Source organism: Suncus etruscus, chromosome 1 (genome assembly GCF_024139225.1).
Source record: "Suncus etruscus isolate mSunEtr1 chromosome 1, mSunEtr1.pri.cur, whole genome shotgun sequence".
Classification (NCBI taxonomy): Eukaryota; Metazoa; Chordata; class Mammalia; order Eulipotyphla; family Soricidae; genus Suncus; species Suncus etruscus.
This window is the reverse complement of record NC_064848.1, coordinates 139450186-139511433: the sequence shown is the minus strand read 5'-3', so window position 1 is coordinate 139511433 and position 61248 is coordinate 139450186. Positions and strand designations below refer to the sequence as shown.

Genomic DNA, 61248 nt, shown 5'->3' with positions numbered 1-61248 from the left:
ACACTAGTATGTTAAAAACCAGTTAGAGTCTGTGTGGGTACTTGGTATAACGCACCTATTAGTATCGCTGTATTTGCCCACGTGATGCAGCGGGCAGGACCCATTTCTATGCACGTCTCCATAGGCAGTTCCTTTTGGTGAGGATTTTTAGTCTGTGTACCCTAAAGTCCTGTTCGGATCCCTCGCCACTTTGTGTTCAGATTCTCCCTCAGATCATTTCACCCCACCACACTCCAGATGTTGCTCTGGTTATTCTCATTACAAATTTCTTCAAGGGATTAAGTAACATGTATTATTTAAGTGATGAGTGATACCCTGTGCAATTATGAATGCTGAAGATTAAAGTACCTAGTTACTCATTTGTGGACTCTGTCTGTCTGCTAAGTGAGTGCGACTTCTCTGGGGAGGGGCTCAGAGGAGGACTTGAAAGATTCTCTCTTTGTGCTGCAGCTCCCAGAATGGCCTGAAGACTTGGTTATCAGTGGATTAATCCTGAGGTATTTTTCAGTGAGGGGTGGAAGGCCAGCATGTTCTCATTCAGCCTCCCCAGCTCCTTTCTGTACATGCACATGCACACAAGAGGAACCAGCCCAGATGCAACCCAACATAATCAGACTTCGTGTCTGTTCAGGGATCCAGGAGTCAGATTTAACCAGGGCACCCACCACTCTCACCCTCTCACCCTCCTTCAAAAGTCACAGCCCAGCGATGACCAGAGGCTGGGTTCCATGCTTTCAGGGCTGTGGATTTAAGAGAGGAGGAACAAGGGGAGCCAGGTAGCAAGCAGAGGAGGTGAGGGAAGGAAGGTACATTAGTTTGTTGAAAACAGCTTTGTGCCTTGGACTGTCACGATGTCCAGTTTATTTTATTTTACTTTTTGGTTTTGGGGGCACACTCAGCAGTGCTCAGGGGTTACTTTTGGCTCTACACTCAGAAATCGCTCCTGGCAGGCTCAGTGGACAATATGGGATGCCTGGGTCAGCCGTGTGCAAGGCAAATGCCCTACTACTGTGCCATCACTCCGACTCCAATGTCCAGTTTATTTTACTGAAAAGTAGCAGAATTATTTAAGTGTAATACGTTTACAGTTATTTTATTGTTTCCCCTTTAGTAGAAGATCAGAACCAGCACCAGTTGGGCAAAAAGACACAAAGTTTTCATGAGTTGCTTAGAGATTTTCCCCCTGTTGTGTCCTTTAGTTTACATGAAAATTCTTTAGACTTTAGGCTGCACCCCAAGCAAACAGAACCTAACAGAAAAAAGTCTCTCCTTTCTCTTAATTTCCTTGTAAAACAGAAATGAAATCCAGGTTGAAGACTAAGAAAAGTATGTCAGTACCTTCTGTGTAGGTTTTGGAATCTGTCACGTTCTATACTGGCTGTAGATTCTTTTATGTGATCTCACTTTGTGGGGGAATAATTTATTTATGTCCACCCAGATTTAGAGCCACAGCACTCTAATTTTTGTTTTACTCAGAAAGATAAGATAACCTCCTCAGTTCTAAAATGTTCTCTGTGTCTTTCATGAGTGTTTCCCTTTATTCACAATTCTTCCAAAGATGTAACTCCTATTATTTCTTTTTTTTTTTTTTTTTTTTTGGGTTTTGCTTGTTTTTTGTTTTGTTTTGGGGGGATCACACCCAGTGGTGCTCAGGTGTTACTCTTGGCTCTTCGCTCTGAAATAGCCCATGGTAGGCTGGGGGACCATACGGGATTCTGGGAACCATACCCCTGTCCGTCTCAGTTGGCCTTGTGCAGGGCAACGCCCTTACCGCTGTGCTGTTGCTCTGTCTCTATTTATTTTTCTTTTTGTGTAATTTTTTTTTTTTTTTTAGTTTTTGGCCAGCACTCCACATTGGTCAGGGCTTACTCTTGACTTTGTGCTCAGAAGTCACTCCCAGTTGGACTTAGGAGACCATATGTAGTGCCAGGAATTGAACCCAGATCGACTACATGCAAGATAAGTAACTATCCACCGTATGGTCTCTCTGTTCCTTATCAAGAAACATCAGAAATGTGTTTAATGTTTGTTAGCCTGATAGTATCTCATTTGCAATTTAATTTTTTATCAACAAGTACATTTTCCTGTTAAATCATAAATACAACCAGCTGTATTTACGGGTACAGAATGCATTAGGTATTAAGACTTTCCTAGAATAACCATGATTACTGGCATTGTTTTAATGCCCTGGATGTGACTCACAGGCCAGTGACAGAACAAACTAGTTGAGAATATTGGTCAGTATTAGATTCCAATTGGCTTATATGGGTGATCTTACATGCATTACCAAATTCCATTTTTCACACCTTCATCCTGTTTTCTGATTCCATTTTTTTGAATGCAGAAGCAATTTCTCTACATTTAACAACTTGAGACACCAGGACAATGCTGGGGCAGATGAGAGTCATTTATTAAAAGTGCTGGGACAACAGAGATAGATAGTACAGGCACTTGCCTTACCTGCAGCTGACGTGGGTTCGATCTTTGCCACCCTATATGATCTCCTGAGCCCTGAAACCTCTGAGCAAAAAGTTAGGAGCAAGCAAGCCCTTTGCACATTGCAAGGTGAAGTATAAAAACAAAATAAAATTCTGTTGGTAGCTGTACTCCCTATTTTGAAGTATGCAACTGTGCTTGGAGCTGACTGTAAACTTCAGCTGGGAGGACCCTCAGCTGAATGAATGAATGAATATGAATGAATGAGTGAGAATGGAGGGAGCCTGAAAGACACTGTTCCACTGAGTGCTCGGTACACATTGGCCAGTCTAGAGAGACACTGATCTCATTCTTGTCCGCTCCTCCATCCTGCTTTTGTGGGAGAGCCTCTTGGGACCAGTCTTCAGTGACCTTGGACAGGAAGTGCCCCAAGATCCATTGGACAGGCCTTACTATTATTGCTCTGTTGGTGTAAAGCCCACCAGTTCTGTTTTCATGAAACTCTCAGGCTCTGAGGTGACTTCACAATTCATCAAATCCAGGTTGTACAGTATCCACCCCCACTCCCAACCCTGGCAGGGATTGAGGTTCTCTGTCTGTCTGTCTGTCGTCTGTCTGTCTCTCTTTCTCTTTTTCTACTCTCGCCCTCTTTCTCCTCTCTCATTTCAAATTCTGGGAATTTCAGTTCACTCTCACTCGCTTTCATATCAAAACCTGGAAGTTTCAGCTCTCTATCTTTCTTTGTCTCTCCTCTCACTTTGAATCCTGGAAATTTCCTGCTCTTTGCTGCTAATAATACACACAAACATCTGTGTCCGACCTACTCTGTGCAAGTCAGTAATACACATTTGTGGCCGCCCTACTCTGTGAGTCAGCCTTCCTACATTTTTCTGTCTGTTTTGACTCATACATACAGTCCTCATGGGAATCCTATAAGAATAGCACCCCTGTCTACAGTGGAGAAGAGAACAGGACCAAGTGGGTGTCGAGCGGCTCACACCAAGTGAGTCACTGAACAAGGTGAGAAGCCTGGATCAAGCAGGAGGATGGATACTGCAGAGGTACATCCCTGTTGCAGTCTGCCCTGTGTTTTTCAGCTAGATTGTGCCTCCAGCTTACCAAGGAGAAGGCAACTTTCTCTGCATGTCTACCCTCGCTGTCCCCTGAGACTCCACCCTAAATCTTTCTCAGCTTCCCACAGAATACAGATTTTCACCTCTCTTGGACTTGTGTGTCCAATTGCCTTATCTTGAAGATATGAGTTTTTGAGTTTCTGAGGTTGCTGTTGTTTGGCACCAGTGAGGCCTCATTAGAGTCACAAACTTTCCACTCCATTGCAGGTGAAACAGGCCACTCATCCAATAAGCCACGATTAAGGAACCACTCAGAAAGCCCCAATTCATCCAATAAACTATGTTGATATGATTAGTGTCTGATTGGTTCTTGCCGTTGGGATGTTTCTGATTCAGGCCGGAAGGTCCAATGTGGGAATTGGCTCCTGGCTAGCAGCCAGGGTTTCCAGGGAATCCTCCAGTTCTTGTTAACGGAGCTCTTATTCCTAGCATCTTCCTGGTGTGCTGTTGAACACCACTTCTGTGGTTAAGCAGAAGACTTCATTTGCAACATTAAATTTGGCTATAAACATCAGGCTGACTTTGTCTCTGGGGTGGTTCGCTGATCCTCACCATTTGAGTTGCCGGATTAATGTGGATCCTAGGAGCTTTGGGAAGAATTCATTACCCTTTGATGGCCTTTCATGTTTGAGGGGCAAGTTGCACTGCATTCTCTGAGCTCTGTCTGACCCATTTGAATGTTCTGGTTGGTTATATTGGTTTCCTTAAGGGGCATCTGGTTCTTAGAGTATGTTCAGATCGATGCTTCTGTCCTCAGAGTTCTCTGAGCTAGTCTGTCTTCATCTTCAAATTCACCTCATCCCTTGCAACTTACCCTTACAACTATTGCCAAGATGATGAATAGCCTTGCACTGGATGAGGGACTGGTGAGGTCATATCTGAATTGTGTTCAATGACATTTCAATTTTAACTTCAGGCTAGGAAGCTGGACACCCAGGTATGAATTTAAGAGACCACCCGAAAGGTTCTCCAGAACCACTCGTGGCCCAACAGGCCACACCAAGAACCCTATATACAGACCCAGATAAAAAGTCAGAGGAGTTTATTTAAACAAAGATTCTTGAGAAACCCTGGAGAATAGACATTAGTATAATCAGTTCCCCAGATTGTTGGTGGAACTGATTGTAAGTCAAAGGGCATTGAGGGACCTCCTCCTGAACTGCAGCAAAGTGGGTAGGACCTGGACCACTGTCTTCTGTGACAGAGACTGCTTTAGCCCTCGCTGACATGCCAGTGTTTGCAAAGATAAGCTTGCTGTCTCGTTCCGGCTAAGGTGGTGCAGTGTGACTCAGAGAAAAAGACATGAGTTTTCCCTTTGTGCCAAGAGAACCTAGGCACAAATTAAGATGCCCATTGAGCTGGTTGATAAACGGGTATATAACTTGACACACAGATTATCCCATGTGTCTGAAACTGTTTTCTGTGTGGGATTCTGAAACCTCATTGAAAGAAACTCAGAAAAGCGTGAAGAGGGAATCCCCCACCACTCTTAAAAGAGAACAATGATTTCAGTGGCTCTGCCTCCTTCCAACAAAGAAAGGGGGCATTGGGTGTTTCAAACTAAACAGTGGGATTTGTCCTCAACATACTATGTTGTATCTAGCTGCTTTTTTGTCTTTCGGTTTTCTTTTAAACATATAGGTGGAAGAATAAATCATGTACCATAAAATTCACCTGTTTTTAGTATATGATTTAATGATTTTTAGTAAACATACAGAGTTGTGCAGCCATCGCCACGATCCCTTTTGAGACTTTCTGCCACACGGCAGCTTCTCTCACTTAGTAGATCATGACCATTTTTCCATGTCAGCTCAGCCCAGAATGGCTTCCAGTCTTCCCTAGTGGAAATTCATCATCTCGATTTCAACACTGGTATCTCAGCACTCCATTCTTTCCTTCTGTTTAATTTTTTACATTTAGTATCGTGTGTACTTATATTTGAACTTGTTCGAATATTTTTATGAAACAAATTCTTGTCAGTGATTTTGGGGGGAGGCAGCATGTTGAAAATGGTGATTTCTATTGCTAAATTGCCCTCCAGGAAGGCGGTATGAATCCATCCTCCCACCTCAAAGTGGATGACAGGCCTTATTTCTTCATCCACTGGATAACACTGGCTTGTCAGTCTTTTTATTCTTTGTCATTCTGATGGGAGAAAAAATGATATATGTTTTTCTTTAATGTGCAAAAAATCACCCAGAGGATCAGTATCTTTCATACTTTTATTAGCTTTTTGTGCCTTCTCTTCGGGGATTGCCTGTTTTTCTTGCCTATTTTTCTTTTGAATAGTTAAGTCTTTTTTTTTTTTTTAACCCCTTTTACTTCTAAGTGTGCTTTCTCCCTCCAGGTTATTAATGCTCTTTCCTGAAAGTACTGTTTCTCTTTTAGCTTTCTGCTTTTATTATAAAAAAAAAAATGTATCCAGAGATTTATAAAAAAAATAAAAGATGCAAAAAAATAAACAAAAGATGCTTTTTTAAATGTCTGTAAGTAAAATGTACAGCTCTTCCCACATCAGAAAAATTTTTTAACCATTAATAACTTTCATGACTTCCTTTAAAAAGCATTTATTACATTGTTAAGTGCTTAGACTGGCCATAGATTCAGGTGAGATGAAGTGTTAAAATAATGCAGTTGAGGGGCCGGGCGGTGGCGCTGGAGGTAAGGTGCCTGCCTTACCTGCGCTAGCCTAGGAGACGGACCGCGGTTCGATCCCCCGGCGTCCCATATGGTCCCCCAAGCCAGGAGCGACTTCTGAGCGCATAGCCAGGAGTAACCCCTGAGCGTTACCGGGTGTGGCCCAAAAACCAAAAAAAAAAAAAAAATAATGCAGTTGAGGCTGGAGAGATAGTACAGATAAAGCACCCAGGTTTGATCTCTAGTACCTTTTATGGTCCCTGAGCCCGCCAGGAGTGATTCCTGAGCACCACCAGGGATGGCCCAAAAGGTAAAAACTAATGTAATTGCCCACCTGGACTTTTCATTCCGATGCTATAGTCCTTGGCTTATATTGGCCTTTTGAAGACTTGCACAGGGCCTTCCTTTCTAACTAACCTGTGTTTCTGGGGAATCAAAATAACATGCAGGTCTCAATATATACAGGTTATAAAATGAATAAATTCATTAGTAAAATTGGAAATCGTCCATACAACAAATATTTGTTGAGCATTGATGCCACCCAGTTCTGCTGATGGTTCTGGAGCCAGAATGCCAACATGCTTCCTGCTATCAGGGATCCCAGCTTATTTTCAGGGAAGCAATCAGCCCTTGAAGTGTCAATATAATTTGGTTTTGTAAAATGATAGATTGTCTTGTTAATTTAATTCTTTGCTTGTTAATCTTTATTAAGCCAAAAATAAATAAGATCAGCTTTTCATTTGTACAAGCTAAGCAGTAAAATGGACTTCAGTTTCTCAACACTCTCTTATTAAATAGATTGAAGCAAGTATTTCCCCAAAAGATAACTTGGGGCCAGAGAGATAATACAACACATAAGGCGCTTGCCTTGCCTATGTCTGACATGGTCTGACATGGGTTTGAACCCAGGTATCTCTTATGGTCCTCCAAGTCTCACCACTAGTGATTCCTGAGTGCAGAACCAAGAATAACCCCTGAGCACTACCAGGCGTGGCCAAAAAAAAAAAAAAAAATAACAAGTTGAGGGGAAGAATTAGGAAATCTTTAGGTCATCTTTCTGTTAAAGACAGAAACACCACTTAACACCATTTTCTCATATATATACGTATATATCTAAAGACAGAAGCACCACTTAACACAATTTTCTCATGTATATATACATATATATGTTTGTTGTGTATGTGTATTTTTATATGGTGGTGTATACCAGATAGATCTAATCAACCTCATCCTTTCTAAACCATCTTTGTCATCTTTGGTAACAAACATGACACTAAAATAAGCTTCTGGATGAAAATCTTTCATGATCAGTGAAGTTGCCTGTGACATCTCTGTTGGCAGTTACAGGGAGGGGCTGCTTTTCTGTACTCAGAGCCCCCTGTGTGGGGAGCTGGTGATTGTGTATGCACAAGCACACCCTTTAAGCACCCTTTCCCACGCATACACATATACACGCCTCATGTGCCCCCTCTTGCACATACCCCCTATGCAACCTCTCCAGCAAATACACTTTTACATACGTCTCAAGCACTCCCTCCCAATCATACACACATTATACCCCTTCTAACATAAATGCAATCCCTTCTACAAGTACACACACACACACACACACACACACACACACACACACACTAGCTCCTTCCCACACAAATATACTCCAAGAATCTCCCTCTTTCACACATGCACAATGCAATGCATGTACTCATGTATACTTGCACACACACACACACACACACACACACACACACACACACACTTCCCTCTTCTGTGAGCTCTGCATTCTCTTTGGTCACATCATAGAATGTAGAAAGAAACAAAAGATTCTTGCTTGGAAAATTAAGTCGAGACATCCCTTGCAGAATGAGAGCAGCTAGTGGAAAATCACCTCTAAGTCACTAAGCCTACAGAGAAAGATTAATTTCTAGGTAGTAGCTAGGGAAAGTGTTAGATGGACAAGAGGGTGGATCAGAAGAGGGAATATGCAGATTGTGCGAAAGAGATGCAGTAAAAGGAACAAATAAAAAATTACCTGTCTCCCTAAAGATATCCAACAAGGAATAAAAGCTCTTGTTTTTTTCTTTTCAGTGAGTCAGTCCATGTAACCTAGTTGCTTTATCCCTATGTAATTCGGGGGAGGGGGGAGGTCATGTTTTGCTGGACAGAAATTTGCTTTGCCTGACTGCAACATCTCTTTGGGACAGCCGGGGGCCACGAGGATGATTCTCTTTCATACTCAAGGTTACTGCTTTTGTTGATGAATGGATCCAACCAGCTAGACCATTGTAATAAGCTGAATTCCTCTGCCCTGCGGGGTGCTGGGCATTTATTTGGTTAGCAGCTGTGGCTGCTGCTTGCTACTAAAGGTACGAACAAATCACCCCACTGATGAGCCCAGCTCAGGGTGGTCTCATTAAACCAGATGCCGCTTGGATACAACTTCACAAGACTCAGAATGCAGGGGAATTTAAGGGTCATCTAGTCCAACCACCCACACATTTCCAAGGAGGCCTGCAGAAATAAAATCACTTGGGCCCCAGTTTGAAAAGGGCAGGCATGCCATAGCCCAGAGATTCTGCTCTCTGTACACTTCAAACTTTATTGGCTTGCTGATAGGGCCAGAAGGGAAGAGGAGAGGGTCCCAGACCCCATTCAGTAGGGGTGTTTTTCAACATGAGCCATGATGGTCATGAGTGCTGCCCATGTCTCCTGGGCTGTGGGCACAATCTGGGAAGCTGGCAGGAGGAATCCATAGCGCCCTGTGTCCCGGAGCTCAAAGGTGTAAGAGTACTTGATGCCCTGATCGTAGGTCCAGTCAACAGTATTTCCACTGGCCTGGTCTGCAACAAGAGTGATGGGAGAGCAAAGGTCAGTCCCTTTGGAAATATTTCTATGGGCCAGACCAGTGGTCCAAAGGCTGGAGCCTCAGGTCATGACTCCTGGGCTCCTGGGACCATATTCTCAAGTATTGACCGAAGCTATTGACCAAGCAGTTTCCTCTCAAGAAGCTCCTGCTGGCCAAAGGGTCTCATCTCAGGAGACTCAAGTTGGCTGGCCAGGCTTCTCATACTGGGCATGCAAAAAATACCTCTGATTGCAACAGCCCCCCTAGAAAATTGCCTTCATCCAACAAATGCCCGGGTCAAGTCTCCAAATATACCAAAGATACCTGCTTGGGTAGTCAGATTTATCACACACACACACACACACACACACACACACACACACACACACACACACACACACACACACACCCTCTCAGCTCAGGTCTGCAAGGGAAAGTGCAAAGGGTCTGAGTCACAGTGAAAGCCCCTCTTTAATGGATGTTTCTGAAGGAAACTGCCTAGAATAAAATTTAACTGGGGATGTTAACTGGAAAGCTACTTTCCAGTGGGGTCAGGGCCTCCAAGAAAAGTTAGTTCATTTTGCCAGTGCTGGGGTTGGAATTCAGGACCTCACACAGGCAAAGCAAGTTCTCTACTGCTGAGCCATGATCCAGCCCTTCGATCAAAATTAAACTGGGCAACATCAAAGGAATGGAAAACTGGTGACTCAGGGTTGACCATTTGCAAAGAAGGTCCCAAAGTAGGGCCAGCCCTGACTGAAGATGTGACCCCTCAATCCCCCCAAGACTGAGGACTGCAGCTATTCATACCGCATCTGTCGTCATCTCTGCTGCTACCCTTCTGCTTCTCTACACTAGGCCTGCCACTACCCATTTTGTCTCCTCCAATCCCTTACCTAGAGAAGACTCTCTTGGGCAGTTTTCTGGGTCTCGCTATCCCCACCCCACCAGCACCACAAGAAAAAAAAAGCATCAATTCCCAATTCCCACATGGTAAAATCTTTGTTCTAGAAGTTTCTTCTGCATGGACTGTTCTTCCTCAAATAGCCTCATCTCCTTCCCGAAATTCCCCACAACCCTCATCCAAATTTTACTCTCTTCTGGGACGTTTAGCTGTCCACCTTACCTATACTCCCTTACCTGCTTAAGGTTTTCTTTTCCTCCCTAGCATTTAGCACCTAATTTGCTGCATCCAAATGTTTATGGGTGGGATCTCTCCTCGCAGGAAGTTCCCTGATAGTTATTGACTCCTGTCTGCAGCCCAAGTATACAGAGCAAAGCCTGGGGCACAGCAGGTGCTTCATAAACTTTTGCTGTTGGTCATTTCCTATGGATACACTGCATCCCCCTTACACACAACTCAGGGCTGGGCATAGGCCATCAAAACCAAGGATTAAATCCCCCAGCTGAGTGCCTCAAAGTGGTTTTCACATGAAATTTCTGGTGATGAATGGACAAAATACCTATCTCTGTATGAAGCTGAACTTCACAAACAGACACAATAAAAGGCAGAGGTCACCCAGGAAAGAAAGGACCTGCCCAGTCACTTGACATCATTGCCAGACACCATGGGCTCCTGCCTCTCACCTATGCTCCAAGCCCCAAACCTCCTTCAACAACTTTTTATGTCAGTCAGGAAACGCAAGCTGAGCTGCCTCTGACCTGGGGCCACTGCATAGACACACCCTCACCCCCGTGTTCACTTACAAATAGTGGTATAGATGCTGCCGTACTTGTACTTGGTCCCATACACAGCAGATAGGGCTGTCACTGCTTCCTTGGCCAGCTGGTCCTAGAGGGTAGAGAGCAAGATTATCTGTCATGGCCAGAAACCCCAGAAAAGCAGGGTCCTTGAGGAGTAATCAGGCAATTGGAAAAGGCAGCACCCAGCAGGGACAATGGGGTCTGCAGAGTGCAGGAGGGCTCTCCCAACTCTCTGCAGCCAAGCTACCAGCCCTCTCCTCCTCACAGTCTCCTTCCCAGTCATAGAGCTGCTCCAAGCAGGGACTCATGTGTCACACTCAGTCTAACCCTGTCCATGGCTCTGCTGCATGCCAGAGTGCACTCCTCCACCCTGGGCCTTAGTTTCCCAGATAGCCTACCCTACCCCGCTGCTTTCTCTATCGGGGAACAGGAATTCTGGGTTCCTTTAAGCTGTGATGATGGATGACCCTTCACCCCAAAACTTGCCAGAAGCTGCCTTTGGCTGGGGTGGGTGGGACCTACCAGCTCCTGATGAGCAGGTGTGGGGTCCTTGGTGTAGCCATAGGGGTAGAGGAGGAGTTGGGAGTAGCTGTGGATGGAGATGAAGGCCTTGATGTTCCCATGATTGGTCACAAAATCCACAATGGACTTGACCTCTGACTCGGAGTTGGCGAACTTGCCGTGGTAGGTCTCAGTGCAGGGGTTGTTGCTGGCTCCAGGCTCTATGGGATGGGAGGACATGGTTGGCATTGCTGGCATCCACCTGGGTTGGCAGCCCAGATGCCAGGCCTTGCACTGTTAGGGGTGGGCTGGGGTGCCAAAGGCTGATGTTCTGGCTCCCAGTGGGTATGGGCAGTGCTGGGAGGGAAGGGAAGGAAGCTCTGGCAGTGAAGTGTCCATGAAGGAAGGGGCTGAGATTAAGCTAAAAAAAATCCCCAAGGTAGGATTCAGAACTTCCCACTGGGTCAGAGTTTTGTCCAGGCCAAGCACAAGCAAAGACCTTCAGGCTACCTTCCTGCCGAAACCCCCTGGAGAGGCTGCAGACACCCCAACTTCCAAGATCACTATGGGGCACAGCAAGAGTGGGGCATCAGAATAGAAGCAGGGAAAAAGCCACTGTTCCCGCTCTGCTTCCCAAATCCCAGGGCCTTACTCCCAAAGGCAGCATCCCAGTTCCTGTTGGGGTCCACCCCGACGCAGGCAGAGCCCTCTGTGCGGGAACGAGTCTTGCGCCACAAGCGATTCTGGATAAGTAAAAGGGGCGTTCATTGTCTCATTTCTGAACACTGAACCTCAAAGCCAGGCCAGACTTCAGAGAGCAGTATAGCCACCCACCGCCATAGGACACACTGAGCCAACTGATTCAAACCACAGATGTGGACACAACCTGGCTCAGAAACCCCCTTCCCTTCGTGGGAGGTCAGGAGGAAGATGTGGTACACATGGCTGAAGAATGGGGGGGGCAGGTGGGGAGCATGTGGCTGAGGGAATCTCAGGCATGAGGTAACAAAATCATGAGGGCTACCCCATATGGTGTGCTGGTTTGCAAGACACTGTTGTCATAAAAACCACAGACAGGGAGGTATGGCATTAGCCATCTCCCAAGGGGCTCCCCGGTTAAAATCATTGGAGTCATATCTGAAATGGGGGACCTCAGTGAGGGCAGATTACCAGAGGGATCTAGTGAGGTAAGGATTCCGCTATACTGCCCATGATCCCAAAGCACCCCAATATGAAGAATGCCAGGGCTGGAAAAATTGTTCTAGCTCAGATTTGCCCATCCCCAATTCCAATGGGATTCCAGGGTGAGGAAGAGAAGGTCTGTACTTTGCTGTGAGTGAAGGCAAAACCATCGGGGTTGGTGACAATCTCCAGGAAGATGTCCATGCTGTTGAGAATGGTGGTCAGAGTTTGATCCTGGCCGAAGTCTTGGGCAATCTGGGCAGAGAGAGAACAAGGGGGTGTCATGGCTGTAGACAGGAAAGGGGAGTCAGGGCTTCTGTGGGCAGGGACACCCAAAGCCCCTACTCTGCCCACCCGAGCTCACCTTCTTAGCAAACCAGATCCCGCTGGCCTGGGTGACCCACTCGCGGGAGTGGATGCCAGTGTCGATCCAGATGGCAGGACGCTTCTCCCCCTGGGTGCCAGTGCTGAACTGTAGGAGAAGAGCAACACATGATCTCCTGTGCCCTCCAAAGGCCACCAGCACCCTGGAGATCTCAGACTCAGGTAGGATATAGGGGCTGGACTTGGCCAAGGCCTCACAAAAGCTTGGCCTCTTGCCCTCACATCTGGGACAGCCATTGTCTATCCTGCCCTACTACCAGTATTGGGGTATATCTGGGTGACTTCCTGCACTGTGTCATTTCATGAGAACCCTGGAGTAGCCTCAAAGCACCCATGATGGGTATCTGTACGTGCCCACTGAGGAATTCAGACCTGCACCCAAGGGGAGCTCATTACCTTCAGCACAAAGATGGGGCGGCCCTCATAGGTGCTGCCAATTTGGATCTTGCTGACCAGCTGGGGGTTTTCGGCCACCAGCATGTCCATAAAGCTGTAGATCTGGGATAAGAAAGGCCAGGTAAAGTGAGCTTAATAGCTTTGAGGTCTCCCACTTCTCATGTCTCCATTCTCAGCTCAGCCTGTGAATGCCCACTAAGCAAACCCAGATCCCTGCCTCTGGCTGAGTTCTGCTATGGGGTGCAGAGCCTGAGCTGAGAGAAGAAGGCAGTGGCCCTGAAATGGGCGGAGCACCTCATCCAGGTTGTGGTAAATGGCATAATTGAAGGTGTCAGTGTTGGCAGCCCGAGTCTGGAAAGCGAACATCTGCTCCTGCTCCTCGTCCAACAGTGCCTGCACGTCCTCAATCATGATGTTGTAGCTGAGCTTATTGGTCTCCAGAAACATTTTGACAGCCTGGACGCTGGCAAAGGGCACTCGAACATCGATGGAGGAGCCAGGCTGGGCAGGGCCCCTCCAGAAGTCCAGCTGCAAAAAACAAGGGCATTGCCGTCATTGCAGGTGGTCTATACAGCAGGCTAAGGAGCAAGGGGACATGTGGTAGCATTAGACTTCCTAACACCAGCAGGGAGGAAAGGCAGAGGGGGAAGGAGATTCCCTAGGCACCGGTGTCCAGTATGATCAGAGGAATGACCAGAAAGATTAGTGCATGGAGGTGCTTTGAGGCAATAGGAGAGAGAAAGGTCCTGGAGGGAAGCTGGGGCTCCCTCTTGGCTCTAAGGGTGCTCAAAGGCAATGAAATTCTGAACCTGGGGCTCATGGTTACTTCTTTATATTTGTTTGCTTTTGGGGTTAAACCAGGCAATGGGCTTACTTCGGGCTGAGGCTCAGGGATCACTGCTGATGGGGTTCAAGGGACCATATGAAGTGCTAGGGATAGAACCCAGGTCAGCTACCTACCAGGTAAGCACCTTTCCCTTGATTATCTCTCAACCCAAGCAATCCATGCTCACTCCACAGCCCCTGGCTCCTTGTCGGGGGATTAAGGTAAGAGAAACTGTGCTCTGGCAGCCCTGGGTGGGTTCACTGGGTACTCCGGGAGCATGTCCTCCTCCGTCTGACCTGCAGGTGCTCCAGTTCCTCCAGCTCCTTCACTTTCTGAACCTGGGCTTCATTGGCCGCTGAGATTCGAAGAACCTGGTGCCTGGGCAGAGCAGGAGGGGAGACAGAGAGCGTGTGGGGAGGCATGCAGACCTGACCACATACATAGTACACATGAATTCACGTGCATTCATACAGGGACACACTTTCATGCTCAACACATGCACACATACTTCTCAGTAGGAGAAACCTGAAGGGTCTTAGGAAGCCTTTTGGTTTTTTTGGGGTCACACCCAGCAGCGCTCAGGGGTTTCTCCTGGCTCTACGCTCAGAAATTTCTCCTGGCAGGCTCGGGGACCATATGGGATTCGAACCACTGTCCTTCAGCATGCAAGGCAAATGCCCTGCCTCCACGCTATCTCTCCACCCCATGGAAGCCTGTTTTTTTGTTTTGTTTTGTTTTGTTTTGTTTTGTTTTTTGAGTCACACCTGGCAGCGCTCAGGGGCTACTCCTGGCTCGATGCTCAGAAATATGGCTCGGGGAACCATATGGGGTGCCGGGATTCGAACCGCCGACCTTCTGCTTGCAAGAAGGTCGCCATACCCCCATGCTATCTCTCCGGCCCCGGAAGCCTGTTTTTTGAACCTTCTGGACAGACTGTAGTCATGACTGCTGTCCCCACTCCTATGTAAATGATTTCTCTCTTTTGGGAAGGGTTAGGCCACACCCATTGGCGCTCAGGGGTTACTCGGGGCTTTGGGCTCAGAAATCGCTCCTGGCAGGCTCGGGGGACCCTATGGGATGCCAGGGATCGAACCCGAGTCTGTCCCGGGTGATCCACGTGCAAAGCAAATGCCCTATCACTGTGTTAGCGCTCCAGCCCTCAATGCCGCCAGGCCTCCTCATGACAACCTCTCCTCAGAACTGAGATTTCACCAGGGCCCAGGAGACCATCCTGAGACCGGATCTTCCTCAGCCCTTGTCCCACTCAGCTGGAGTTCCCTTCTGTTGCCTTCTGCCCTGGCCTATCCACAGACACTAGCTGATTGCAGGCCAAGTTCTCTCCAGTTCGCCTTGGAGCACCCCTTCCTCTCTCCTCCCTTACCCCACAAAGTCTTCATGGCCGAAGACAGCTCCTAGGAGTGCACTCAAAATCAGAAGCGCCCTCATACTGTGGCCAGCAGGGGATGGTCAAGTGAGACTGTGAGAAGGCCCCACAGCTTTTTAAAGGGGCCTCAGGGAGGTGAGGAGGTGGCGAGGCTGGACTTGGAGCAGGTCCACCCAGCACCTGGGTCCTGTCTCACGAGGTGGGGTGGGAGTTCTAACTTTGGTGCCTCCTCGCTTTCCCTGATAAAGCTTCAGGGAACTGAGCAGCTGGAGAGATAAACTATGATGAGATGCCCAGGGCCCCACTTGCCTAGTCTCAGGCACTTCAACTGGCTGCAGTCTGACTTGCTGACCCAGCAGTGAGTGTGGGTAATGCTGAGTCTCCAGAGAGCCCTACAAGTGCCTCCTATGTCCTACTCTGTTATCCCCTCCATGCCCATCACAGAGTGAAGGGGGACCCTCACCCCCAACTTTGTTCAGAGTTGTTCTTACCTGGGCAGAGTCTACCCAGGGGTTACAGCCCACCATCAGCCATGGTGATCTTGGTGGGGTGCTGGAAGAAACGCACAAACATACATACACACAAACATACACACACACACACACACACACACACACACACAGCCACAAGGCTTTGATCAGGTAGTTCTGACTTGGGGTGCTGGAGAGGGAGCACGAGAGGAGACTGCAGGCGTCTAGGCAGTGGGAGAAGGGAAGTCAAATGATGGTAGGAATTAATATGAAAAGTTGCAGGGTCTATATGCCCTTGGCACTCTAACACATACAGGAGGGTCTAGGAGAGACTGCCAGGGAGGTAACATCTGATCCTAGACTTTGACCATAGGATTTTTCTAGGGGGTGCTTATCCCACTCCTTGGATCTGGAACATAATCTCTCATATATTTCTCCATAATTGCTCCCTGCATATTATTTTTGCAGACCAAAGAGACGCTAAATTGACTTCAATCAGGAGTTGTACCTGGCCCATTCCTCATAGCCTCCCTCAAGGCTTGGTGTCCTGCAGTGTTCTCTGCCTTTTTCATTGGTTTCCATGAGGAAAGAAGATGCTGGAGACCCTTTCCCAGATTTTCATTGTGAAAACCATATTTTTTTCTTTATTCCTAAATCAAAAGTTTTTCATCTGTTATCCACATACTCTACATGACACAGGACTAGCTAGTAAACCGTCCACTAGCTGCTGAACCTCCTGTGATTTTCTTCCAGAAAAGACCAACTCATCAGAAAACAGGAGAGGTCTGGGGCAAGGGCACTACCTTGCCAGCCAGCCTTCTTTCTGCTCTTGGACAGAAATTTAATCTACTTTCATGCCAGCTTGGAAAAGAGTCATTCGATGCTGCAACCGGAAATAAGGGCTGGTGCTGGCAGGACATGAACGAGGGAATTTGGATGGCTGGAACTGGAAGTCTAATTTCCTAGGTCCCTCCAAAGTACCTCAAAGGAGCTGAACATTGACTCTCAATAAAGGCCAGTTGGCTAGAATGAAACCTAGCACCACCCCACCCCCATGGATTCATTTCATACATGTTGGTTCAGCCAGGAAGAAAGTCCTAGGAAAGCTAAAAGCTGTAGGAATAGGCAGAAGACCAAGCCCTATTAGCATGAGAAAGAAAGCACCAGGCTGGCCTTGGAGTCAAGGCCAGGTCCCAAGGGTCAGGACACAAATAAAGGGGAACTAGCTGTAACCACACTGACCAAGTTCACCAGGGCCTCCCTGTGCCCTCCTAGCTGAGCCCAGGCCTTCCCTGTTGGCAAAGTCATTTGTTCCTTGCTTGGGAACAAATTCTCAGGTTGGTCCAAGGCCATGGAATGGAGGAATCCTGTTTTCTTCTGCACATGATTGATGCCAGGAAATCACAGGATTGATTTGTCATGAGACATGAGGGGAGGAGCATCCAAACAGCTTCAAGAAATATTTTTCCACTCTCTAGACCAGGTTGTGCTCTCTCTCTGTTTCTCTCTCTCTCTGTTTCTCTCTCTCTCTCTCTGCCTCTCTCTCTCCTTCCCTCTTTCTCTCCCTCCCTCTCTCTCTTTATGGTCAAATTTGTTGCTCCACTTTGAAAAGAATTTTATGGAAGAATAAACATTTTCTTTTTTTCTCCTTGGGGCTGCTATTGTGTCTATGAGAAGAAAAAACTATTAGAACTGAGGGATTTGGAACTAGAGCAATGGTTCATCAATGCACACGGTTGACTAGGATTCAATCATCAGCACCCTCATAGGATCCCTCAAACCCAGCCAGGAATGATCCCTGAGTGCAGAGCTAGGAGTAAGTCCTGAGCACAGTTGGATGTGTCCTCCAAACACAAAAAAGAATTGAGAGACTTACTATGATTTTAAATAGTTTCTGTTGTCTGAAGGCAGTAAATACAATTTTAGCTGAGAAATCTTTGGGGTGGGGAAGTGGACCTCCCAGGGAACAAGCCTCTAAGGCAGTGCTCAGGAGGAGCAAAGGCCACTCCTAATGGTTCTTGGGACACTGAGCTGATGATTCAACATCAAAGGCCCAAAGATGTGCTGATCAGCTCTTGTGCTAGGGAATACCTTAACCATCTATCCTGGTGAAGTTCAGGGGGCCATGTGGTACTGAGAATTGAACTGGGGTTGGCTACATGGTAAGTTTGCACCCTAACCCCTGTACTATCTCTCTAGCCCTGGTAATAGAGAAAGACATTTTCCTAAAGCTAGGAGGCACTATTCCACATTCTTTTATCCACACCTATGTGCAGTACACAAATCTGACAGCTTTCAACCAATGGTTGAAAAATGTTCCAGCATGCTAAATAGAGGCTCTAAGGCAATGTTCAAAGTTCCCAAATCAAAATCTATAGATTGAATTATTAAAAAGGCAGAAACAGAAACATTCCCCAATGCCCATGGTAGGTCTTAAAGGTGAATGGTGGACAAGGTTATCCTTGCAGAGAGCACAAAATGAAAGAGTCAGAGTGACTGATCACACTTTTTGACTTGGGGCTGAGGCAGAAAGCACAAGGCAAGGGCCACATTTGCCATGATTATCTTTTCCTGAATGGCTTGGTATTATTTCTCTACCACTACCCTGGTTCTTCAGAACTGTTTGTCTAAGGGGTTAGAAACAAAGCTTCTGAGGTGATCTCACAACTCATGTCTTTATATATCTGTATATATGTATGTATGACATATATATGTATATATATGCATTTATGTATTTTACAGCACTGGCTGGTGAACTGTTTCTCTCTGGCTCACATGTTCAAAATTATACTTGGTATCCCTTTGCTCATGACAAAAGTCCATGAGAACCAGAGCACCACAGGGTAGAATCCAGTGGATAGTTCTCATCTTTCCTACCCAGTGATCTTCTCCTGATAAAAACACATACACAAAACAAAACAAAACAAAGTACTGTAAAAAGGGCTGGAAGAGATAGCATGGAGGTAAAAAGTGTTTGCCTTGCATGCAAAAGGACAGTAGTTAGAATCCCGGCATCCCATATGGTCCCCTGAGCCTGCCAGGGGCGATTTCTGAGTGCAGAGTCAGGAGTAACCCCTGTGCACTGCCGGGTGTGACCCCACCCCCCAAAAAAAGTAATGTAAAAAAACACCTACATATCCTCTTAGGAGTCCCCTCTCAACTTTGAGGCAGACTACATCACCCTACTCCTGTCCCAGCCCCAGGAATAAGCCAACAAAGTTCATTTTTTTTCCCCCTCAAACCTTTTCAGCTTGCTGGGTTATCATCCTGTACTAAGTAAGAAATGCACAGATCATGCAAAAACATATCTAACTTCAGCTGGGAGCAAAATGAAAGCACACGTGCTGCCATAGTAGAGGGCTACCAACCCATTCTGTGATGGGGGAAGGTCCCTACCATCCTGGGCATCAGTTTCCTTGTAAATGAAAAGAATGGAGTTGGTTGAAATGAATCCAGCAGAACTTTTTCAGCTGGGCACCTTACAATTTTAGGACATTGTTGTTTTTCCTCATTCAACCCACAACAACTATGGTGACACTCAAGATGGGCTTAGATAGAGTTGCCAGGCAGGTGGAAAGATCAGGATAGAGCCACAATGAGAGGCAAATACACGAAGTGCTGCATGGGAAGAGAGGGGTCACATCCTACCAAGAATGCAGTGGGGAGGGGGGAGTCTCAGGACTTGGGGGCTTCAAAAATAATTGGGTGGAAAAAGTCCCCTTAGCAGCCTTGTTGTGTTTCTCTTCATAACCAAGCACCCAGCAGAGTCTATTTTGTTTGTTGACTTTGAAAACTTGGAACTGACATTTGAAAGTGGAAGCTAGCATTTGTCTCCAAAATGAGGCAGAATTTTTTTGTGGCTATTGGGTGGAAGGGCCCCTGAAGAGAGAGGCACTCCAAGGGGTCCTTAGTAACATCCTGTCAATCTTAATGAGTGCGAGGATTAGAGTGCCTGTCTGGAAAACAGGCAGGGGTTGGGAAGGAGGGGGGTGGGCATTGATGGTGGGAATGTTGCACTGGTGAAGGGGGGTGTTCTGTTTATAACTGAAGCCCAACTACAACCGTGCTTGTAATCATGGTGCTTAAATAAAGATTTTTATATTAAAAAAATTTTAAAAAGAAAAAAAATATTCCAACACATGCTTTTTCTCCCTATGTCTCCCTTCATCCCTGTCCTCCCACACCCACCCAGCCCAAACCCAGGTCAAGAAAGAAAGAAGGAAGGAAGAAGGAAGGAAGGAAGAAGGAAGGAAGGAAGGAAGGAAGGAAGGAAGGAAGGAAGGAAGGAAGGAAGGAAGGAAGGAAGGAAGGAAGGAAGGAAGAAGGAAGAAAGAAAGAAGAAAGAAAGAAAGAAAGAAGAAAGAAAGAAAGAAAGAAAGAAAGAAAGAAAGAAAGAAAGAAAGAAAGAAAGAAAGAAAGAAAGAAAGAAAGAAAGAAAGAAAGAAAGAAAGAAAGAAAGAAAGAAGAGAGAGAGAAAAAGAAAGAAACAAAGAAAGAGAGAGAGAAAGAAAGAAACAAAGAAAGAAAAGAAACAAACAAACATCCTGTCAGAGCCCAAACCACAGCAGAGAGACATAGAAGGAGGAGGAATTCAAAAACAATATCCCATGAGGTGCAAGAGAAAATGATGGAGAGAGAGGCAGAACCAATGCCTGCCTTGCATGTGGTTGACCCAGGCCCAATTTTTGGCACCACCAAGAATAATTCCTGAACACAGAGCCTGGAGCAATCCCTGAACACTGGTGAGTGTGGGAATACACCCCACCCCCCAAATCAGGAAAAATGGTAAGAGGAACCATTTGCTTCTTCTCAAGCCTGAGAGAGGAGCTGGAAGCACTTGGAGAAGCTTTTCTACACTTAGAGGTGGTGGTAAAAGGCAGAATAAGTCTCCAGTCATGGGGAGCAGGCAGAAGTAGAGGAGAGGAAGAGTGTAGGGGTAACTTCACAAAAACACACAGTCCATTGCCTGCTATCCAACTCCAGTTGAATTCCTCCACTAAATTCCCTTTCTGTGTTCCCATGGAACATTTGTGATATGTCACCTTGTGGTCAGGACTCTGCTTTGGAGAATTGAGAGAGACTGATGGAGGGATGGGAGCGGTGGAGAGTTTGGCAAAGGTGGAGAGAAAGCAAGTGGCCAACCAGAGAGAGCCTCAGGAACATGAGCCAAAAAAGGGAGCAAACATTCCTGAGGACTGTCCCAAAGATTAGGGAAGGAGCGTCTCTGAAGGCTAGACTGACTGGGGTTGTTCTTCAGAGAACTCCCCGCAGAGAACTTCCTGTGCCTCCAAATCTGTGACGTGTTACAGTTTCCCCCATGTAGGAAGTTCTGACAGACCCCGTTTCCCTGGCTTCTCTCAGCCTACACAAAATGGTTGTTGGGCCTGGTGCTTTCTAAAGAAGTTTTTTCAAATCTTTGTTTGGTTTTGTGTAAAGTCATTTTCTGGCCTGGTCTGGCATGACCAAGTGGGGAGATAAAGGAGGATGGGAGGAAGTGTCCAGCAGGCCCCCTCAGTGGTTTTGCTGGACCCTCGCCATGTGCCCATCATCCTGGGCCTCTATCTTCACACAGCTCCCTTTCACGTTCCAAACTGCCTCCCTGGTTTGTTTTTGTAAGAAAGCAATAACCGCAGCACATTCACTGTGGTTCTTTATAGCTTTCCATATGTATAATCGCTCTTTCTCTCCAGTTTTTCCAGTGTTTTTTTTTTTCTTTTAAATAAATGCTCATAAATTTTACTGGTTGAAAAAAGGATGAAAAAAATGGACCTAAAAAGAGCAGTTTGTTGTAAGTTGGGTGAGGGGAACCAGACAGAATGTAAGAAAAATTAGCTCCTGTTTACTGTTACATACTGAAGAAAATAAAAAATATTTTTCATATTTTATGCAAAAGAAATTGTTCTGTAATATCTTTAAAGTACACATGCCTAAAATGTGTTTGTTTGTTTTTTTTAAATATGCATAGCCACGCACAAACTGACATCACTTCCCTGTAACTTGCTAAGGAAATTGTTCAGTTGTGAAGGGAAGACACCCTGACTTTAATCTCCTCTCAGTTGTTAGGCTCACAGGAGGCCTGTGCAAATCAGGTGACCCAGAGGCCTCTAGTCTTGACAACTACAAGATGAAAGTTGAACTGTAAGTAGTGAAAGTATTTTTTTCTTTTGTAAAGTTCTATGGCTTTATGTTTAAGTCAGTCACTTGATGAACTAGAGCAAAGAACTTGATTTGAAGGCACTTGATTTGAAGACCCTTCTGAGAAACTGTAGCAGATTCTGTTGGCTTTTTTCTCACTAGTCATTCTTCCTGACTGTTCATTATATTGGAGGCAGCAGCATGCCACCTAGAAACAACTTCCCAGCTTCCCTTGCAGTTAGATGTGCACACATGACCCAGAACCAAGCAATAGGATATTAGTTTAAGTCTATGGATCCTCCAACTCCTTTGGATCATAGTTTTTGCCCCTCACCTTTTTTACCTGAAATTCAGTCTAGTGATTACAGTGAAAGGAAGCAGCATTCTTAAACCACCACCCCACAGGTACACGAAGGTTGAAAAACAGTTGATCAACTATATTGTTTCTAACTGCTGCTCTACAGACATATGCTGGACAGTGTCCAACATTGTGTAAAAGGTTGCATAATGTTGGATGAAGGGTCAAAATGGTGGCCAAATGCCCAAACAGAAGAGGTTAGAAGGGTCAAGGTGGCCAAAGCCTCAAATAGTCTGAAAACTAGCCTGAACTACTCACCTCAGGTAATTTCTCATTATATGACAGAAATGAAATCCTGATCTGGAGAAGCCACAATCAGGCACGTTTCTGCCACATAATGTGAAACCTAATCCTCAGTTACAAGTGGTTAAGAAGAAATACTTCTTCAACAAATATTGAATGCTTACTATTTGCTTGACAGGAACTGAGTGAGGGTGAAGAGTCCTCACCTGGTCATCACCTCAGATCTCAAGCTCATTGCAAAGATCAGCAATGACACATGGACAAAGAAGTTAATGAATCATCAAGGAAGTAAGGCCTTGTAAAAGAGACTAAAAGACACTATACTCCAAGCAAATAGTTCTAAAAGGACTTATTAAGGAAATAATACAGGAAGCCGTGTAGGGTGGGTCATTTGAAGCAAGGAGAAATGAAAGACTGTTCTAGACCAGCAAGAGCTACACCTACCCTGACAGAGAAGGAGCTTTGGTGCTTATGAAACTGAGAGGAAATAGTGAGGACTGGGTTGGTGAGTGAAGGCTGAGGTGTCCAAATACCAATAAGATTTTTGAACAAGGTGGACAGGATTTAGTTTGTCACTGAAGGACCTGAGGAAGGTGGTAATTTAAGATTCCCAAGCCCCCAACAACAACAAAAATGTGGGAAACTGTTTCTGCCTTTTATTTAATTTAGGGCTATACCCAGCTGTGCTCAGGGGTTATTACTCCTGGTTCTGTACACAGGACTCACTCCTGGTGGGCTCAGGGGACTATATTGGATGCCAGGGATCGAATCCAGGTCAGCTGTGTGCAAGGCAAATGCTCTTCCTGCCCTGCTAACAATCCAGCCTCTGCCATGACTTTAATTGAATCACTGTGAGATACAGTGAAAAGAGCTCTTTTAAGAATTAAAAAGTTGGGGCCAGAGAGACAGCATGGAGGTAAGGCATTTACCTTGCATGCAGAAGGATGGTACTTTGAATCCCAGCATCCCATATGGTCCCCGGAGCCTGCCAGAAGTGATTTCTGAGCATAGAGCCAGGAGTAACTCCTGAGCGCTGCCAGGTGTGACCCAACAATCAAAAAACATAAAGTAAAAATAATTTAAAAGTTAATGATGGGGACTGAGTGAGATAGTACAGTGGTAGGTCATTTGCTTTGCATGCAGCCAAGGGTTTGATCCTGGGCATCCCATATAGTCACCTGAGCCCACTAGGCGTAATTTCTGAGCACCATTGAGTGTGCTTCAAACACTCAAAGGAAGTTTTTGATGATTGAGTTTAATACATACAATGTTCCAACACCCATCCTCTCACAGTGCACATTTTCTGCCACCAATGTCCCCAGTTTCTCTCTTGTCCCCAGCCTGCCTCTTTTAGTCTCTCTTTCTCTTCTTCACCTCCCCACACTTACTTTCTTTTAGGCATTGTAGTTTGCAATCATATTACTAAAAGGGCATTATACATATCACTTTACCTCATTGCAGCACCAGTTCTTGTCCAGAGTGATTGTTTCCAACGAGCTTTGTTACAGCGATCCCTTCTCTGTCCTAACCGCACTCCCCTCCCATCCACCACCTTTATGGCAAGCTTCCTGCCATGATCAATTCTCTTGACCCTCATTTCTATTGTCTTTGCGTATTATTCAGATACTATGTGTGTGTGTGTGTGTGTATATATATATATATATATATATATATATATATATATCCCAAAAATGAATGTGATCATTCTATGTCTGTCCCTCTCCCTCTGACTCATTCTCTTAGCATGATAGTCTCCATGTCCATCTATGTATAATTTGCCCTGATTTTTGTGGGCCTGTTGCTTCACAAAGATTCTACTGCCTAGAAAAACAAGTCCCTGGGGGTTAGGAAAGTAGCTCAAAGGTCTGAAGCACATGCCTGGCATGCATGCATGCATGAGGTGATTTAAATTTAGATAAGCCCAAGTTCAAATCTCTCAGCAGAATGGTCTCATCAGCTCTTTAAAATCCTCTCCAAATCATGCTTCTCTTATCTGAAAAGGGAGCTTATTAATACTGTCATATACTCCCCCCAAAGGATGAAATAAAAATATTTGAACAGATGGCATAAACACGGACTCCAGTGTGCAAAGGTTTAACTTGCTTAATTTACCTATAGCTCATATTAACTCATGACTTTGAATATCTACTAAGAAGAAAAACCTTTAGCTGGGAAATTCTTGCTCACTCAAGTCACTTCCAGTTTTAAAGCAACAGCAGCTCAACCTCTTTAGGAAATTGAGATTTTGTCCTTCTCTGTGGCTGGATCTTTCCCTGGAAAGTACCTAGGGATGTTTTTAAACATGTCACCTCAGGTCCCTCTTGATTTCCGTTGGGCTACCTTGGCTGCTGGATGGGCTGCCTGGCCGACATCTCAGTCTTCTTACTCCACTCTAAGACCATACATCACTCACCAATCTTAGAGCTAAATCACAGAACGATTCCTCCCCACTATTGAGTGGCCCTTGCAGATGCCTTGCATGGACATCACTAACCAGTTATTCAGATGCCATACTGGAAATGGTTACACCTGGACTTTGGGTCACCAATCTCCCCATTTTACTGACTGGCTCAAAGATTGACCCCTTTTGGAGAGATAGCATAGCAAGTAAGGTGATTGCCTTGCACATGGCCAATCTAATTCTATCCCTGGAATCCCATATGTTCTCCCATACACCACCAGAAGTGATTCCTAAGTGCAAAGACAGGCAGTATTCTGATCCAGAAACAAGCAAGCAAACAAAAATTCTTTTTTTTTTTTTTTTTTTTTTTTTTGGTTTTTGGGCCACACCCGGTGGTGCTCAGGGGTTACTCCTGGCTGTCTGCTCAGAAATAGCTTCTGGCAGGCACAGGGGACCATATGGGTCACCGGGATTCGAACCAACCACCTTTGGTCCTGGATCGGCTGCTTGCAAGGCAAACACCGCTGTGCTATCTCTCCGGGCCCGCAAACAAAAATTCTTTCCCCCTTTATAGATTAAGAGGAAAATCAGGCTTGCTCTTATTTTACCCTACTTTCTTCTTGTTTTGGTAGTAACATCCAAGGATTCTGAGTTGCCCAGGGAGCAACAAGTTGACCCCTGGATCCTTTTCTTTTGCAGCAACAGACAAAAGATCTGGCTCTGATAAACGAAACCTTGATTCTTCCCACAGGAAGCCATGGCCCTTGGCTGAGAATCATTGGTTTGGAGCAAGTGCTCGGGACCTAACTGCCATGATGCCTCTGAGGAGAGAAGGAGGTGGACAGTGTTTCCCCCTATCTCCTTCACAGCTCCTAGGAATCAGACATTGGTGACCTATTCACAAGCATTTATTGAGTGAATGGATCATTGAGTGTGGGTGTGTGTGACAAGACTAGGTACAGTGCCCCTATCTTCTGGAAATGGAAGCAGGCAGAAGTGCAGATTCTGTGGAGACCATCCCCCCCTTATCTACTCCTTGAGTCTCAACACTGTTCCCTCTAGGACCCCCTTGAAATACCATTTGTGGCTCAATTCACTTAATGTGGCATCTTAAACTCAACTATCAAGAACTTTGTAAATCGTGGTTCCTTAATAGAACTTTGATTGAAAATTTAAAGTTAAAACAAATGCTAAACATGAATTGTGCAAAAAAATGTCCCCCTAATTAAAACCCCAAAGTCAGGACTTTGGAGTAAAACTCTGGGGTAGAACAGGTTTAGCCCAATTTAGACAATGAGGACTTGAAATGTGCACCCAAACAAGAACCATGCATCTGCTAGGCGATTATCATGACTTCACTGCTTTCAACTTTACTTTAAACGCTTTACTTTAAAGGGCCCTGTTGATGGATGGCCACATCTATGTAAATGCCCCAGTCTTGTACATTAGCTGTATGTCAATAACTTTGTACTTCAACTGTATATTAAGGCCTCAGGATGGGAGCCAGGGGAAAACGATGCTGAAACTAAATGAATAAGCCCAAACTATCCCTCTCGGGGGTATGCAACGAGCTTGTCACTTGGACAATCACTGTTTGTCTCATTCCTTTCAACAAACTGCAGACTAGAACCAAAGGTGCTGGTTCAACCAGCATAGTTCTTCAAGATGTTTCTGGGGATGAGTCATTTGTCTGAGATCCAGATATCACAGAATTAAGAGAAGAGAGATATCACCCCCCATGCCTTATAGTGAATGCCCAGGAAGTGAGAGGCAGCTCAAGTTTTCCCATGCCCATCTCAACACAGAGGCGACCATCAGTTCCAAGATTATTCAGACTTGGTTTTATTTTTTAAGGGGTCAGGGGAGGGTGAGGGGAAACATACATTGGGGTTTAGGAGGAGACTCAGGCCTTGTCTGTTGCTAGTAGGGGTGATTCAGGGCATGCTCCATGATGGCCATGAGTGCCATCCAAGTCTCTTGGGCTGTGGGGATGATCTGTGTGGCTGGAAGCAGGAAACCGTAGCGCCCCGTGTCCCGGAGCTCAAAACTAAAGGAATATTTGATTCCACTGTCATAGGCCCAGTCCACGGTGATTCCACTGGCCACATCTGGAAATAAAAGGGCAAAGAATTGTCCCCAAAAGGAAGAGCGAGATGTTATAACATGACAAAGAGGAGTCCTGAGTCGAAAGTGGACTTAGGCTTCTGGCCACCAGACCTAATTATGGCCTGGCTGGAAGAAAGCTCTTTGAGACCACCAAAGCTAGGGTCTTTCCCCTCAAGAAATGACATAGCTAATCAGGACTTTGGGAACTATGCATCCATTAATCCTGCCAAGAAACGCAGCTGCTTTCTCGTTAACCCCATGCCCCCTCTAGCCAAAGTTAGAATCAGTCTGGTCTTAACCAGCTGCATTAGAGGCTCTAATCCGGGGCCAGTGAGGCCTGTAGTTCTCCAGGAGGGTGGAAGTATCTGCGGCTGGTAAAGGGTTCACTCACAGAGGGTGGTGCTAATGCTGCCGTAAAGGTAATCGATCCCATGGACAGCTCTCAGGGCCTGCACAGCATCCTTGGCGAGATTGTACTGCAAGAGTATGCCCAGTAGGTAAGAGTCTGGGACTCCCCAAGTCTCTGCACCTATCCCTCCTGACATGACTATAGTTGTGTGCATGGGTCTGAGGAGGAGCATGTCTTTCTTCCTGATCATTCATGAGAAGCAGCTCCTCCACCTGCCTATCACAGATAGGCAGAGATGAACCAATACCATAGGCAATCTCCCATCTGCCTTCCCAGGCCCCAAGCAGCTATTCTCACCAACTCCTTGTAGTTCGAAACGGGCTCCAGTGAACGGCCATAAGGGTACATGAGCATCTGAGAGTAGCTGTGGATGGAGATCAGAGCCTTGACATTCCCATGGGTCGTGATAAACTTCACGATGGCAGCCACCTCAGGCTCCGACTCAGGGGCAGGCCCATGGTAAGTCTCTGAGCAGGGGTTCTCGTTAGAACCATTTCCTGGAAGCGACATCAAAACCACCCAAAAGATCAGAATTCCCAAGTCTATTCAAGGGAGGCATCTCCCTTCTCCCCTGCTCTATAGGTTGGCTGTGAAGACTTTCCCACCCAAGGGAATGTGAGCAGAACTGAAGGGTCCTTGTCCTTCAAGAGTCTTCAGAGCCAAGTGTGAATGTCTCCAGTCTCGTCTATCTGTGAGGTTGGACACAGAAAACTCTCATCAAAGAAATGCCTGTATCCCTCTATCAATCATGCATCCAGCCTTCTTGGGGTGCATGAAAGAAAAACATTTGTTGCTAAACCACCGAGATTTTGAGGAGATACTTGTTATAGCTGCATCCCTAATCTTCAGCAATATGGAGCCTGAGCATATTCAGCTACTCCATAGCCTAGGATAGAGATGCCTTAATGGACCTGTTGGTAAAAATCCCCATTGTGCTTCCACTAGAAAGGCAAGCTGGGACCGAGACATAGTCTAGTGGTAGAGGGCATGCCCCCAGCCTGCCTCAGTAGCTGCTTCTGAAGGTCTTCGTTCCAAACACACTTTTCTCTAGTGACCCCCCTTAAACTGAGCCTCCACTGTGGACCCTCCATGCTGTGGGATGGACTTGGCTGCTAGCAAAGTGCCTGGCCTTGGTGTCTTCTCAAGTTTTACCACAATCAGAGCCCTGGGAAACTCCACTGCCAGGAAAAGAGACAATAGAACCCTGTGGTGCCCCAAGGCTGGAACCAGGAGGTCTTTGAAAATTATTCTTGGGGACTCACACTGGGGAAAAGGACAGAGCAGAGCTTTGTTTTTATTTTGCTTACAATTGTAGTTTGTTCATTGCTCCTCCCAGATTCTTTGCTGCCTGACCCTCTTTTTTTGTTTGCTTTTGAGTGACACCCAATAGTGCTTGTGGGTAACTTGCAGCTCAGTGCTCCTGGAGGGGACCTTGTGGAGCCATGCAGTGCTAGGATCCAAGCCACATGCCCTCTAGTCAAACTCCACCTTCCCTCCTTATCCCCATGAGAATCTCTAATATTTTATTGTTGTTGATTTGTTTGTGCCCACTGTGCTCAGGGTTCTGTACACAGGAGATCACTCCTGCAGGCTCAGAAGACCATATGGGGTGCTAGGGATCAAACCTGGATCAATCCCATATATGCAAGGCAATCGTCCTACCTACTGTACCCCTAATCCAGGGGTCTCAAACTCAATTTACCTGCGGGTCGCAGGAGGCAAAGTCGGGGTGATCCTTGAGTGCAAAGTCAGTAATAAGCCTTGAACATTTGGGGGTGTGACCCAAACAACTAAAACAAAACAAAACAAAACAAAAAAAGATTCCTCTAGGGCAGGGCCACAAAATGTTGTATGGAGGGCCATTTGCGGCCCGAGGGCCACGAGTTTGAGACCCCTGCAAAATCCTTTGCTTCTTCTTCCCTCCTCCCTTCTGCCATTCTCCCCAGGGCCCAAGGAGACAGAGCAAGTTCTGTGGATTATAGACATTTGGGGGGTAACTATTCTTTTCTTCCCCTAGTCCTCCCCTCAAATGAATCTCTATGAGCCCAGCCCAGAGGTCAGGACTCAGCCCCACATCTAAAGTCTGCTGAAGGTGCCAGAGAATCCTCCATGAAGCCCAGAGCAGCAGTTAGCCTACATAGGCTACCTCCATTGATGCACGATTTCAGCAAACTTCTCCCCAAAAGGGTAGTTGAGGGCACCGCAGGTAACCACCAGCCCCATCACTCTGTGAACTTAGGCTTCCAGGTCTCTGTGGGTTTGTTTGCAGGAGCTCATCTGGGTAGCGTAGGTGGTGAAAAGGCATTCTATCTGCAGAGAGTGAGGCTCCCCACAATCTGGAGCCTGCCCCTCAAGCCCCAGCACTGGGACCCTGTGTGTTGTATCTGCAGGAGTTTGCGCACCTGCTACTGGGGATGAATGACAAGTAGCAACAGATGAGCAGAGTGGCGGGGGCGGGGGAAGAGGATGTGTGGAAGTGGTGTCTGTCACAGCAGCCCAGCCGGCAAAGCCGTTCCCCTGCCAACGGCCAGGTGGCTTTGTCCAAATATGGAGAAACACTTGAGGCCATTAGTTCTGGTTTGAGCTCAGCAGAATAAACTAATCTTTCCCTGACCAAATGGGAATTAGCGCCTGCCTCTCTCTGTTCCCAGGTCCTCTGAGCAGGCATGTTTCACGAGTACCTGCTAATGGATTCATTAGCTATTTATTTTTTCTTCTCTAAAAATTTGATTTGTAACAAAAAGAGATCGTTGGGAGGACATGGTAAATTATTGAGAGCTGTAATTTTTGGGTAGTGGGATTAGGGGAGCTCTTTGTCTCCTCAAGCTTTTTATCTTCCCTACACCTACATTGAGAGAGAGAGAGAGAGAGAGAGAGAGAGAGAGAGAGAGAGAGAGAGAGAGAGAGAGAGAGAGAGAGAGAGAGAGAGAGAGAGAGATTACATTTTGTATGCACTGATTTACATTCTTCCACAGTGCGGCTCAAAAAAGTTATTTTCTTTCAGGTTCATTTGTCTTTCCAACAGCTCACCTATCTTGGGGTCCATGGACACTGCTAGTACTGAAGGGTCCACCTGAGGTGAGTGTTGTTTGGAGCTCATTTTTGGAATTGGCTGACAGTCCTGGGTTTGGAGCACCTTCATGCCATCATAAGCCAGGGGCCTTCCTCCAGCAACCCCAGAGTTGTCCTTCTTTCAGAGTTTCCAAGACAAAGGCAATGTTCTGCCTCTATAGGCCGACACCTCCCGGAACCCAACCTGCACATCCCTTGGCCCATACCACCATTGGCTCCACAGGTTCCAGCTCACCTCATCAACCTACCCAGCAGATCACTGTGCTCCCGGGCAGAATGGCAAGGATCCTCCACAGTCCCTCCCTGGCCCCCATTGTCCCTTATTCCATGCCAGGAACAGAAGTCATCAGGCAACAATGCTCAAGTCCATGGAAGAGAGATCCAGGTTTCCCTGGGGTTAGATAGCCTCATAGATACTGGTAGGTACCTTAGACCTAGGTTCCTGTCACCACATCTAGACTTAAAACTGAGGCTTTAGTCAGTCTTGACACCAAGGAATTGACTGTTTTGTTTTGGTTTTGGGTTTTTTGTTTGTTTGTTTGTTTTTGGGTCACACCCGGCGATGCTCAGGGGTTACTCCTGGCTCTGTGTTCAGAAATCACTCCTGGCAGGCTCAGGGGACCATATGGGATGTCGGGATTTGAACCACCATCCATCATGGATCGGCTGCGTGGAAGGCACACACACTACCTCTGTGCCATCTCTCTGGCCCTAGGAATTGACTTTTTTATAGGTGTTGTGTATTTAAATATTTTAGGGGATTATTATGTTACTGACCCTAACCTGATCGGTGATTGTGCCCTACCCTAGGGTGTGACCTGGCATTCTGACCCCACCCTAGGGTAGTACCTGATTCTGCTTCCACCATTGGGTGGTATCTGATCCCACCATTGGGTGGTACCTGATTCTGGGGGATAAAAACAAGGGTCTGTGGAAGGCGGGAGGCTTTTGGCAGGAACTGATGCTGAGGCTTTGGACTTCAGTCTTGTTCGCTGAATAAAGCTAATATTTCCACACGCCTGACTGTCTGCGAGCTGTTTACCCGCCATTTCACCTCAGAACCGTCGGCTAGACAGGGTGGCAGACGCTTGCTCTGAGCTAAAGGGGAAAGACCTCATCCTCCATCCCTCCATCAGTCAACCTCTTCAGGGACTGACTTGCAACATATAGGGTACCATTTAAGTCACAACTTGGAGGAAAGAGTTTAGAGGCATTTTTCTTATGATGTAAGGTCTCAAGAGAGGACTTAGCATATGTGAGGAGCTACCACTAATCCTGGGCTTTGCCAATTCTGAACACTCACAAGCCCTAAGCCTTTCCCTGCCATATTGGATCTGTGCCTGGCAGTTAGGCCACCTGCAGGAAGTATGTCTCCTAGCAAGGTGCTGCATGCAAACACACTGGCCACACAAGGGCAATTTCCACTCATTGTCTCACCTGGCCCTGACATGACTCACTCTCCTCACCTGACCACCTCTTCCTAGCCCATGAGTCAACCTCACCGAGTTTGTGGGAGATAAGACCAAGTCCATCTCCAGACTCACACCCCAGGCCAGCAACTTGCCATACCTCCAAAGCCTGACTCCCAGTTCCTGTTCAGATCCACCCCGATGCAGAAGATTCCAGGCCTGGTAGACTTGTTCTTCCGCCACAAGCGGTTCTGAGAAAGCCCAGAAGAAGGAACCTTATTCATTGAGCCATTCCCAAGGTGGAACTGGGAGGGGGGGCAGGTGTCTCTGACAGCCTGGCCCAATGAGAAGTTCTCAGGGACAAGGAGGGGTCTCCAGAGCTGCATGGGCTGGACTGAGACTGAAGTTCTCTTTGAGTAGTCAAAGTCGGGGTATGAGAGACCTGCCTCCCCCTAAGCAGAAGGAAGAGGTCAGAGAGCAAAGCTCCACTGAACCTAAAGAGCCTACTCTCTGCAAGAAGCTTAAAATGGGACCTGTACACAACCACACAGACACACACAGAGATACACACAGACACACACACACACACACACACATACAGCCCCTCACATACAGTCCAGCACTCACAGCTCAGCACACTCAAACCAGCTTCCCAAAGCTTAGGGATTTGGGGTCCAGAGTGATAGCATGGAGGGTAGGGCATTTGTCTTGTATATGCTGACCCCAGAATGATCCCCAGCATCCTATATGGTCCCCTGAGCATGCCAGGAGTAATTTCTGGGTGCAGAGCTAGAAGTAACTGAAGTGCTGCCATATGTGCCCCCCTCCCCAAATCCCACTCAAGGTCCTCACCATGCTGTGGGTAAAGGCAAACCCATCCGGGTTGGAGACAATCTCCAGGAAGATGTCCATTGTGTTCAGGATCTGGCTCAGAACCTGGTCTTTGCCATACTCGATGACAATCTGTGAGAAAGGGATGCACACACACAGCATTAGGAACAACCTCCATGTGAGTTCAAGGCTTGGGGATAGGGGGAAGGGAGGGCAGAGGGGACAGTACAAGAGTGGAAGGAATTGAACCCAGGACCTCCACTTGCAAGAGTAAGTAGTGCTCTGTGCTGAGCCACAGGGTTACTTCTGACTCTGTGCTCATGAATCATTCATGGTAAGGCTCAGGGACCACATGTGTTTCTGGAAATTAAACCCAGGCCAGCTGCATGCAAGGCAAGTTCCTTACTCCCTCTACTATCTCTCCAGCCCCAAGGCTGGGTTTCTAAGGACTAGAGGGCAGAAGACATGTGAACAGAACTCTGTATAAGTAACAGTAGAGAGCCAAGGGAGAGAATCTAACTAAAGTCAAAATTGAATATAGCATCTGCTTCATATGGATGACATCCCTGGCACTACAAAAATTATAACAAGAAATTGAATAAACTTGAGTTTGGTCACACTCAGCCATGCTCAGGAGTCGCTCCTGAGAGTGCTTGGAGGACCATGTAGTGCCCAGAATGGAACCAAGCCTCTTGCAGGCAAAGCCTGCATTCCCATTCATTGAGCCATCTCTCCAGCACCCTAGAAAAAAAACTTTAAAGGTGCCCTTAAAGAGTCTGGTATTCCCTATGCACCCAACTTCTATGCAAACCTTCTTGGCTATCCAGATGCCAGTGGCATGAGTGATCCATTCCCGGGCATGAATTCCTGTGTCAATCCAGATGGCAGGGCGCAGAGAACCTCCAGTGCTGAACTGGAAAAAAGCATCAGGCCCCCAATAGGTGTGAACTGAAGTGGCCATAGGAATGTCCCTGTGGTGTATCCTTCTGCCCAGGACAGTCGGGGTACCCTACAGGGTAGATGCACTTGGGAATGGGTTTATTCATGATCTCATGATTGACCCCTCAGAGGAATCATCCAGCTAGAATCTGGGAATTCCCTGGATTTGAAGGCATCTTAGATAGGTAAGTGCTTCTCCAAGGTTTAAAGGCTCAGGAACACCCTAAGGATCTCAGACTCTAATTTACAAGGTCCGATGGTGGCATGGCTAGAGTTGTGAGGGCAAGGAATAGGCTTTGAGTAGCCAAGTCTTGAACAATGGCCAAGAGGATTTATGGGGGCCATAGGAGAAGTGGAACAGGCAAATACAAGGAGCAGGTGATGTGGTCTAGAGCCTTCAAAAGAATGTGCACATACACAGACACACAGAAATATGCACACACACACACACAATATTATGGAGAGACCCAGGAGTGACTCAGGGCCTGTGGTCTCCTGCATGCTTTTGGTTGGGGGGAGCCACATATACGAAGTCATTTTCCTGGGGTCTCTACATGCTATGCCTCCTTCATGCCCAATCATCTTGCTCCATCTGCCCCAACTTGGTTCTGCAGTGGTCTCTGTGAAGTCTGGGCAGTATTCCTTTCATCTCTGGTCTCTACATGAGACCCATGGACCTGGGTCATTAACAAGTGATGAGGAGGCCAGTGCAGTAACAGGAACAGGCAGGCTCAATGTGGGCCAACTGCTACTCTTCAGATCTGTCCCTCCAAACCTGCTTCCTGTCCAGATTCCTGACCCTGTCACCACACTGTCACCTGCCTGTACTTGCTGGGGTAGGCCTCTAAACACCACAATACTCAAGTGTGGAGGTTCCCTGAAAACAAGAAGATACAGATGGGTTTCTCCCCTAAAACTCCCAGCCCTGAAGCTCAGTCTTAGGCTAAAGACTTCTGCACTTCTGCAATATTCACTGCAGCACTATTTACAATAGCCAGAATCTGGAAACAACCCATATGGCCAACAACAGATGAGTGACTAAAGAAACTGTGGTACATATATACAATGGAATACTATGCAGCTGTCAGGAAAAAATGAAGTCATGAAAATTTCCTATATATGGATGGACATGAAAGCTATTATGCTGAGTGAAATAAGCCAGAGGTAGAGAGAGGCACACACAGAATAGTCTCACTTATGTATAGGTTTTAAGAAAAATAAAATACATTCTTGCAATAATGCCCAGAGACAATAGAGATGAGGGCCAGAAGGACCAGCCCACGATATGAAGCTCACCACAAAGAGTGGTGAGTTCAGTTAGAGAAATAACTACACTAGTTATATAGTGTACTAGTTATGTAGTTGTCATGACAACTATCATGACAATGGTAGTGAGTGAGAGAAAGAGAATGTCTGTCTCCAAGACAGGCAGGGAATAGGCGAGGAGGGAGATGGGGGCATTGGTGGTGAGAAGATTGCACTGGTGAAGGGGGAAAACCTAACTACAGTAATGTTTGTAATCATGATGCTTAAATAAAGATTTTTTTTTAAAAAAGAGACTCTGATCCACTGACCAGCCCTGTGAGATTTACCTTTAGGACAAAGATGGACCGATTTTCAACACTGCGTCCAATCCGAATTTTTGAGACGATATCTGAATGCTCAGTTACAAAGTTGTCCATCCACTTATATATCTGAAAGGCAGGAAGGTTAGCAAGCTGTGGGTGAACCATGGAAATCAGGCCCCTGGAAAAGCCTCCTTCTTGCCATGCTCCTGAACACTTCTACAGCTCCCTTAAAGAACCCAGATCAAGAAGAGCAACACTTGGGCCAGAGAGAGAGTACAGCAGAAAAGGTGTGGCCAACCAGTTTAATCCTTACATGAGGCTAACCCTAGTTCAATCCTGGGATCAGAGATGGTCCCCTGAGTCCTACCAGGAGTGATAGGAGCACAGAGCCAGCAATAATTCCCAATTACAGCAGGTACGGCACAAAAACAAAGACCAAGAAGTGCAAGATGGAGTCTTGCCTGGAGGCCACTCTCTAAGCCTAAAGACAGCTGTGTCTTTAGACCCATATTTCTACCTTCTGACCCATACAAGCTACGTTCACCTGGAACACAGCTGGGCTGACCTACCTAGGTTGCCAGAGTTGGCCTGTAAGGCATTCTTGTGAAAAGTGATGTCTCTTGGCCCATTCAGCTCACTAAAAAGATCTAGATCTCCTAGGATTGGTTTTGGGCATTTCATCTCTTTTTGCCCTTGAAGGCAGGAAAGATATTTATCCTGACACCAATAGAAAAGAGCAGAGATCTGGAGGTAGTGTGGCAGTTAGGAAACATGCCTAGGATGCACTCTGTCTGGGTTTAATTAATCTCAGTATCCCATCTCTGCCACCACCCACCCCAGCATTGTCAAGTACATCCCTGAACATGACTGGGTATGGGTTCTGGAGGCCCCCAAGTACTGCACAGGTGCCCTGGGTATCCCCAGAACTGCAGGGCTTAAATAGCATCCTCAGCCCTTGCACTGAACCACCAGCTTCACTGATCAGGAATCAGAGAGATCTATAGGCCTCTCCTGCAGGAACAAGGACAGATGTATTCCCTGGGAATAGGCATCAAGACAGGTGAGAAGTGAGGCGATGGTTCTGCAGAGCAAGTAATGTCACAGTGTCATCTCATTTACCTGGCAATGGGGCCTGTGCCAAATTCTCTCCAGACCTACATCCTTTGCTTTCTGGTTCTTCTTTAGCCATATATCTCCACCAGGCACTCACTTGGCCGGTCATTGCAGCCATGATTCTCTCTAAGTGAAGGCAGTTCCACTTAATTCTGCAGAAGGCTCTTCTGTGCACTTGACTCTGCCTTCAGCCCTGTCCACTTAACCCCAGGTTTTGTGGCAGGTCATCTAAAAGCCAGCGTTTGGCATTCTTTTTTGTTTTGTTTTTGTTTTTGACTGTGTTACTCCTGGCTCTGCATTCAAGGATCAGTCCTAGCAGTGCTCAGGGAACTATCTGGGTGGTGGGGATCAAACCTGACTCAGCTGTGTGGAAGGCAAGTTCTCTACCCACTATATAATTGTTCCACCTTGCATCTCCTCTTTCCCCAGAGTTGAAGGTATCCCAGAGTCCAAGCCCAAACTAGGGGTGGGGGGTGGCGCAGATCTACCTCTTCTAAGGTGTGGTAGGAGGAATAGCTGAAGCTGTTGGCACTTCGGACTCTGCGCTCCAGCCGGCGGGACTTGGCCATGGCTGCTCTCTCCTCATTCAGCAAAACCTGCAGGAAATGGATTTGAGAAAAGATGATCCAGGCTGGTTATCAGTATGGTTTCTGCCCATGCACTAGAAATGTTACCACGTCAAGACCTAAGCCAAACTATGTACATAGACAATTCCCAACTACCAGTATCAACTCCTTTCCCAGAAAGCAATCAAGAACAATAGTTTTCCAGCGTTTTCACACCTTCAGGGAAAACCCACGGGCCTAATAATTGGCATCAAAGCTATCTGGAATGGCTAGTGTAGACATTCTGATCTACCTGTCAACTGTTTTTCATTCATTCAATACAAGAGGGGGTGCACCATCAGGGGTGGCATGGGTATCCATTGGGAGTTGGCATCTGATCCTCAGTGCTACATGCCATTGAGCTCAGCAAGGGAGGAATCCACTGACCACCCACAAATACTGAAACATTTTTCCCAGACTGAAATTCACTGCAGTCAGTGGCCAGTGCCCTTCACCACAAACTCATCCCTTTCCAGAAATCTCCAGGGTTCAGCTCTGCCACTCTAATGTGGGGAAAGCCTAGGCTGCTTTGTCTACCGAGTGCTGGGCAAGCACGGTGCAGGGGTCTGCTTCACCAGAAATTCAATGTTGTCCAGTTTAGGGAAGAGCTTCAGCTTATCAAGTGTCTCCTTATCTCAGTTAATCTGGCCAGTTGAGCAGATGACAGCTAGGAATTCCTATTTTCCAGATAGAGCCAAAGGCAAGGATTATAAATGTTAAAGGGCAAAGAAAGGTAAACATCCTGATAGCTTATTCCTAGCCTGGGTTTAGCTACTTGCAAAATTAATGGTGTGTAATGTGTGCACGCACACACACCACACGTACACACAGATTTATGTCTATGTGCCTGAGAGAAACAAGCTAACAAATGGGCAAAATATTAGCAGCAGCTGAAAAGTCCACCAAACTCTTGCCATTAGAAAACATTTAGGGGTTCAGAGAGCTAGTACAATGGGTGAGATGGTTGCCTTGCACATGGCTGACCTTGGTTCTATCCCTGACACCATATATGGTCCCTGAATACCATGAGCAAAGAAACCAAGGGGAAAAAATGATTTAGGACCCAGGATATTGCTCAGTGATGGGAACACATGTGGGTTACATGTGGCGAACCTGAGTTCACCCCTCAACAATGCAAAAAATACATAAATAAAAATTAATAACAATAATGTTATTTAAAATAATGGTAGTCACATGATCTAAGTACAGGAAAACCAATGAAATACTATATATGTTAACCATGCCTATTAGTAGTATGACATTAAGCACTTTTTTTGCCTTTTATTTTTCTCATTTTGGCAATGCACGGACTTCTTCATTCTTCAGTAAGAGCTTCTAGATGAAGATGCAAAATTAAAACTAAAGCCTGACCTAATGATGCATGAATAAGAGCACATCTCTGGCATCCTCCCCCCCCCCCCCAACATGTGCAGCTGAGAGCAGATCTACTCCTGCAGACCTACTCCCAGGACAGGTGACCAACAGCCCCCAGGCCCAGACTCTTATGAAGAGACTTTTGGTCTTTATCCTTGCGATCTTTTCTAATTAAACTGGCTGGACTGGGGCACCTGCCCCAGCTAGGTTGTCACTGGGTAAATTGGAGCGAATGCGGTGGGTGTGGGGACGAGGGGAGAGGCTTAAAGAAACAACCTGATATAAAGAAACTAACTTCTGAAGGGGGATATCAAATGCTCCAAGGCAATAGAAAGGAAAAACAAGAGAACTGGTCTCACTAGGAAGCTGGCCCCTGGGAGGTAGAAATGGGTGATAACTTAGGGAAGGGACCCCTAGGACAATAGTGGAGGGAAACAGTGTCTGCCACAGAGGAGAATGGAAACTGGCAAAATGATTGGTGTGGGGACATTGTGCCCCGGAAACTCAGTTATGAGTATCTTTGTGAATTTGTAATTTACGGTGATTCTTTTTTTTTTTTTTTTTAAGCTAAAAGAGAAAGAAATCACAAAGAAGCTCTAACAAAGAAAATGTATCTTCTTCCCAGGAAATCCACCCAAATCTCAGCAGGCCCCCGTGACCAATGTGTCCCCATTCCTGTGGGCCACGCAGTGCCAGCTGTGGGGAGCAGCTGCAGAGGAGAAAACAGGCTTGGTCAAGCCCCCCAAATCAGCGTTCCTTTGGACTCCTTTGCCCTCCTGGGAATGAAGTTAAGAGTCCATCCTAGGAGCTAATTTCCTAGGGACTAATGGAGGGTAGATAAAGTTGGTGGTGTGGGGGGACATGGGGGAGAAATGAGGAAGAAATGGGCCAGAGGCTGTACTTCCCCACAGGAAACCGCTCTGCTCTCACTGCTGAGGGAGGGTGTCCTTTGTTCTACACAACAGCTTGGAGGCAAATGGGAAGTCAGCACCAGGCAGCAAATAACTTTCCAAACTCCCTCACCCCTTGTGAATGGATACGACACTAGCTTACAAATTGGGAATACTCGGGTCTCACAGCTGGGCCCCAATTCCAGGAACATTAATCTTCCCTGGCCCAAACACACACAGATGTTTGCTCCCTTCACAGGGCTGTGGGAAGGGGACTGGAAAGCTGAGGAGGCAGCCTTGCCACAGGCTCAGCAATGCCTAATTACAGTCCTGTCAGGCTTCTCAGAGAAAGCGCATGGGGGGTGGGGGGGAGTGACACAACTCAGAAGTAAGCCATATGCCTCCCTGGAAGCCATAACCTGACAGAGAAAGTAATACCTTGGTGTGAATTAATTTATGACAAGAATAAGGAAGGATGAGGACATTAGGCTAAAAAGAAAGGCACTTCTAGTCTGAGGGAAAGGAGGTGGCCCAGGATCCCTTTCTGTCTCCCCCACAATGATGAAGTTGAGGCTTGAAGGGAGGGAGTAGCTGAGAGAAGCCAGCCACGGGCATGAAACGCACAAAAATAGGGTGGGGAGCTGAAGCAGTCTCCCAACTCTGTGATGTTAGAAGCTACTTCTCTAGTGTCTCCAGCTTTCTGTTCCACAGTTAATGTTTGCAGAAACAGCTCTCAGGGTTTGGGACCACGACAGGCCATTCTTTATGAGGGGGACACTTCAGATCTGGGGCAGTGAAGCCAAGACCCAGGAGACAGAGGGAGGTCAGAACACAGCACAAACAAATGGTGTGATTGCCAAGGAAACAGATGGCACAAAAGTCCAGCAGCCCTAGTGCTCTCACTAATGACCAATATATCTGGGTCTCAGTTTCCCCTCATAAAGTGGACATCATGCTAGACCAGACTATAACACATACTTGCCAGCGTTCTCATTCTCCTGAGGACAGGAAGAGCGGAACCATGTCAAGTGCTTTCAAGACTGCCAGTAAGTGCCAGCCACCATGAGGTGGGGCATGAGGATGAAGACTGTGGACATGACAGGAGCAACATAGGCTGTTAGGGGACCCAAGATTCTGTGACAGAGCCTCTACCCCCTAGATGGGAAATTTGGGGGTGGAAATATGGATTCCTCCAGAGAGAAAATAAGGATGCTGGGCCATGAAAGTCAAAGCTCCCCATGGGAGGTCACTGCGAGGATGTACCCACACCTGCTCGGCCTTTTTCCTGTTCCCACACTCGACCTCCCTTCAGGCCCTGTCTTCCCTATACCCCTGAGAGGCACTCCCTTCATCACCCCACTGCCACCTACAACCTCCTTGATTCATTGATTCAAAACATGTGTTTGTTGGGACACAATGGAGAATGTAGCACACAAAAGGGAAGTGTTGGTAGGGCTCACTGAGAGGGGAGCAAGAGCACTAAGCAGACCTGTAAATGTAGGATAGAAGCTCGAAGAACTATATAATTCATTCTATAGAGTGCCAGGGAGCAGAGGGAGAGACCCAAGTATGCAGAAAAGTGTAACTTAAAAATAATTTTTAAAGGGCAAGAGATATAGTAAGAGGGAAAGGCACTTGCTTTGCACATAGTCAACCCCAATTTGATCCCAACAGTATATCTGGTCCCCTGAGTACTAGCAGGAATGATCTCTGTGCATAGAACCAGGAGTGAGCCCATAGCACTATCAGTGGGGTCCAAAAGCCAAAAAATAAAATATTTTAATATATATATATATATACATATATATTTATTTTGGGTTGGAGCAATAGCACAGTGGTAGGGCATTTGCCATGCACACAGCTAATCCAGGACAGACCTGGGTTTGATCCCCAGCATCCCATATCATCCCCCAAGCCAGGAGCAATTTCTGAGTGCAAAGCCAGGAGTAACTCCTGAGCATCACCAGGTGTGGCCCCCAAATACAAACAATATATATATATATGTGTGTGTATATATATGCATATATATACATATATATTTTTTGGGGTTTGGGGTGCACAGCCAGTGGTGCTCAGGGTGAAGCCCAATTTGTTCATTAGGGATCATTCCTGGGCATTGTCCAAGGGATCATGTGTAGGTAATGTCAGGGCTCCAATCTGCATGCAAAGCAGGCACTTGACCCATGGAACTCTCTCTAGCACTAAATTTTAAGTGGTTTTTTTGTTTTTTCTTTTGTTTTGGGGCCACACTCAGCAGTGCTCAGGGGTTATTACTGGCTCTGCATTCAGAAATTGCTCCTGGCAGGCTCAAGGGATGACATATGGGATGCCTGGGATCAAACCCAGGTTGGCCCTGTGCAAGGCAAACCCTACCACTGTGCTATTGCTCTGGCTCCAAATTTTAAATTTTAAAATGGGGTGAAAAAGTGAGGTGTGAATAAGGTTATGAAAGCAGTGAGGGACTAAGAGCTACCAAAATAGCTCATCCAGACCTGAGACCCAGCAAGTGTGAAGGCCTGATGGCTGAACAGCAACGGGGCTCTGTGGTGGATATAGGCTGGGAGGTTGGAGGACAGTTAGAAGGTCCAGGAGTCCGGAGCAGAATGAGCAAGGACCAAACAGTCCAATGACAAGGGGACAAGGGGCAAATCATGTCTAATGGTGATGGGCTTAAACCCCTCTGTGCTGCAGATCCATTGGGCCTCTGTACATGGAGTCACTGGACTTTGTTCTACCCTTTGGAGCCACTGGGCCTTATTCTGTACACTGCAGAGTCATTGGGAGTTGTCAGCAAAGGAGCACAGCTGGATTTTCTATTTTGTTTGTTTGATTTGGGTCACACCTGGTGGTACTTATGGGTTTCTCCTGGCTATGGGAGACCCAGAATTCCTGCCTGCAAAGCAGGTACTCCAGACCAGGAGCTCTCCAGCCCTCATGGTCTTATGTATTTTTGGTTTGATTTTGGTTCAGGGGTCACATCTGGCAGTGTTCAGCTTTGAGCTAAGGGGTCATTACTGGTGGTACTCAGGAGAACATAAGGAATATTAAGGATTGAACCCAGGTCAGCCACATATAAGCCAAATGCCCTACCTAATGTCTATCACTCTGGTCCTTGTGTTTGTTTTTTGTTTTAGTTTTGGTTTGGTTTTTTTTGGCCACACCTGGGTGATGTTCAGGGGTTACTCCTGGCTATGTGCTCAGAAATTGCTCCTGGCCTTGGGATGACCGTATGGGGCTCCTGGAATCGAACCCAGGTCCATCCTGGGTCAACCGCATGCAAGGCAAATGCCCTACCACTGCACTATTGCTCTGGCCCTGGCCCTTGTGTTTGTGTGTGTGTGTGTGTGTGTGTGTTGGTTTTGTTTTGTTTTGTTTTTTTGGCCCTTGTGTTTTTGCTTTTGTTTTTGTTTTTGGGGTTTTTTTTCCCTTGTGTATTTTTTTTTTTTTTTTTTTTTTGGTTTTTGGGCCACACCTGGCGGTGCTCAGGGGTTACTCCTGGCTGTCTGCTCAGAAATAGCTCCTGGCAGGCACGGGGGACCATATGGGACACCGGGATTCGAACCAACCACCTTTGGTCCCAGGACCAAAAGCAGCTGCTTGCAAGGCAAACGCCGCTGTGCTATCTCTCCGGCGCCCTCCTTGTGTATTTTTAAAGGAGTTTTCTTGGTTGCTGGTTTGAGACAAGAATATAAGGAAACAAGAGCAAGGCAGTTTGAATCAGCTGGAATAGTATAGAAGATTTGAGAGTGTGCTTGGTTCAGGATGGCAGTACAAAATATAGAGAGGGAGATTTTGAAGGCAAAGCTGGTGGGATTTGCCAAGGGACTGAAAGTGGGATGTGAGAAAGGAGTCAAGGATGATCCCAAAGTTCTGGTCTGAGGAATTGAAAGGAGAGAGACATGTAGATCTTGGAAGTGAGCTAGAGAGTTGGAGATCAATTTGGTAGTGGCAAGTCAGAGATACCCATTAGATGTCCAAGAACCGAGGCAGTTGGATGAGTGAGTCTGGAGTAGAGGAGAGGGGGACCAACAGGAGCATTCAGGAAGGATTCTAGACAAGCATTCTGGATGACTGACAGAGGAAGCATTAAGGGCAGAGATGGAAAACAGGATGACAACCATGAAGGAGCAGCCAGTAAGGTGGGATAACCTGGGGAGAAGCAAGTTAAACCAAAGGAAGAGAAACACCAGCTGTGCTGGAATCTGAAAGAACTTTGAATGGGATCTGCTGACATTGTCACCGCAGTTGTGGGAAGTGGGGGGCTGGTCATCTGGCCCAGAAGGGACGAAAGCAGAGAGGAAAGTCACAAGCTCTAGTATGGCTCCACAACAGAGATGCAAGGGGAGAGGTGAAGGGGTGCGGTGGTGGGGAAGGGATCAAGAGGGGATTATGTTTCATAAGATGAGAGAAATAACTCTATATTTATATGCTAATAGGGATGATCCAGTAGAAGGGGAAATTGGTGAAGCACAATTTACACTAAATTGTATTTTGCCCCAGCCGGTCAGAGCAGGGGTGATTTTTGTTTTCTTCTTTGTGCTTCCCCTATTTTCTAAATTATCTAGCATGAATATTTATTAATTCTGTAATCAGAAAAAAAAAGCCATTAAAATCCACAGAGCTGATTGCTCAAGTGAAGCTTTTCCATGGTGATTCATGGGGGTGGGGGGAACAGAGAGACAGAGAGACAAAGGGAGAAACAGAGACAGAGATAGAGAACCAAAAGAATGGAAAAAATCAGCAAGAGGTACAGGAAAATTGAATGCAAATAAAGCTCACTCAAAATTTGCTCATTCTCTGCCTGGGCCCAGCCCTTTCCTCCCCTCTCCTGCCTGTCACTCTTTCTTCTGCACCCAACAATATCACCAGCTGAGGGATTTTTCTCAAATGCAAATCTGAACCGGTCAAGCCCTCTCCAGGCTCCCCAGCTGTTTAGTTTGGGGAATAAAATCTTGATCTCTTCACCTGGTGGGTGATGCCCTTTGTTTTCCGGTCTGGTGCCATTACTAGGTGGAGAGGGGGACCCCTTCTTTATCTCTGTCCCTCTTTGCCCCCACTCCCACCCCCAGTCGGCTCTTCAGCCCAATGGCAATTAAGGCCTTCTCAGAGCAGGACTTGAGGGGCCTCTTGTCCTCGCTCCCATAGCAACCTGCCCCACTCCATCAGCACACTCATCCACTCCATTGTCACCGCTGATTTACTCCTTTCTGCTCCCCGACCCCCCAGCCCATCAGCTCCCCTGGATGCCAGTGGCTGCTCTTTGAAACCTTGCACTTCACATCATGGCCAACACACAGTAGGTATGAGCCCACCTCTCCTAATTCAATGTCCTTCTGAGTAGGGGGTGCATGTCCCTCCTGTGAAAACTCTCCTGAAACTCTCCTCCGGCCTATACCTCCTAACCTCCCAGCCAGGATCTAGCTAGCAAACACACCCCTTCTTTCCCCTTTCCCATCTAGTAAGACCCAGTAAAATGATTGGGCCCACAGTAGGTGTTGGGGTTGTCAAAATAGTTCCTAATAACCCCTTGAAGAGTTTTGGGGAGGGTGCTAAGCCAAAATACTCAATAGAATTCTCTCTCTTTTCTCTCTTCTCTCTCATCTCTCTCCTTTCTCTTCTCTCTCTCCTCTCTCCTCTCTCTCCTCTCTCCCTTATTCTCTCTCTCCTCTCTTCTCTCCTCTCTCTCCTTCTCTCTCCTTCTCCCCTACTTCCCCCCTCCCTCTCACCCCTCTCACCTAATAGTGTACATTTTTCTTGGTTTTCATCTCTGGCACCACACCTCAGACCCAGGAGATGGCTCAGATGATTAAGCATAGGCTTTGTTGTGGAGTTTTTGGTTTAATTTTAGCACTGCATCACCCCCACATACCCCAACTCCGGCACCTTTGGGAGTATGCTCACCAAAAATATAATAAATCAGCTCTTAGAACCTAAGAGGTATTACAGCCAATATGGTCAACCGGGATTCCACCCCTGGCATTTGATATGAGTACCACCAAGAGTAATTCTTAATGCAATGTCAGGAGTAAGCCCTGAACATCAATAGCCTTGGCTTCCAAACAAAATAGAATCCCCCAAAAATGTTTTTAATCAATCTACTTTCTCTGGGAACCCCTTTTCTCTTTTTTTTTTTTATTTTTATTTTTTTTTTTGGTTTTTGGGCCACACCCGTTTGACGCTCAGGGGTTACTCCTGGCTAAGCGCTCAGAAATCGCCCCTGGCTTGGGGGGACCATATGGGACGCAGGGGGATCGAACCGCGGTCCTTCCTTGGCTAGCGCTTGCAAGGCAGACACCTTACCTCCAGCGCCACCTACCCGGCCCCATGGGAACCCCTTTTCTCACACCTACTAGTTGAGTCATAAACTTGAGACCATTGCTATAGGGCAGACAACTTTTTTGCTAGATAAGGTCCAGAAAATGAAGGACTTGAGGAGAGAACAAGTCCATGACTGATATTACCCATAGCTCAAGGCCAACAAGCCCTTCACCTCCTGTTGGCACCACCATATGCATCACCCCAAATCATCTCTGCACAGCAGCCTCCCCACCCCTCTCTCCATGCCAACATAGAGTTCCAGGCCAGTGTCAGAGCCAAGAGAAGTTGGTGAAAATCCTGTCTGGCTAGTTTAGGACCAGGAGTCCAGGGCACCCCATTCCTTGCTTCACCCTGAGGAAGGGGCTGATGAGGTAGTCCAGATGGCGGGAGAAGGCTGTGGGCAAGGATGTGAGGATCTCTAGGGCCATCAGAGGCACTAATGTCAGTAGGAGATTTGAGAGAAATTCTGGGCTGACCACTGCCTAGGACCAAACACAGACTCCCATAGACAGTGCAGACTCTGTTGGAGAATGACCCTTCAGTCCTATTGATTGGGAGGGCTCTACTGTGTGTAGGAGTTCCCCCCCCTTTTTTTTTTGTTTGGGGGATTTAATTAGAGAAAGAGCACACCCTCACTTGGAGACTGGGAAACAGATGTGCCTGTGGAGGAGGAAGGGCCAGCGGAGTCAGTTTGCCTGGGAAAGGAATGTGGTGTCTAATGCGTTGATCCCTGGCATGTGGTGTCCAGTGTGGTGTGTGTTCCAAGATTTGGGTTCCCACACACAGCCCTCCCAGGAGAACAGCCGCAGCACAGCCTGGGGGGCTGGGGGGAGTTTTCGAGGAGACATTTGCACAGGTGTCTGGGGAATGCAGACAGAACTAATCCACCAAGAGATCCCTGAAAGAATTGCTTTAGAAAGAATCCAAGGAGGGAAATAGAGGATAAAGGGTTCAGAAAAGGTGCAGAGAAGAGGGTTAGAGAGATAGTACAACAGGCAGGGCGTTTGCCTTGCACTTTGATTCCTGGCATCTTATATTGTCCCCCAAGAGTTATCATACCAGTTATCACACTGAGCACAGAGCCAGAAGAAACCCTCCTGGGTATGGGCCAAACTGCTCTTCCCCAAAATACAATGGGGAGTGGCAGCAATGATAGGGGTGGGAGATTGGGGTGCCTGAGTGAAACACTGCCCTGTTTTCTTTTATCTCCCCAGCCAACATGCTGTCCAGACTGAGGATAACCCAAAAACGCAGGGGGGGGGGTCACATGAGCCAAGGCCACTACTGCATCAGCAAGCACTAAAACATCCGGGTGATCTGGGTAATGATGGTGGCATCACCACAAGATCGACTTTGACAAATATCAACCAGGTTACTTTGGGAAAGTGGGTATGAGACACTATTGCTTAGAGAAAAATCAAAGCTCCTGCCCAACTAAATATGGACCTTAGTCAGTAAGCAGACATAGTTAATGCCCAACACAAGACTGGAGCAGCTCCTATCCCTGATGTGGTGTAATTGGGTTACTACAAAGTTTTAGGGAAGGGAAAGCTCCTGAAGCAACTTGTCACTGTGAAAGCCAAATTCTTCAGGAGAAGAGTCTATGTCCTGGTAGCTTAAACCCACCTAAAGGAAGGCTTGTTAAATGCTACAACTGCTTTTCAGAAAGGAACAAAGAAGAGAAAGAAAGAAAGAAAGAAAGAAAGAAAGAAAGAAAGAAAGAAAAAAGAAGAGAAAGAAAGAAAGAAAGAAAGAAAGAATAAAGAAGAAAGAAAGAAAGAAGAAAGAAAGAAAGAAAGAAAGAAAGAGAGAGAGAAAGAGAGAGAGAAAGAGAAAGAAAGAAAGAAAGAAAGAAAGAAAGAAAGAAAGAAGAAAGAGAAAGGAAGAGAGAAAGGAAGGAAGAGAGAAAGGAAGGAAGCAAGAAAGAGAGAAAGGAAGGAAGCAAGAAAGAGGAAGGAAGGAAGCAAGCAAGAAAGAAAGAAACAGAGAGAGAAAGAAGGAAGAAAGAAGAGGAAGAGAGGAAGGAAGGAAGAAGGAAGGAGAAAGAAAGAAAGAGAAAGAGAAAGAAAGAAAGCAAGCAAGAAAGAAACAGAAACAGAGAAAGAAGGAAGAAAGAAAGAAGAGGAAGGGAGGAAGAAGGAAGGAAGGAAGACGAAAGGAAGGAAGAAAGAAAGAAGGGAAAGAAAGAAAGAAAATGAAAGAAAGAAAGAAGAAAGAGAAGATTGAAAGATAGGAAAGAAAGAAAGAATGAAAGAAAGTAAAGAAAGAAAGAAGAAAGAAAGAAGGAAGGAAGGAAGAGGAAGGAAGGAGAGAAGGAAGGAAGGAAGGAAGGAAGGAAGGAAAGGAAGGAAGGAAGAAAGAAAGAAAGAAAGAAAGAAAGAAGAAAGAAGAAAGAAGAAGAAAGAAAAAAAGAAAGAAAGAAGAAAGAAAGAAAGAAAGAAAGAAAGAAAAAGAAAGAAAGAAAGAAAGAAAGAAAGAAGGGAGGGAGGAGGAAGGGAGGGAGGGGAGGGGGAGGAAGGGAGGAGGGAGGGGGGAGGAAGGGAGGGAGGGAGGGGGGAGGAAGGGAGGGAGGAAGGAAGGAAGGGAGGGAGGGAGGGAGGAAGGAAGGAAGGAAGGAGGAAGGAAGGAAGGAAGGAAGGAAGGAAGGAAGGAAGGAAGGAAGGAAGGAAGGAAGGAAGGAAGGAAGGAAGGAACCCCACAGTGGAGATTAACAGAAGGAAAACTAAGTGTGGGAGGCTCCTCTCAGCTCTGCAAGCTTCTCTCCATGAGGGACCTCCTGGGATCCCATGGTTGAAACCCAACAGAGACTGGAGGGTGGAGTGGTCAGTTTCACATAGGGAAATGTGTAGAGCTGCCTACTCAGGGGCCCTGGTGAAGATCTGGGCCTAGGGGTGGTGGCTGTGGTCAAGTGCATGAATTGCACATGAGAGACTTGGATTTTATGCCTAATCTGAGAGACTGAGCTCAATCCTTCTGTCTGTCTTCCCCCTCTTCAAGTCAACCTTCTTAGCTGGAGCTATACATGATCCCATGTGCAGCCTTGTTCTCAGCTACCCCCAGTGGCGCCTGCACTGGTCCTCACCTGAATATCCTTGATCATGATGCTGTAAGCAATGCCGTGGGCATTCAGGTAAGCTTTAATGTCTTTCAGCTCAGAAAAAGGAATGCGCATATCCACAGGGAGGTTGGGCCTGGCTGGGCCACGCCAGAAGTCCACCTGGTCAACAGAGAAAGGACAAAGGACCCATTTCCTCAGAGTCCTACAAGGACTATAAGCCATGAACTCACAGATAGCTCAAGGGGGTCCCAGTTCCATAATGAGAACCTCAGAGCTGAGAGACCAGAACAATACAACCCTCCTAATCCCTACATCTGTCCTGCCTTCTATCATCCTTTTCTCTTAGCTTCATTCACACCTGGTAATATCACCAGATAGAGAGCCCAAACCTCTCGTGTACTTGGTTAGAAGAAGGGAGGATTCCTGTACCCCAATCCCTAATCCAGATCCTCTTGCCTTCCAAAAACTAAGGTCTACTACTTCACTGACAGATGAAGAGAATGATTATGAAGTCCTGGAAGATGGGGGTCCTAGAGCAATTGGGTGCAGAAAATTGGGAGAGTGGGTAAGTGTCACAGAAAGTTCTACTGGCCCTCAATAGTCCTTACAATTCTTTGATGCTGGTTCAAGAAAGCATCTTTCCATCCTGGGACACTTGCAAAAGATGAGTGTCCTGAGAAACATGGGTGCAGGTGGACAGGGTCACCCCCAAATCAAACACAGCCTTATGAGCACAGCCTCTTGTCGTGGGACATTAGATGGGTCAAGGTATTGTGGCTCTCCTACCACAGATATGGGCCGTGAGGCTCTAGGCCTTGCGGTGCTAGGGAAATTTAAATTTCTCATGAGTCTCTAAGCTCTGGGCCCTGTGATGCTTCTACCATAGACATGTGTCCTGTATAGCTCTAGGTCCTTGTTACCCCCCTACCCCAGGACAGAATGAGAAAGCCAAGAAAGGCTCTCCCACTTTCTAGATAAGGGACCCCACATTGGATCTTTAGTCAAGTGATCTTTAGCCAAGAATTCTCAACCTGGGTTTGGGGTTTGGGGGATGGTACAGAACAGGGATCCCCAGGTGGTGAGGAGCCATGAGGGAATTGAGAATCTGTCCTCCCTCACTTAGTTCTAAAGAGTCTTTACCTTCTGGGGCTTCAGGAATTCCAAGGCCCTGATAAGTGAAAGGTCCTTCTCATTTTTAGCCATGACGCGAAGAACCTGGTCTCTGGGAAAAGAGGGAACACTGAGGAGAATGGAGAGGATACCCAGAAGGCTGGGATGCTACTGGGAGGAAGGGAAGAGGACAATGGAAATGATGGAGAGGCAGAATAGGGAAAGGGAAGAGGGTGAGAAGAGAGAGATGGGAGAAAGGTAAAAGAGGAGGGGAGGAGAGAAGAGGGGACAAAGAGTGGAAGAAGAAAAAGGGCATATGGGAGGGAGGAGAGGAGAAAGGAAAGGGGAAAGAGAAGAGAGGGAGAGGAGAGCGGAAGAAGGGCACTAAGGGGATGAGGAAATAAAGGAAGGGAAGAGAGGAGCAAGGAAGAAAGGAGGTGGGAGGGGAGATGGCATGTGGTGGGAGGCCAGGTAGGGAGGGAGAGACAGAGACCCTGTCCCCTGCAGATTAGCATCCCTGACAGAATAAGAAGCTCTGGGAAGCACAAAGTCCTGCAGCCAAGGACAGAGCACCCACAGGACCCCTAAAGCCTGCCATGGAACCCCTAGGCCAAGTAGAAAAAGAAAAATGGGAAGTAATGGGGGTGGAGGACTGGGGCAAAGGGAAGGGAGAAGGAAAGAGGGAGAATGGGAGGGCTGGAGATGCCCCCTGCTTTCTATCCAGATCTAAGGCTCACACCCCAGCAAGCTGAAATCAAAGCACAGTTATTCAGGGAATGCTTAAAAACATTTTAAAAATTGCCGGAAAGGGGAGGGTTTGCATCTGGTGATAATCCATGCTTACTCCTGGCTCTGTGCTCAGAAGACCCAGATATGATGCTGGATGTTGAACTAGAGTTCGTGCATGTGTGGCAAGTGCCTTAACTCCTACACTATCTCTCTTGTCCTTAACTTTAATTTTTTTTTAAATTTTTTTTGTGGGGTCATACCCAGCAGCGCTCAGGGGTTACTCCTGGTTCTACACTTAGAAATCATTTCTGGCAGGCTCAAGGGACCATATGGGATGCTGGGATTCAAACCACTGTCCTTCTGCATGCAAGGCAAACACCTTACCTCCATGCTATCTCTCCAGCCAGACTTTAAATTTTTAGGGAAAGCTATAAGCCTCTTTCCCACTTCACCCCCAAAATATACACAAAAATTACATATGATTTAAAGGAACTCCTGGCACCTGGCAGTTTCCCACTGACCCCATGAAGAGCTTGGATTACAGGGGCCATGTGTCCTGCCCCCTGGACTAGAGATGGAGAGCTGACAGCAAGTGGGGGGGGGCCTGGAGGAACTGAGGCTCTGACTCCCTCAGTCTGGCTCAGATCCCAGCAGGACAGCCAGAACCAAACCCCCATTGGGAAGAAACTCCAGAGTCCCCCAGGGTCTCATGGGTTCTCTTACCCCCCTGGGCTGCAGTCACTCACCCCGTGAAATTCATTTGTCCCCAAGCAGCTGCCAGGATAAGACTGCAGACCAGGAATGTCTGGCCTTCCACAGGGGCCAGGCCTCGTCCAGGGGCACCCCACATGCTTCCTCCTCCAGGTGAACTTCAGGGCTTTCCTGAACTGACAGGCATGACCCAGGCCTCAGGACAGCACAGCACCTAAAGGCTGACACGCTGGACCTAAGAATAAGCATTAGGTTTTCTCTGGGGAGACCCAGAGTGAGGAGAGCTGGGGTGACATTGGGGGCTTCCCCACCTCTAGACAAGCCCTCCCCTGAGAAGGGAAAAGGGAAAAGAAAAAAGAAAGCAAGACCCTTCACTTTCTTTGGTCCCTGAAGGTTGCCTCTGAGGAGAGAGGTAAGAGACCAAGTGAAGAAGTTCTTTCATGCATCTCCTCAGGGCTCTCATTCTCCCCAGGGCTCTTCTCCCTCAAGGCTGCTCTTCTCCCTCAGGACTCTCCTCCTCTCCCCCCTCCCTCTCTGCTCACAGTTGCCCATGGCTACAGCCTCCTAGCAAACAAGGGCCTGATGCCACCAAACTCACATTCTATCTCAAAGATTGCCTCCATCTACACCTCAGTTTACTCATCAAAGAGGGTTCATAGTATCTCCCCTCCCTACCTCACAAGGTGGGAGAAGAGGTATTAGATGAGACAACTTGAGTGGAATTGCTTGACCAAGCCTGCCCTAAGGGAAGGTATGATTATTCCAGAGGCTTCTGTTCTGAGTCTCAGCTGTGCTGGGACCCGAGGACCTAGGGACTCACTCTCTGGCAAGGGGGAGCAGGAGAAGAGAGAATGAAGAGAGCAACAAAGGACCAGACTATTGTTTGCGAAGGAATTCAGCCAAAGTCCCTTTTCTCTCCCCACAGGCGGTCACCATTGTGCCCGTGGAGAGGTAACAGTCTGGACTGGACTCAAAGGTCACTGTGGTCATTATCTGAGTTCTCCACAGACCCTTCCCCACCATTGTGCTCCCCTGTACCCACCCCCATCATCACTGCCTCAGCACTCCTTTATGGTCTTCCCTGGGAAGAGAGGGAGAAAGGCGAGGCCCATTCACAAAGCTGTCATACTGGAAGGCTAAGGTGAAAGAAGATGCCTGAATGGCACATGGTGAAGCTAACAGGAAATCCATGGGAAGTACAGAGGAGGCAGAGACAAAGCTAAGCAAGTTGCTTGGCAGAGGACATCAACAAAAGGCTACTTAACTGACACCAACCACTCTCAGGAGCCCCCCCCCCATCTATTCTCTCCCAGAGGACCAAGTAACACACCATGTGTGAGAAGAGAGTGGTTCTTTTATGAACTCAATGCCCTACCCCACAACCCACCAGACCTACTCCATCATTCTCTGGTTCAGCTGTTCAGACACGCCAAACTGTCCAAGAACCCTGGCTCTCAGACAGTGACATTAGCACAGGGTTTAAGGGCCTAGAGAAAGAAAGCAGGTGTGCTTTCGCCCAAGTAACAGACAACTTCAGTAGAAACAGAAATGAAAGAATGGAGTAGACAGGAAGAGCTTAAGAATTTAAAAGAAAGATAAGAATGGGACTGGTACTACCCAGAGGACCCGGCAACTTCCTGTTCACTGATAGAAAAGATCCCTAACCCTAGTCTTGGTTTAGGGATAGGAGGAGAACGAGAGAGAAAGAAAAAAAGAGAGAAGAGCAATTAGGAATTCTCACGAATTCTATGGCAGTACTTCCAATAGAACTTTCTGTAATAATGGAAAAGTTCTATGCCCACGGTGTCCAATAGGATAACTTGCTAATGTGATGGAGGAACTTTCCATTTTATCTCAAGTAATCTTTCAAGTAGCCATATGAGGCCAATGGCTGCCATAGTTCTCACTAGTATATTACTCTGGGAGTTTCCCAAGCCAACAGCCATGACTCCAACAGACAGATTCGAAGCAGAAATGGACACCTCGATGGGACCTAATATCTAATACTGACTTCTTATTCGAGATTAATTACTTACCTGATCATTTCCTCAATAAATATCTACAGAATACGTGTTATGCTCCAGGGACTTTGCTAGGTAATAGAAATAATACAGTGAGATAAATTTGGTCCCTAGGTAGGAACTAATGCCTTAAGTGAATAGTTAGCAAGTAGACATCTAAAAGTAATCCTGGTGTATGAGTTATTACAGGACAGGTATCAAGCCTTGGCAGTAGGAAGAGACAGAGAAGTGGGAGGATTAGATCCCTAACCAATCACATCTAAACAAAGCAATGAAAACTCTGGATAAAATAGTTTTAAATTGCAACTTTTGAAATGTATCACCTGATTAGCACTAAAGGAAGAGTCAGATGAAAGGTAAGCAAACTTTTCTCAAATGCTCTGGAGCCTGAAGTTTTTCTTTTTTTAAATTAAACACCGTGGTTACAAAGTTTTCATACTAATTTTTTCCCCACAGATAAAGTTGTTCATGATGGAGTTACAGTCATATGATGTACAACAACCTTCGCCAGTACACATTTCCCACCACCAATATCAACAGTTTCCCATTCACCCTCCCTGCTACACTCTTCCTTCCCACGCCTGCCTCTGGGACAAAGCCTGAAGTTCTTGATAGTTCTCTGAGACGAGTGTAATTTACATCTAGAATCATTTTCATTCTTCTTGAAATACAACATTTAGAGCTGAAGGCTTGTATTTTATTTTGCTTTGACTCATGAGGGAGTTTGGTTATAAAGTTAAGGTTGATTTTTGGTTTTCTCCTCGAACATTAAAGACATTTTCCTGGGGCCGGAGAGATAGCATGGAGGTAGTGTGTTTGCCTTGCATGCAGAAGGATGGTGGTTCGAATCCCAGCATCTTATATAGTCCCCTGAGCCTGCCAGGAGCAATTTTTGAGCATAGAGCCAGGAGTAACCCTTAAGCACTGCCGGGATTGACCCAAAAACAAAAATAAATAAATAAATAAATAAATAAAATAAATAAAATAAAAATAAAGACATTATCCTAGTGTTCTACTTTCATTTGTGCTGTTAAAGGATGACCAGTTTATTTATTCAAATTCTTTGGTAAGTGATTGTTCCTTATCTCTATTTGCTTTGAAGACCTCCTCTAAATTAGATTATTTTGCCAGAGCATTTTTGGACTGCAAAGTTAGCATAAATTAAGGCCACAACATCCTCCATTCACGCCGGAACCAGGCAAGCTATCTACAAAACATCCAAGGCCTTTTATAGCAACAGCTGGAAGCAGTCCTCTACCAGGAAAGACTCTACCAAGGGTCTGACATCGACCTCCTAAAAAGAGACTTCCGTTTACACTGAGAAGACTTGACAACAACAATGACCTGCTCTACAGGACATGGTTCTCTCTATTGCCCCATAAGTGTGAGGTGAAATGAGAGGATGCTCCGCACCATCCTGACTACAATATGGGATATGCAGACTCCAGGATCTTTAATACAGAAGCATGATACCAACAACAACAGAGACTAAGTGAGGAATGGAGGTGTATTGCCACTACAGAGGATGACTTGAATTGGACAAACTAGTGTGCCTGGAGCCTAGAGTCAGTCCTGTGCCAGGAAACTTCAGGGGTAGGGTCTCCTTGTATTTAGACCATAATTTGCCTTTCCATATCCCTTATATTTTGGTGGGCCTATGCAAACAAATGCCACTTTAATACCGTTTTTTACTATGTTCCCTTGACTCCAATCCTTAAGAAAAACAATCCACTAAAACTTTTGAGGCTAACTTAAACTAGTAAGCATGTGCATGGAACTAGAGAAATGTACTTTGCCCTCAATGTTTAAGGAGTTACATAAGTCTAATGTCTTTAGATTATATTGTGTGCTGCTAAGAAATAGTATGTACTACAACTGGGGATTTGAGGGACAAAGTAATTGTATTGTACATGGGTTCAGTTTTGTTTTTCTTAATGTTCTTTGGCTGAAAGTTCAAGGCTGGGATATCATCGATGGGACTACCGAGAATTCTGTTTATGGGTGATTGGGCTTCCACTGTAACTTTACCCTGTCCTCTTTCTTTGCATCTTTGTTGTCATAATTAAAATAATAAAAAAAATTAAAAAAAAATTAAGGCCACAAGCTTATTTGAAAGTTTACTTGTTTTTATGAATTAATTCTTAGGGAATAATTTTCCCTTGGACCACCTAATACCAAGATTCTCAAATCTTGAAATGTTATTTGCAATCAATTCATCAGAGTTAAGATTTTAAGGTTCCAGGATTGTTTTCTGGACTTTGAGAAGCCCATATATTCAAATTGCTTGTATAATAAATATAATATTAGACATAGGGCATAAACACTTCAAAAATTCAAAAGAGTATATATGAAATGAGGGAAAGGAAGAAAGATAAGCCAAAGACAAAAGAAGATGGAAAATAAAGGCAAAATAAAAGAATTTTTGGAGGAACGAATAGAAAGACACACACACACAAAAAGAAAGAAAAAACTTACTTCTTTTTTCCCCCTTTAATGTGTATCTTAGTACTTTATTATTTTAATGATTTACAAAACTTCAAAATTGTTTCAGGCATTATAGCCACCACCAGTGTCAGCTTCCCTCCACCAATGTCTCAAGAACCTCTCCATTTCTTTGGCCAATTCATTTCTATAGGCCAACTCAGTTCTATAGACCAACTATTGCCTTTGGTCAATTTTTATTCCTTGGCTTACAGTATTTCTTTATGTTCCATATAAGAGAGGAACAATTCTGTATTTTTCCTTCTCCTTCTGATTGAATCCGCACTACATGATGCCCTCAAATTTTATCTGTATTCATCTATTCTTGAATTATTTCCAGACCTTGGCTAAAGTGAATAGTGCTGCAATGAACATAAAAGTTCAAGTGTCTTTTTACTTTCCTTTTATTTAAACACCGTGATTACAAAGTTGTTCCTGATTGAGCTTCTAAATGTATTTTCAAAATTGTGTTTGGGGGCTTTGGGGAGATGCTAAGAAGTATAATTGCTGGGTCATATGGAAGCATAATTCTTAATGTTTAGAGAAGTCTCCATACTTTTTTCTACAGAGGCTGCACCAGACAACATTTTTACCAGCAGTGGAAGAGGGGTCCTTTCTCCCCATATTCACACCCCACTCCCAGCATCCCTTTTGCTATGTTCCAATCTCACTGTGATATGTCACAGGTGACATATCGCTGTTGTTCTGATTTGTATTTCTCTAATAATAAGTGATGAAGAGCACCTTTTCTTATATCTATTGACTGTACATATTCTTTGAGAAAGTGTTTTTTTAGTTTTTCCCCATTTTTGATTTTTTTGTTGTTTTTGCTGTTAAATTTTGCAAATGTCTTATATATCTTTGTTATTAGTCCTTTGTGTAATGGGCAAATCTTTTCTCATTAGGTTTTCTTTTTATACTAGTCATTGTTTCTTTCATAGCTCAGAGGCTTCTTAACTTGATGTAGTCCCATTATTTACTAAACTATATTTTAATTGCACTAAATGGAAATGTATTCAACCCTCTAACAGAAGACAAAAATTATCAAAAATAAAAAGCTTTTACCCTAGCTCTATGTAGTCATAAGAATGCATGTCTTATGATTAAAGTACAAGATCAAGGAGAAATAATGTCTTTTCTTTTTGGATTTTGGGCTACACCAGGTGTGGTCCTATGATGATTTCTGGTTCAATGCTCAGGGATCACTCGTGGCAGGGCTCACGGGCTCATATGAGGTGCTAGGAATTAAACCCAGTTAGGTTGCTTGTAAGGCAAGTGTCCTACCTACTGTACTATCACGATGGCCCTCAAATCAATTTTCTCTGATAAATTTCAACCTCCCCCATCAAAAATACCTGTAGTAATATAAACTAAAATAAACTTTAAAATAAAGAGTATTATCGGGGGCCAGAGCAATAGCACAGTGGTAGGGTTTTTGCCTCGAAAGTGTCTGACCCAGAAAGGACCAGGGTTCTATCCCTGAATTCCCATATGGTCCCCTGAGCCAGGAGTGATTTCTGAGCTCATAGCCAGAAGTAACCCCTGAGATTAACTGAGTGTGGCCTATAAACCAAAACAATTTTTGATTAAAAAAAAGTATTATTGGAAAGAAGATGATCACTACATACAGTACTTTCAATTTTCCAAGAATATTTGTCATATAAAAACAGTTGGGAAGCATTTTAATAAATAATATGTGACTCTTCCTGGATATAGTTATATAATTTTATTGAAAACAATGTTCTAAATAAAGTTCTGAAGTTCTAAAGATATGCTATATTATTAGATAAGCAACCCAATGTTATATTGGATGTAAAAATTTAATCCCAGATTAGAAAGATAGTACAGGGGTCAAGCATTAGCCTTGCATGAAGCCAACTCAGTTTTAATACTGGGCACCACAGATGGTCCACCATCTTGTAAGCCCACCAGAAGTGATCTCTAGTCACAGAAGCAGGACTAAGACCTGAGCATCATCAGATGTGGTTCAAAGTCTCCCTGCCCAAACAAAACAAACTTTAAAAAGCACTCAATGTCACAAAAGTTTCTGCTTGCTCCAAAAGATTTTGATAACCCATATGTGACCTCATGAGGCTATAAAAGTACTAAAACACCCAGGCCTCACAACTCCAGTCTCAGTGTGTGGTCTGGAAAAACGCATAAACCTGGCACTAAGATCTGTGGACAAGAGTGGAGATCTAAATCTAAATGAACTCTGCAGCTTTCCTTTCACCAGTGTTACCTGTCTGGCTCCTGAGGACAGCCGAGTTTAGACTACATCCTCCAGAAAGCTTAAGTATTCAATGGCCTTGGATTACCTTACAGCATGGAATTAAATGACACTAGTCCCACATTGAACAGTTTCAAACACAACAACCTCTAAACAAGTATTTTTATACTGGAGTCCACAGATACTTATTGGGGCGCTTTGGTGATTCAAGGAGACTCAGTAAAGTTTGGGATGTTTTTGTATCTCTACAAATCTGGGAAGTTTATGCATTTCCAGTTCAGAGAGATACTTTACTGCGTTCATTTTCTCTTCTACCTCTAAGTTCCAATTTACTCCTTCTTTGGAGACAGAAATGAAATTCCAAGCATACCTTCCATGGATGTTTTTGTTTAACTGTTTTTCTCTTTCTACTGGTGGCTGTAGAGTAAAACTGGTGTCTTTAGAACCTGTACAAAACCCAAGATCTCTAATTACAGAAGCCTGACTGCGACAACCTCAATTGAATAGAACTTTTCCTGGGATCATGAAGAAAGATCTTGGAGTTGGACAATTATTATGACCAGAGCCTGTATTGGTCTTATGACAGTATGCTTCATGGGTAAAGACACCCTGTTTTTGTTTTTGTTTTTTAGGCCAAGGAAAGTTCCTTTCTAATTTCTCCATTTGCTGAGCCTATGCAAAAACAAACCAAAAACCTCTCTCCCTTCTTTATTTTTTTAAATTTGTATCTTCTAGATAGGGGCTCCTGCCTTTTTCAGAGAACCTTAGGACATGAATTACTTTGTTTTACCTTGTATTTCTGTGCCACTCTACAAATTAAGAAAAGGAAAAATAAAAGTGGATGGGGCCCAGGGGCTAAGTGGTCTCAGGTGCATTGGTGGGGTAAAAAAAGTCAGAACTAAATACCCAAGCTAAAGTCAACAAAAATAGAATCAAGAGACCCAAACTATCACAATCTAACTTAAATGGCCTATTACTTAAAATGGGCCTGTTACACTAATAGGCCAAGGGGACTAAGGGTAGAGGTACAGGAATCATTCTGGGAACTTTGGTGGAGGGAGGTCAACACTTGTGCTGGGAATGGTCCTAGTTCACTGTCACTATATGTCTGAAATACAATTATGAAGGACTTGTAATCCACAATGGTCTCAATAAAAATTTTTTAAATGAATTGGTGTCTTCTTTAAATATTTTTTCTTTTTTTTAATTTATTTTGGGGGGGGTCACATTCAGCAGTGCTCAGGGGTTACTCCTGGGTCTGTGCTCAGAAGTCGCTCTGGCAGGCTTGGGGGACCATATGGGATGCCGGGAATCGAACCAGGGTCATCTGGTGTTGGTCACGTGTAAGGCAAATGCCTTACCACTGTGTTATCACTCCAGTCCTAAAAAATTTTTTTTCAATTAGGGACCTAGGTTAGGAAGATGACTCAAGAGCTGGAACACATAGTTTGCACATAGGAGTCCTGAGTTTGGTCCCTAGCATGGTCCCCTGAGTACTACCAAAAGAACTCCCCCCCCCCATTCCAAGCAATGAGCCAGGAGTAGCCCCCATACATACTAACACTGCTGGTTTGGGTGTGGTCCAAAATGTTCCCCAAAATAAGTGTGGAGACCTAAATGAACAAACGGCCAGACAATGAATACAATACAGCAGAGAAATAAATCGATTTCTACTCTATATATGCAACCATCTGGATGAACTTCAAATCATCATGATGAAAGAAGCCAAATTAGAACATGTTCTACTGTTACATGTTCACCCACAGTGAGACTCAACTACACATTGATTAGGCTGATGTAGCTACATGATGATTTTGTTATTAGCATAAATTAGTGGTTTCCTCCAAAGAAGGAAAGAGAGTGCAGTGTGTGGAGAAGTACATGCAGGCTTCTTTGTCTTGTTATGTTTGGGGGCACACCCAAGGGTGCTTGGTGGGGGATACCACGAGTGTGGGGGTTAGAACTCTGGGCTCTAGCAGCCAAGCAAGTACCCCCAGCCCCTTGAGTCACCTCCTTCCTCGCCTGTACTTAGAGGCTTCCCGAGTTTCCGGAAGTCTGAACAGTGTTATGTTCCTGTTTGTTGGGAACCCAAGAGTGCATTACATTTTGTTTTCATTGCTGTCCTGGCCTTTATTATTGTGATGGCTGAAGATTTCCATCCTTGGGCTGGAGGAGGGATTGGGATGGGGCATCAATCATGCTCACTCACAGTTGTCCTGGTTTGTTGTGGTGTTCACACCCATACTCACTGGGGTTATGTTGTCTTGGTGCTCACACATCTTTGGTTGTAGTGCTGACAGCAAGGAACAGGGGAGGGAGAGTCACACATTTTTCTTGACATGTTTAGACATAACTGGCTATGTGCTGACAATCCCAGAAAATAGTTTCCAGGGCCTTGTTTGTCACATGTGAACAGCCACAGGAATTGAACTCATGATCACATACTTACAGAGCAGTTACAGAAACAACTCCTGAACCCCAACTTTGTTTGTTGATTTATTTTTGGTTTTGGGCCCACACCCAGCTCAAATGTTTAGGGGTGGTGCCAAAAGGTGGTTGGATGGCATTATACTGGGCCTTTTGTATTCATCCTGTTCCTTTGAACTACTCCCCTGTTCCCACTTTATTTTTAACCAAGCTATGAAAATTTTAACTGTGCTGTATCTCACAACAATACTAAATTTAGGAGGCAAAGCAATAGAACAAACTTGCCTTGCACATGGCCAACCTGGGTTTTTGATCCCCAGCATCCCATGGGGTCTTCTGAGCCCCACCAGGAATAAGTCCTGAGTGCAGGGCCTGGAGTAACCATTGAGCATTGCAGGATGTCCAAAACAAACTAATTTAAAAAAACCACCTACTTTAAAAGAAAATGAGACCCAGGCACAGCTTCAGGGTGGAAAGTCTGCCTTGCAAATATGAGTTTGATAAGGACACAGTTTGACCCTGCACATGGCTGAGGGGGATCCCAACCACTCTACTGATGCCCTGGGGTACCCAAATCAGTCTTGCCCAAGCAAGACTGAATAAGGGACACAAGTGCCATGATAGAGTGTGTGCAGGCCCTGGTGGTCACAGAGTCCACAACAAAAGGGAGTAAAAAGGTGACCTTCAAAATGTATTGGAAAAACTTGATGACTTCAGGAGTCCAATGCGTAGAGACAGAAATCCTGAGTGGTAGGGACAGGACAGAGGGTGGGGCAGGTTTCAGGGAAACTCCAGAGTTTCAGCCAGGGACACTG

At 45.8% G+C, this 61248-nt stretch overlaps 2 protein-coding genes across 3 annotated transcripts; both read right to left on the bottom strand.

The window, feature by feature from the left end:
• Window positions 1-8855: 8855 nt before the first annotated feature.
• Window positions 8856-15487, bottom strand: CPA1 (carboxypeptidase A1). 2 transcript variants are annotated; one of them, XM_049775119.1, is made up of 10 exons: window positions 15423-15487; window positions 14338-14419; window positions 13510-13743; window positions 13216-13317; window positions 12790-12907; window positions 12580-12680; window positions 11906-11996; window positions 11275-11474; window positions 10756-10840; window positions 8856-9043 (listed from the first exon to the last, which is right to left on the bottom strand). In XM_049775119.1, exons 1-10 carry the CDS (start codon window positions 15485-15487, stop codon window positions 8856-8858), a joined length of 1266 nt encoding a protein of 421 aa, XP_049631076.1. The 2 variants fall into 2 exon arrangements, with proteins under 2 accessions (XP_049631076.1, XP_049631081.1); XM_049775124.1 differs by having other exon boundaries at window positions 12580-12690; window positions 12800-12907.
• An 11371-nt stretch (window positions 15488-26858) lies between these two features.
• CPA5 (carboxypeptidase A5) lies at window positions 26859-51413 on the bottom strand. The gene is made up of 11 exons (XM_049781427.1): window positions 51310-51413; window positions 49865-49946; window positions 48749-48883; window positions 36968-37075; window positions 35391-35492; window positions 33671-33772; window positions 32881-32991; window positions 32189-32279; window positions 27845-28044; window positions 27530-27614; window positions 26859-27140 (listed from the first exon to the last, which is right to left on the bottom strand). The coding sequence occupies exons 1-11, from the start codon at window positions 51411-51413 to the stop codon at window positions 26953-26955; spliced, it is 1308 nt and encodes a 435-aa protein (XP_049637384.1). The 3' UTR covers window positions 26859-26952.
• Between the last annotated feature and the right edge of the window lie 9835 nt (window positions 51414-61248).

Excerpts from the sequence above, each read along its gene's own strand:
- CPA1 (XM_049775119.1), bottom strand. The coding sequence starts at position 15,487 with ATGAGGGCGCTTCTGATTTTGAGTGCACTCCTAGGAGCTGTCTTCGGC. Across the intron at positions 13,744-14,337 it reads AGGAACTGGAGCACCTGCAG|CTGGACTTCTGGAGGGGCCC; the intron begins GTCAGACGGAGG and ends TGTTTTTTGCAG. Across the intron at positions 11,475-11,905 it reads CTGGGATGCTGCCTTTGGGA|AGCCTGGAGCCAGCAACAAC; the intron begins GTAAGGCCCTGG and ends CCCATCCCATAG.
- CPA5 (XM_049781427.1), bottom strand. The coding sequence starts at position 51,413 with ATGTGGGGTGCCCCTGGACGAGGCCTGGCCCCTGTGGAAGGCCAGACA. Across the intron at positions 48,884-49,864 it reads AATTCCTGAAGCCCCAGAAG|GTGGACTTCTGGCGTGGCCC; the intron begins GTAAAGACTCTT and ends TCTGTTGACCAG. Across the intron at positions 28,045-32,188 it reads CTGGGAGTCAGGCTTTGGAG|GAAATGGTTCTAACGAGAAC; the intron begins GTATGGCAAGTT and ends TGTCGCTTCCAG.